At 43.5% G+C, this 72,089-nt stretch overlaps 3 protein-coding genes across 3 annotated transcripts; all 3 read left to right on the top strand.

Annotated features, from left to right (window-relative positions):
- Positions 1 to 17,262: 17,262 nt before the first annotated feature.
- LOC310860081 (bromodomain adjacent to zinc finger domain protein 1A-like) lies at positions 17,263 to 22,593 on the top strand (the record flags this gene model as incomplete). Its single annotated transcript, XM_083766844.1, has 1 exon — positions 17,263 to 22,593. One exon carries the CDS (start codon positions 17,263 to 17,265, stop codon positions 22,591 to 22,593), a length of 5,331 nt encoding a protein of 1,776 aa, XP_083622970.1.
- Positions 22,594 to 53,373: 30,780 nt separating this feature from the next.
- LOC310860080 (glycine--tRNA ligase-like) lies at positions 53,374 to 63,234 on the top strand (the record flags this gene model as incomplete). Its single annotated transcript, XM_083766843.1, has 6 exons — positions 53,374 to 53,941; positions 54,810 to 54,937; positions 55,521 to 55,632; positions 55,740 to 56,518; positions 61,235 to 61,497; positions 62,481 to 63,234. The coding sequence occupies 6 exons, from the start codon at positions 53,374 to 53,376 to the stop codon at positions 63,016 to 63,018; spliced, it is 2,388 nt and encodes a 795-aa protein (XP_083622969.1). The 3' UTR covers positions 63,019 to 63,234.
- Positions 63,235 to 64,536: 1,302 nt separating this feature from the next.
- LOC310860992 (glycine--tRNA ligase-like) lies at positions 64,537 to 67,055 on the top strand. The gene has a single exon (XM_083768230.1). It carries the CDS (start codon positions 64,538 to 64,540, stop codon positions 66,803 to 66,805), a length of 2,268 nt encoding a protein of 755 aa, XP_083624356.1. The 5' UTR covers position 64,537; the 3' UTR covers positions 66,806 to 67,055.
- Positions 67,056 to 72,089: the final 5,034 nt, after the last annotated feature.

Below are 72,089 nucleotides of genomic sequence, written 5' to 3'. Positions count from 1 at the left end.
ATAGATTAAAACTGAGGAGAAAGATATTTATCTTTCCTTTGACAGTACGTAGATGGAATAGCCTAATTTGAAATAGCACAACCCGGCTTTAACTAACTGCTTTAATTGCTTTCGGCGGAATGAGATTTATTCATAACTGAATTAACCTCGTGTTAAAGATAAGGCTTTGCTATGTCTCTTTATTTTTTCTTTACATTCATTTCACAACATTGTTTCTGTGATTTGGAGATATTTATACAGTATTAGTGTTCTCAATGAATGCCGTGCCCTTGATTTCTGTATGAAAACTCATTAAGGAAGAAAGTGCGTAGAGTCCTGACATGACTCAGGCATCCCCTAGTTCCCGGAAGAATCATTGTGCCGCCCCGCGTTCGAAACGGTCGAGAAATGACAGAGTTACTGTGTGGGGGAATTAGCAGACAAAACTCTCTCTCTCTCTCTCTCTCTCTCTCTCTCTCTCTCTCTCTCTCATGTCATTAATAATTATAATCGCTGTCCTAAAAATAAAAAGTATATACAGTAGTAACACCAGGTGCAAGTGTGTGACTGTGTGTGTGTGTGTGTGTGTTTGTGTGTGCGTGCATGCTAATAGCGTGTGCATTTGACAGCCATTTTCTCAGCCGCCCACTCGGCTCGCCTCTGATCCTCCTGATGGCACGGTGAGAGCACGGCAGGGGGCCTTCACTCCAATTTGCCATCGTTTGTCATCACATGCCCCTGTGACACACACGCACACACGACACACACACGCACGCACACACACACACACACACACACACACATACACACGCACACACGCACGCACGCACACGCACATGCAGCCTTTACAAAGGCGAGGCGGACTGCAGAGTTGGGGGGGGGGGGGGGGGTTCTAAGCTGAGAATGACAGCAGAAGACACTGAGTAGACTGCACTTCATCTCCCAACAACTTCCTTTATCCAGCTATATAGCCTCTCCAACCCCCCCCCCCCCCCCCCCCCCCCCCCCCTCCAAAATATGACATAATCCACCCCATGGAAAAAAGATAAGACTGCTGTGATCCCTCCAGGATAACTTGCACTAGACACTTAAACCCCTAGACCTTGTTGAGGTGGGGGAGGGGGGAGGGGTTCCCAAGGGCTTCCTTCTGTTTTGTCTCTACACTAAATATCTTTGCCAAAGATTGCAGATCTGCTATTTTCCCCACGACATGTTTGGCCACGCAATAGGGATGCTATAGTGTCTAATACATTATACAGCACTGTGTGGTTCTCAAACCTTTTCATGTCAACGACCCCCAAATGTGAACCACCTGAAAGTATTCTGTGCCTGCCGGGTTTTGTGCCAAAAAATTGCATATCTCCTATGTTTCCTATGTAACAAACTTAAGCATGCATGACTTGGTTACAATTATTGTGATTCTATAACTATTTTAGCTGCGATTGGAGCCCCACTCCCCCACCCCCCCCCCCCCCCATCTCCCACAAGGACCGTCACTTTACATACGTCATGAGCAATTAGCTCTGCGTTCAGGAGAGTTTATCTTGTGAATAGCATAATCCATGTTTCTGAAATATGCAGAATTGCAGATCAAATGAATTATTGAATTTGCAACATTTTTTCATAGCTCTCAGCACTGTGTATAAATCAGCTCTTTGTGAAGAGGTCATTGTGTACTGGTCTGGGCTCTAAATACAAAAAAACATGAGACAAAGTGGCTATACTCCACCACTGTACTTCCAGGGGTCAATTATTACGTATTAGTCCTTACCCGTTCTGAATATATGAACAGCAAATTATGTTCGCCAGATGGCGGAGTCAGGTTAATATAAGGAAGTGTACAATTTACAATTTACAATTTAGGCATTTAGCAGACGCTCTTAATCCAGAGCGACTTACATTTAAGCAAGAACAAAAGCATGGGAATACATCACATAAAAACATTTATCATGAAACATGCGTAAGCTAAGAAAGTAACAGTGGAATATCTATATAATTAAACTATACATACACTATACATATAAACTATACATATTTACTACTATGCTATACATATGTACTATGGCGTGCTATGACTATATACAATACATACATACATACATAGTATACAGTGTATAGGCTATACAGACAGACAGAATGACTGACAGACATTCTTCGGTGCATTCATAGATAGATAACCTCCTCAAACCCAGTACTTGGGTCAAATAATTAATTCTCATACTCAACTTCACTTGGGTCAATTATTACTCAGCTATAAGTGAAAGTTGCTCAGTCAAATTTGTACTTGAGTCAAAGTAATTAATAGTCCAACTGAAAGCTCACAAAGAGTTGCGTTGTTGGCTTGCAGATCAGCAATTTTCATTCTATTTTAAATATGAAATAAGTGGTAAATTCATAATGTACTTCACACATGCAGCCTAATGGAGTCAAAAGTACAATATTTGTCTTTGAAATGTACAGTAGACTGAAATCATTCAAAAGTTCAGATATCTTTTTTCCCCCCTCCCTAATGCATTTTAAAGTGCAGATTGATTTTTAAAAGTACAGCCGAAGCTTTAGGCCCTGGAGAAAAAGATTGACTTAAAGAACTAAATTAAAATGGCCATGACTTATTAACTGCCCAATGATGTTTAGCCAACATTGACTTAATTATCCCGGTTCAGTAACATTTGAATAAGCTTAAAGGACAGCTTCATTCAGTTTCAATGTATCTTTATATATACAGTAAATCGGTCCTCACTAATGCTCATTCAAATAATATGGTGCCATTTCTGTCTACGCCGCCATGTGTCTCACTGGATGGCTGTGGAGTCCAGCTCAGAAACCGCGTCTACCAGTGAGAGAGAATTCTCAGAGCTGGGTCATACACTAAATTGCTTATTTTAATCACTTGATTTTATTTCTACCCTAGAACATGATCATCAGGTCTTATTGTTATATAAGGAGGTATATTTCTTTCAAAAAAGTGTGCAGTATAAATTTGTTAAAATGTGGTTTGCCTGGTGGGTGGTGATGGGTGGTGATCCACCTGAACTGAAGCCGCACCCACATAATTATGATAAAGGGGGAGAGGTTAGTTAGTGTGATGTCACTATATTATTGTTTATTTCATTGGCCGGTTTGACTGTCAAGGGTTCAGCCTCCAGGAAGAAACCCTAAATACAAAGTTAATACACCATTGCACATGAAAACAACTCGAGGGTGTCTAATGAAGTACTGTCACCTCATAGCACCCATGCAGCACTCCCTCATTAAGGATGTTTTTCTTTTTCTCTACAACGTTTTGTTGCAGCGTTTAGCTACTGGGCTTCGGGGTCAGCAGGCACTTAGTCTGCTTAGGTCTGCCTGTCGGGCACCGGCCTATACTTGGGAGCGATGCAAGTTGAGAACATTGTTGGGAACAACCGTTTTATGTCTGTCTGCCTGTATCCCTTTTATGCAAATATATGGAGCTCTCTATATCTGTCTGTCCTTGTCCCTTGTATGCCCATGGATTCCTGAGGTTATCAGTATGGGCATGTGGACTCTGTGGAGAATGGTCAGAGGAAAGGTGCAAGCTGACTGAAAAGTGGATTGTAATCAAATGGCAGGTGTGTTGTTGCCATGGCAATGAATTGGTTCAGGCAGAGCCTGGAAATTGGACAGGTGTGGCTAAGCTCGTTAGGTCCACTGGCACAGCCTTTTCTGGTGGTTCTGGACAACCACGTGCAGCCTATATCTGACCGACTCAAGGCCGGGCACTGCACTCCCTGTGGTTGGTGTGGAACTCGTGTGTGTCGAATTTGAAGTAAATACCAGGCTACAGCTTGTGTGCGTGTGTGCGCGTGCGTGCGTGCGTGCGTGCGTGCACGCACATGTGTCATGTTGTTGGTACAGGGCCAAAGAGGCCTCTTCACAAAAGCCTCACAGTCAACATTGGCTCACGCAGTCGCCGCTGCCATCAGTGGCAAATTGGGTCGGATGTGCGAAAGTCACCTTGATGGCTTCCCGGCACGCGGAAGGCACACTGCCACTGTTAGCCGCGGAGATGTCATCCAAGTGGACGGTGAGTGCTAAGCGCGCTAACCCGTTCAGGACGGGTACCCCGGTTGGTGTTTTAAGCATTATGTTATACTTTAGCTATTGAAAAATAGCAGATCTACAAGCTCATAGCTCGGTGCCGCGCTACGAGCTTGTAGATTTTTGAAAAATCGTTAAAGTGTGGCACAAATCTTTGAATATATATTCTTTCACAGTGAACGTTTTTAACTCATACCTTTGCTTATGGGGGGGGGGGGGGTCCATGGAACAACATATTTTCAGATGGGGGTCCGCGGCCAAATACAGATAATTCTGGGGGTCCTTGACGTGAAAAAGGTTGAGCATCTGCACTGACATAGAAACATCGTTTTTTTTCTTCAGAAAACTGTAGAATCGGCCTCAGGTCTAAACGTGTTAAAGGACATGGCGAGCCGTCCAGAGGACGTTCATCCGGGGGGAGAGAGAGAGAGAGAGAGAGAGAGAGAGAGAGAGAGAGAGAGAGAGAGAGAGAGAGAGAGAGAGTGGAGTAAACAAGAGTGGTGTAAAGCAGTGGTTCCCAAACTTCTTCATGTCAAGGACCCCCAAATTGGACCACCAGTTGAAGAGATATGCCATGCAGGGACCCCCACAAGAGGAGATCTTTACGGCTCTAGCAGTGATTCTCAACCTGTTTCATTTCAAGGACCCCCAGTTTGACATGCATATAGTAATAATAATAATAATAATAATAATAATAATAATAATAATAATAATAATAATAATAATAAAGCTTTATTTATATAGCACCTTTCAAGAACAAAATTACTGTGTGGAGTTGCATGTTCTCCCCGTGTCCCCTATAGGGTAGGTACCCTCACAAAAAACATGCAGTAATCTTGGTCACTAAACTGCCTCCCCCTGGCCAGCCGGGGCGCCTGATGGAGGGGAAAGGAACTGGTTGGAATAACGTGTTCCTTCCACACGCTACGTCCAACCAGGGAAACTCCCCCCTGTCAGGTGTAAAAGGAGCAACTTGGACACTCAGGCATGAAGGAAGCATGAGTTCAAGTCCGTTGCTCTCCCCTTGCCCCCCATATATGGGGACTAGGTTGGTGGGGGGTGTGTAGAGCCCAGGATCACATTAGATGATTGACACAGGGGTGAAAAATGGGTTACAAAATCGTGGGATAAAAAATATATATTAAAAAAAAAGAACAAAATGATAATAAAACATTGGATAACAGAAGGAAAACAATAACATAGGAAAATACATAACATTCAAAACTATAAAGAATTAAAAGCAGCTTTATAAAAATGGGTCTTCAGGAGTGACTTAAAACGGGGAACGGAGTCGGCAATTCTGATTTCTAGGGGCAGGGCATTCCAGAGTAAGGGACTGCAAAGGCCCGGTCGCCTATAGTTTTTTTTACACAAGTTGTAATGGTAAGCAGAGCCTTGCCTGAGGATCTCAGCTCGCGGGCAGGCTCATAGGGAACGAGTACGTCAGAGATGTAGGATGGTCCGGATAAGGATAAGTCGGGCGTGAGAGGAAGGGTTTGGTTTTTGATATGTTGCGAAGGTGTAGAATGAGGACTGGACAACCTTTTTTTACGTGGCCCTCCAGGGAGAGCCTGTAGTAGTCTAGAGACCCTCATTTAATGGCATTTCTATCTCTGAGACCCCAATTTATATTGTAAAAATCAATGTTAATTTAACTCAGAGAGAACTCAGAGAACCATTTGGTTCCATTTGTACACTCTCAGAGTGACAGACCTGTCAGGGTCCGTTTGGTTCCATTTGTACTCTCTGAGTTACAGACCCATAAGGGTCCATTTGGTTCCTAACTAGAATTTAGCTGGGGACATTCTGCATAATCAGTCCTTTTACTTTTGGTACTTTAAGTACGTAGTCCTTTTACCTTTGGTACTTTAAGTAGGCTATACATTTTGATGCCAATACTTTGATGCAATTTTGATGCCAATACTTTGAATTCCAGACTTTTACTTGTACTAGAGTATCTCTATATTGCAGTATTGATAATTCTACTTAATAAAAAAAGAAAAAGAAAAAGAAAAGAAAGCTGTACTTTTCCCCACAACTGATGTATCTTGACAGGCCACTTTAGCCTGTAATCAGTACTAATCACATACAGCCAGGGGTAATATCAGTGTGTTATCCACATGGCGCGTGTGTGCCGATCTGCTCCTACAGCCCTCTCAGTAGGCTGTATTACATGTACTGTACTGTATGTATGCTTATACACAATAGTTTTCTCTCTGTGTGAATAATAAATGCTGCAGTAATGGTTTGAATTCATAATGGTGCACCGTGTCCCTGGCTGATGGGGAATTAGTCATCCATCTCCGGATCGGATGGATGACTTGTGGGCCACGCGGTGTGGAGTGTACATAATGAGAAGACGGCGGATATTCTGACATCGGATGGCATTGTTAAAATAATAATCATTATATGAAGTCGCTTCCTTACATAACCTCACCAAACACTGAATGTATATAGCCTTACATAATGTTTTAATTAACACATGAACCCTATGAGGTTTCAATTTGGGGCATGTCATAATATGAATGAATGAATGATAGCACCTTTCCAAACATAGTTAAAAGTGCTTTACAGACAGGTTAAAGTTGGCGAACATCAAAGACATCTATAACATCAATAACATCAGGAAAAAAATAGCAAAAGCATCAAAAACATGATAAAATGGGATATTTAAAACGGCATTTGCCGTATGATAATATGCATAGGGGTCAATGAAGTATAAAGAGTCATCATCAAACCCATGCCTATACACTTGATCATACTAAGAGTACCAGCTATGACCATTCATTTGATTGGTCAGCATACTGTAGGGCAGGCTATATCCCCTGGAAATCAAATTCCAGAGAGTTGCAGAGAGTTGGGTGGGGTTGTCAAATGCAATATGATAAAAACATACCAGCAAAAGCAAATCAGCATGCGTCTACTATACTCCACAGAACAATGGCCTCGGACTACATGCCTTAAAGAGCAATGTGTGCTCAGAATCATTAATTGAATGCCAAATAAAATAAAGGTTTCACTTGATTTACACTGTCTGGTTTCTGTAGAGGAACGTCAGGTTGGCAGACTTGGTTGCGCTCACAAGACCTCTCTCTCTCTCTCTCTCTCTCTCTCTCTCTCACACACACACACACAGACTGTAACAATTATTCACTATAACGTACACCTACACTACAGTAAGAGTTTATTCTAACCTATAAAGAGGTCTCTGTCAAATTAAGTCGTATTGAACAGACATAACAAACCGTGACAGTGGCTGTGATGTATGTCCCTCCAGCCACGACCTGATATTTCACTGTTTACAATTCCCAAGGAGCAATTCTATTGCATAAATCATAAGACTTGCAAGTGTATACATATATGAGTCCAGAATTGAGTTCTGACTGGGAGTGCTGTGGCCGTCGCAGTCCTCCATAATGCCAAACGGCTGGGGATAGGTTGGCAACAACATCCCCTTGGATGTTGTAACTATAAACTTTGCGCACAGATTAATATCTATTACCATGCACCCCAACATTTTTTTTTTTTAACGTTTCACCGCATCTCCCCGAAAAACAGCTCAGCCGCGACCGCAAACACATTTTAACTCCTCACGGCGACTACAACAAACTTGACTGATTTGAAATGCGTGTGACAGAATTTGGCATCGAGTATGTGGCATGGCAAGTTAGTTTCCATGGAGTGCAGGGGGGGGACGGGACAGTGCTTAAAATATACCTTTTGCATCCCAAGATGCAGTGTGTGTCTGCCTGCGTTGTGATTCAGTGCTAATCAGGGGCGCTGAAAATCCGATTTCATAACCTCCGAATGTGCCACCCAGGTAATAGCATATAGAGTTCCCGGAGAGAGAGAGAGAGAGAGAGACCTATTATTGGAACTGTGCTGGGGCTGGACGGGGGGAGGGGAGGAGGGGCAGGCTGGTTATTGATTTCATTAACCCGTTTAGACCTGCGGGCCAATTCTACAAATGTTTTAATGAATCCTATAACATGTACCTTTTCATATCGTGTAGTATAGGCTACCCCCGGGATTATATATGCTTTTGGCCGCCAACTCTTAAAATATTTTATCTCAGGGACCCCCAGAAGCAAATATTTTAGTTTAAAAATAAATTCACTTTAAAATATTATATCAAGGATTTGCACTAATAGCCTATTAACAATTTAAAATAAATAGCAGATCTGCAAGATTGTTGCGCTATTTTTGAATAGCTGTATAAAGTATAAAATAATGCATTTAAATTTAAATTTGAGCTCAAATCTAAAAAAAAAATGACACGGACGCGTTCCCGGCCGCAGCGCGTTAAGAAGACGTGTGCAGCGCATTACAGAATGATGACTGCTTTCATGTGGGGGTCAACAAGAAATCGATACGAAATTATATTAGAAGCTGGAGCCGGGTCTGCGGGTGCTGTACGTGTGGTGGCTTGCTGCCTGCCTGCCACCCATGCATCGTACCGGACCGGGAAAACCAGGGGAGAGATTTATTCCTGCGGGGATATTCAGGGGAGGGAGGGTGCACGGGGGAAGTGAACTGAACTGAGAGAAAAAAAAACATGGGAGAGAGAGGGAGAAATGAATTGGGGATTAACCATGGCCTTGTCTGTCAGTTGTGGACTAAAGGAGAGAGAGAGAACCTGTGGGGGTGGGAGTGGGTGGACATATAAAGACCACAGAGAGGGGGCTTAGACCTCCACTTGTTCTCCGTTACCCCCCCCCCCCCCTCCCTCTCAGCTGGGGTCCCAAATATATAAGCCCCCTGGCTGTTTTGTCTTGCTGCCACGTCAGCCATGACACTCAGTCACAGCCACACAGAGAGCCTCATGGTCCACCCTTCATACGATTAACAATCGAAGCCTTGTAGTTTCTACTTCACATGGCGCACCCGAAAATACCTGACGAGAACTGATCTTCTAACATAATAGGCGTCATCAGACAAACGTGTCCATATGGCAAGTCTTTGGTCTTGTCCGTGGCTTTTTTTATTTTATAATGGAAGACAATGGGACTCAGATTCTGAGAGCGCTGAAAACACATACATCATATAGGAAGGAACACGTTATTCCGACAAGTTCCTTTCCCCTCCATCAGGCGCCCCGGCTGGCCAGGGGGAGGTATAGTTTAGAGACCAGGATTCTAAATTAAATTCTTAACCTTTGGACCATGGTCGTCAAGACTAGTGCTACAGGCTAAAGGCTCATACATAGTCTGGATTTTCGGTGGTTAGGTGACCACCGAACTACAACATGACGTCACGCGCCGCGGTGAAGAGCAAACCACCGCCACCGCTCCAGCCCTTCTCTCTGTTTTTACTCACCACCGCTCAACGTTATTTCAGCTCCGGTGGTCAGCTCACCACCGAAAATCCAGACTATGAATAGGCCTTAAGGTGGAGTCTGAGTAGGTGAGTCTTCAGTTTGAGGTGTAAATGTAATCTGCGGTTGTAACCGCAATGGGGTTTCAGCAGTGGTGGAAAAACTATTCACAACACTTTTACTTACGATAAGTAAAAGTATCATCACTGTAATATAGAAATATAGAAATTAAGTCTCTCTCCAGTCGCTGTGATTAATTGATTAGCTCCGTTTCCATGTTACCAATGCATAGCTTTGGTGGTTAGCACCCTCCGAGGGAGAGAAACAGGCCATACTAGCACTGACTGCACCCTCTGAATAATAGAACAATGATTCTGTTGATCAGAGGAGAAACAACAACACAATATGGTAGAGCATTGCAGAGTGTGGGGGGGGGGAGAGAGGGGGAAGGGGGGGGCTCAATCAAGCCCCCAGTGCAGCTCTCCGACGTTGAAGCACTGGGCCCTAGTGGTAAGAGGTGGGACTGCAGAGTTATACAAATGGAACTAAACATAATTCGGTTGCATTTGTACACACTCAAGAGTCACACCCCAGACCCCCCCCCCCCTCCCCCTCCCGTAGAAAACAAAAATAAAGCGACCCGTAAATATCTGTGTCCGCGACCCCACAAACGGGCCCCCGACCCAGTGTTTGTGAAGCAGTGTCATATAGGCATGCAAGACCTCCCACTAATCCATGACATATATGCAGACGAGCAGCAGGGGTTAATGAGAGCCGTCAGAGCTGACAGCGTAGCCATGGGAGACAACTGTCACTTTTTTTTTTTCTTCTTACATTTCTCAGGAACCAACCAGGGGGCTTCAGGGAGATCCAACCTCCTTCCCAGCACCAGATGGTTCGCATTGTTTAGCTCGTATACCAATTTCTTTCCCCCCTCTTCGATATATCTCTCTAACATAGCTGCAATCGGATGACGATCTAATCTGCGATGAAAGATGAATTACAGTGTGAAGTAATTGTGAGGCTAATTACGGTCTGATTATTATCAAACGACTTGGAAACGCTCCGTGGAACCGAATAGGTCTCCACTTATAGAGCTTTCCCAAGCTCCGCGCCCGTCCTGCGTGTATGGATGTTATTATCCATAACATGCTAAAACTACTCCAAAGCACATGACATCAGCGTTATCGTCGCCGTCACGTGGAAACCTTGTATGTTCAAAACCGTTACTTTACAGGAAAATGGTAAAAAAATAAAATAACCTGTGTTCCGATCATGGATACAAAGCTTGTCATTGGTTCAATACGTATGAAACGTACAGACGCTTAGCTACTTTCACTTTCCCTTAACCCATTTAGACGTGAGGACGGTTAATGTTTTCTGAAAAAACAATGTTTCTATGTCAGTGAGCTTGTAGATCTGCTATTTTGCAATAGCTAAAGTATAACATAATGCTTAAAACACCAAAAGGGGTTCCCCGTCCAAAATGGGTTAAGAAAACTAAAAACTAAAATAGCACAAATATATGTAACTCATTTTTCCTAAGCTTTAATCCTGGGCGCTACTCTCCCTCTGCAAACTTGGGGAGAGCCCTGAATGAGCTGTGCTCATGCTTCCTTAGCATTAAATTGCATCTCTACAAGGTCACACACACAACCTGTCGCAATGTGACACGTTGCAAACTTGTATATCGGCTTATTTTGCGGCTTTTGTGCCGCACTGTTGCATGCAGAAGTAGGGCATTCATTTTACAATGAAATAAAAATAACTAATGTTGAAAAGTTGAAATGTGGAGATACGAGGTTATACCGCCCGACGGGCGACCGTATTGAAGATGAGCAGCCGTTGACCTCCGCGTCCGCAGCAATGGAAACATGCCATTCCAATTTACAATTACGGCTCAATTTCCCCCCAACTATAGCCATACAAGTGTCAATTGATGTTAAGCTATCCACGACGACGTACGCAATGATTCCACTGAACTCTCTCTCCTCTTTTTTTTCAGCAGTTCTTCCTATATGGCTGATAGAGCCAAACGCAATAACAGTCGGCACTCTCTGGCCTTTTTTTCATTCTCTCTTTTCACTGGAACTTTCCACTGATGGGAGAAAAGGTAGAGATATACCAGAGGGGTGGATTTTTTTTTTCTTTTTTTTTACTTTTCGTTAAAGGTAGTTTAATCTATTACACACCCCACGAAGCCTTGAATTCATCACGGCGATGACAATAATTTGATGACTCCATGGAGACTCCTACCAGATCCGCCGTGCCGCCGCTCGTCAAGTTATTGGCTCGATAGGAAACAAAAGTAATTTTGTTGGTGAACTATGCTTTTTAGTAATACCACAATAGTAGCAATACCACAATATAAAAAAACAAGTAAAAGGTTGAACATACTCAAGTCAAGCAGAAGTGCCTCAAAATGCTACTCTAGTAGGCAGTAGCCTACTTTACTCGAGTAAACGTACTTAGCTAGTTTCCACCACAGACGAGGGGACAGCGGGTGGAGGTGGAATGGGTGGGTTATGTTGAGGGGCGGGGGGGGGGGGGGGGGGGGGGGGGCTCTTAGCTTAAGCCATTTCAACCAATGGAGCCAAGGAGTCTGGAAAAAAAAGGAGGCGAGTTGAGTGACATGTTAATTGGTGGGATCTGTGCGGACCCTGGCCCGCGGACTCCGGTCCTTATGGGACGGCCAGACGAGACGGGGCTGCGACGGTATGTCTGCTAATCCACCTTTGTCCCCCTATACTGCCCCCCCCCCCCCCTCTCCCCTCCACACTCCCACCCTCATGTGTGGAGGAACCTGGGTGGGTCCCGAGGAAGAGAAATGGGAGGGGGGGACAAGAAAGTTCAAGTGAAAACAAGAGGGGGGTCCAACAATGCTGCGGCTGAAGTAATGCTGATATTATTTTGTATTGTTATTACCGTGCATTTTGACTTGATTGACAACATTATACTGTGGCCTAGTATGCATATCAAAGGGGGTCCTGTTTCACGACACAACAGTGTTCATTTCGTCGATCTTTCAACTATGATGAAAGGTGTTCAGCGACTATGTTTGACTAAAATGTTAGGGAGGGACTATAGTGGAGAAGAGATCCAAATGACACTTTATGTTATGTTTGGTTGCACTTGGGCGTTGCGCTCTGAAAATAGAAAATCTACTGCTCGGAGGCTGGAAGCCGGGCAAGGAGAGTGATATTTGTTACTGCACATATTTCTACGTGCTAGGGGTGGCACCTGTCCCTGTAGTGTTGGGCGGGAGGAGTTGGACGAAGGCTCTATGTCCTCCTGGTGGGGGCTCCTCACTGGCAGGGGAGTCAGTACGATACAAGAGCTGTGGCAACACGGAAATGTGTGTGTGGGGAGGAATAACGATCCCAAATAAGCAACGACACTTTAGAAACAAGCCCTAAAAAACACAACCCACAACTAGCAGTGAGTCATTTCGGGAGCATGTTTCTTCGATGGGTAGAAACATCAAACTCTATAGTGCAATAACTAATAACGGATGGACATGCACATTATATCTTCTATCTCGTGGTATTACTGCAGGCAGGGTTGCCCTTTGTCTGCAATCCAATTTATGTAAATTCTAGCACTGCATATTACTCAAAATGAATGAATTACACGTATCAATATATGAGACGAAGCGTGATCTGCCCGTGAAGTTTAAACCCAAGTAGCATTAGTCTGCTGTTTGGTGGCGATTATATTAAATTAACTATAGCATTAGAAATGATATAATTTGGTAAATGTGCAGGTCCTGAACTGAATTTACACACTGGAGCAATCTGTGTTGGTTGCTGTGAATGTAGGCAAAAAGAGCATATTCCACCAAAAGATAGGTGGAATAAATAAATAACTGACCCTGTAAAATCACAGTGTATACTTTAAGTACATATAACATTCAAGTGCAATAAAAACCAAGGGACATATGAGATGTCTAATAGAATTAGTCTGATATAGCTTTCAGGATAAAATACAGCACAGCTAAAGCATCCATGTCAATACATACTACAGTTCCAGACATGATACTATCTGGCCTTTGATTTTCCCTCAAGCTATGAATGTAGTAACATTAGGCCCCCAGTACATTTCCCTGCAATAATGAATCTTGTCAGTATTAAAGTGCATAGTGTACGTGATATTTAATGTTAAAATAAGTGTTAAAAAGCTATATATTCTGATAATAATTAGGATACCAATTTACAATGTAGGCATTTATTATCCAGAGTGACTTACAATTAGGCATGGTAAATAATCACATAAATAGTGCAGAGAGAACAGTGTAGTGCATCAAGAAACTAGCATACCTGGTAAACCTTGAACCTACACCATCGGTGTAATCAATATGCTATATAAATAGCATTCTGTACAATTTACAATTTACAATTTAGGCATTTAGCAGACGCTCTTAATCCAGAGCGACTTACATTTAGGCAACAAAAGCATGGGAATACATCACATAAAAGCATTTATCATGAAACATGCGTAAGCTAAGAAGGTAACAGTGGAATATCTATATGATGAAACTATACATACACTATACATAATAAACTATACATATTCACTACTATGCTATACATATGTACTATGGCGTGCTATGACTATATACAATACAATTATAGTGCTGTCTACATAACATGCTATAAGTCTAAGTCAAATGCTATCTAAGCCAACAGAAATTCTATCTAAGGGGTTAGGGTAAGTGCTATGGGCCATGATGGAGTCTGAAAAGGTGGGTTTTCAGGCTACGGCGGAAGATTGGGAGTGATGCTGCAGTTCTGACTGCAATGGGAAGTGCATTCCACAGTTTTGGAGCCAGAAGGGAGAAGAGTTTGGGACGTGTGGAGCGTTGTCCCGGCGTTTTTAGTGAGGGTACTTCCAGTTTCCCTGCGTTGGCTGATCTGAGTGCGCGGGAGGGTTTGTAGGGTTCAATCATACTTGTAAGATATGGGGGAGCCATACCTTTGGTTGCTTTGAATGCCAGCATCAGAGTTTTGTATTCTGTGCGGGCAGCGACCGGGAGCCAGTGGAGGGAGCGGAGCAGGGGGGAGACATGTGAGAATTTTGGCTGGTTGAAGACCAAGCGAGCTGCTGCATTTTGGATCAGCTGGAGAGGCTTAAGTGCACATGCTGGTAGGCCAGTAAGGAGGGAGTTACAATAGTCGAGTTTTGACAAGACTGTTGTCTGGATTAGGAGCTGGGCTGATTCCTGGGTGAGGAACGGTCTAATTCGTCGTATGTTATAGAGTGTGAACCTACATGATCGAGTGACAGCTGTGATGTGAGCTTTGAACGAGAGCTGACTGTCCAGGACAACACCAAGATTCCTGGCTGTTGGGACAGACGTTACCAGGGCGTTGTCTACGGAAATAGTTAGCTCCTGCATAGGGCAGGACTTAGCCTGTACATTTGAAACAATAGGACAATGAAACAAAGAATGAACGTAGCATCTGTTATCTACTGCATCTAAATCACATTATTATTTGTGGTCTGTAAACAGGAAACATGAGAGGAAGTGACCAAGACATGTCTGCATAGTATGGGTACTATGCCTCTATTGGTCAATCGTCAGCAATCAAAAGAAAAGGTGACAAAGAAGGTACAGGGAGAGTGAAGTCCTAGGGGGCGATGTGGAATAAGAGTGGCACGAGTCCTATGATTACGGTGGAGAACTGGAAGTGAGTCTGCAGTTCTGACTGCAACAGGGAGTTTGGGAGCCTAGGACGTGAAGAGCCTCGTCCAGGGTGTTTTAGGGAAGGCTCGTACAGCACTCCTGTGTCACCTGATCTACAATAAGTTAGTGAGAGGTGTTGTAGGGTTGGATCCAGGCCTTAAAGGTATGGGGGGTGCCATGCCTTATATGACAACACATTGCAGATGGTTGACGATGGTGGTAATGAAAAGGGACTAAGTGCATCAGGGGCAATAGTCTGGCAGACCATTCTGAGGAAGGTATATACAGTATATCTGAGATATATTGTCACAGTGTGACTCAGGAGATGTAGGACCCAATTGCAAAACATTATACGGTATTCTTCAAAACAAAGGAACACAAGAGGAGAATACACCATTACTAGGACTGAACACTATAACAACAATCTGGCAGGGAACACAGGGGGCTGAGGGTTCAAATGGACAGTGTTAACCAGACACAGGTGACACTCAAAGACATGAATCAACACGGTGATTGGCTGGGAGAATAACAGGACACAGGTGGATACAACTCATCACAGGGAGGTTAGACAAACAGAGAATCGGAGCGGCAGGGGCGGTATTGCAGTCGCTGTACCGCACTGTTGTGACGAAAAGAGAGTTGAGCCAGAAGGCAAAGCTCTCTGTCTACCGAGCAATCTTCGTTCCTACTCTCACCTATGGTCATGAAGTGTGGGTCATGACCGAAAGAATAAGGCCACGAATACAAGCGGCTGAAATTAGTTTTCTTCAATGGGTGGCTGGCATCTCCCTTAGAGATAGGGTGAGAAGTTCAGTCACACGAGAGAGACTCGGAGTAGAACCGCTGCTCCTTCGCCTGGAAAGGAGCCAGCTGAGGTGGTTCGGGCATCTGGTTAGGATGCCACTCGGGCGCCTCCCTAGGGAGGTCCTCGACACATGTCCCACTGGGAGGAGACCCCGGGGCAGACCAAGGCGCAGTTGGAGGAAATACATCGACTCTCTGGCCTTGGAACGTCTCGGAATCCCCAGGAGGAAGTCACAAATGTTGCTCGGGAGAGGGAAGTCTGGAGCTCTCTGGTGGAGCTGTTGCCTGGTCGGAAAAGCATACGGACCCCGTTGTATAGGGACCTGAGCAACCAGCTGGAGTATCAGTGTTATGTAATGCATGACCTGGCATCTGTCTACATAACAAATTACATTAATAACATGTTTAGCCTTTGCATAAGCCTGCAAGGTCGACGAGGCTAGGGCAAGTGCTATGGGCTAAGGTGTAATCTGAAGAGATGACTCTTCAGACTGCGGTGGAAGATTGGGAGTGAGTATGCACCCTGCAGTTCTAATTGCAATTGGGAGAGTTCATTAGTTTGGCAGCCAGAAATAAAAATACTCTGGGACATGCCAAGCGTTGTCCCGGATGTTTTAATGAATGTTCTTTCTACCTGCTTGCCAGTTTCAGAGACCTCCTTCCACACAGATGGAAAGATAAGTTCAGAGTGACAAGGCAATTATCACCTAGGATAATAATAGGAAAGAGTAGGACTTGTGGTAAAGCACATAGAAGAGAAATATTATGATAATAATAGATTGATACCGTACAACCCCCAACGAGGCAGGCGTTATCCAAGTTGTCTCTTAAATGTCTTTGGAGTACTGGGCCAGGATGACTGGGTATTTGAGAGGATCTATGTAACTTTGGAGGGCCGAAAACTCTCTAGATTGGTCACTTAATCGTCTGGGCTGTCACAGGGTCACATCAAAAGCCCACATGGGTCTACTGAATGAAGCTCCCCACCCCACAACCACCCTTGGTCCAAATAAGGTCAGTCCAAGGTAGCTGCAGACAATTCGACAACATTGTCTTCAAAAATCGTCAACAAACCGAAGCGTGATGTCACGCTCACTCAGTACTTTATTTTCTCAACGTCTGTGAGTATAATTACGGTGGGTGGATCACGGTGATGGCAGATGAATGCTTAATGTGTGACGTCAGCGCTCAATTCTAACACAGATACCTCTTATAGATGGCTAGACTATATGACTAGAATCACTTTGACAGTGGAATTCATCGTTGCTTGAGACTTTGACAGTAGAATTATTTGGTACTTGAGACTTCAGTGAAATTCATCCTTACTTGAGACATTAACAGTGGAATTCATTGTTACTTACCAAAGACTTGGACCTGGACAAGAAATAGCAGAAGGCCAAAAGATATAAAGAGACAGAGAGACATGCCTCTTCTTTACAGAAAACCATTCATGAGACAGAAACCTCCAGCTGATATCAGGCCGGAAGAAGAAGTCTTCATCTGCAAGACAACTCATGAGATCTTCAGAACATATGCCGAGTTCGCTGAGAGGGCCATTCTGTGTAACAGTCTGGTGTGGAGCTGTTCTCTGACCAAGAAGCCTGGCCTGACGTACCAGGAGGCTGTGGACAGTGAGAGGCGGGCCAGACAGAACCTCCAGAGTTTCCCCTCTGCGCTGGTCCTTCCTCTGCTCCACCTGTCGTCTCTGACTCGACGGACCCATCTTGACGAGCTCTGTGAAGACGTGTACAACTTTGCCAAGAAGAGATACTTCCCCGGAGAGATCGTGGATGTCACCGGACACAATGGAGCGAAGTGTTTGTGCGAGATCTTGGAGGTTCAGTCCGCGTCATCATGTTGTAACGGCCTGGCGTCATTGACAATGGTTGTCAATGGCAACGGTAAGCAATCGCCTGATGGAGACACCGTCTTCATTAGCAACAGAGATGAATGTGCACCTTGCCTACACGTCAACAGGAAGACAATGAAGTTTCTGAGCCCTGCTGTGTTCAGGTACAAGGTGAAGCTTGTTAAGGCAGATGACAGCCCTCCGTTTGTCACTGAGGGCAAACAGATCAAGCGCAAGAAGAACCTCCGCCTGTCCAGGGAGGTACTGAAGCTGTTGTTAAAACAACACTGTGAGAAACATGGCGGAATCATGAGACTTAAGCCATCCACTGTGTCTAAGTTTGGCCTATCAGACCAGACCTTCTCTCAGTTCTTTCCTGACGAGCCGCTTCACTTCCCCTGCAGTTCCCAAGCCAAGGGACGCGGCCAGCGCCTTGGGCTCAGCTCATCTGGACCAGCGAAGAAGGACAATACAATGTCCTCTGCCAAGAAGAAGGAGAGCACAATGTCCTCTGACAAGAAGGAGGACAGCACAATGTCCTCTGCTAAGAAGAGATATGACACAATAGCCTCTGCCAAGAAGAGGGAGCGCATGGAGTTGAGGGCGAAAATGATGTCCTTTGCCAACAACAAACACAAGGTGAAGAGAGAGAAGGTGGACGTACAAGAGGCCAGGATGAGTGAGAAGGACATGGGAAAGGAGGAGCGTCAGAGGGAGGGATTAAAGAGGCGGTTTAAAGAGGAGAAACCGAGTAAGAACGAGGGAATGAAGAGGATGAAACTAGAGGAGATGGAACAAGATAAGATAATGGAGAAGATTCCCTACGCCTACGAGAAACCAAAAAAAAAGGAGAAAAAGGAGAAAAAGGAGAAAAAGGAGAGAGTGAAGCTGGTAAGGGAGACGAAACAAGGCCAGTTGATTGAGTCCTCTGCCAACAAGAAACAAAGGAAGAATAAGGAGAGAATAAAGCTGGTCAATGGGACGAAACAAAATATGTTGAAGAAGACAATGTCCTTGGCCAACGAGAAACCGAAGAAAAAGGAGCAGGAAATAATCGAGCTGGAGGACATGGAACAAAAGATGTTGAAGAAGGAAGAAAAGGAGAGAAAAGAGGAGCAGGAGCTAACAAAGCTGTTGAAGAAGTTGGAACGGGAGCAGTTGAAGGAGCAGAAGATGATGTCCTTGGCCAACGAGAAACAGAGGAAGGAGCAGGAAAGAATCAAGCTGGAGAAGGACATGGAACGAAAGAGGTTGATGGTGGAAGGAAAGGAGAGAAAAGATGAGCAGGAGCTAACTAAGCTGTTAAAGGAGTTGGAACGGAAGCAGTTGAAGGATGAGAAGATGATGTCCTTGGCCAACGAGAAACAAAGGAAGGAGCAGGAAAGAATCAATCTGGAGAAGGACATGGAACGAAAGAGGTTGATGGTGAAAAAAAAGGAGAGCAAAGAGGAGCTGGAGCTAATGAAGCTATTAAAGGAGTTGGAACGGGAGCAGTTGAAGGAGGATAGGATGTCCTTGGCCAATGAGAAACAGAGGAAGGAGCAGGAAAGAATCAAGATGGAGAAGGACATGGAACGAAAGAGGTTGATGGTGCAACAAAAGGAGAGCAAAGAGGAGCTGGAGCTAAATAAGCTGTTAAAGGAGTTGGAACGGGAGCAGTTGAAGGAGGAGAAGGTGATGTCCTTGGCCAACGAGAAACAGAGGAAAAAGGAGGAGCAGGAAAGATTTAAGCTGGATAAGGAGATTCAACAAAATAAGTTGAAAGAGGAGAGGTTGTTGTTCTTGGCCAATGAGAAACAGAGGAAAAAGGAGGAGCAGGAAAGACTCAAGCTGGAGAAGGAGATGCAACGAAATAGGTTGAAGGAGGAGGAAAATGCGAGAAAAAAAGAGGAACAGGAACTAATGAAGTTGGAGAAGAAGTTGGAACAGGAGAAGTTGAAGGCAGAGAAGATGATGTCCTTGGCCAACGAGAAACAGAGGAAAAAGGAGGAGCAGGAAATAATCAAGCTGGAGAAGGAGATGGAACGAAATAGGTTGAAGGAGGATGAAAAGGCGAGAAAGAAAGAGGAGCAGGAGCTAATGAAGTTAAAGAAGGAGATGGAACGAAATAAGTTAAAGGGGAACATGAAGTCCAAACAAAATGTTAGGACCGAGAAAGAGGACCTGGATCATCAGAAGGAGGAGTTAAGGGTGAGGCTTGAAGAGGAGAAACAGAGGAAGAAGGAAGCGAAGGAGATGGAACGAGATAAGTTGAGGGAGGAGAAGAAGAGGCATGCAGAACAAATTAAGCTATGGAGCAAACCCAGAGAGGACATGGAGTGTGACGACCTCAAGGAGTTGCCATGTCCAGTTCCCGTTCATACCAGAGTCCCAGCCGAGCTGTTTGGAGACGTTCTGATGGTTCAAGAGTTTCTATGCACATTTGAAGAATTCTTCGACCTCAAAAAAGAGTTCCCTGATGGAGTCTCACTGGAGGTTCTGGAGGAGGCGTTGGTGGGTTCGGACCCAGAAGGCCCTCTGTGGGAGTTGTTGTTCTTCTTTCTGTCTGCCATCTTCCAGGCTCAGACGGAGGAACTGGAGGATGCCCAGGCTGCAGAGCTGCAAGAGGCTCGTAAGAGTAAGCCCACCAATTCAGCCATCGGCACTGTCGCCTCACTGGCTGCTGCCTGGTCTCAACTACACCAGGGTTGCAATATTAAAAAGTTGGAAATAAACAGTTATACTGTGTCTGAGATACTCCGTCTCCATATCCTGTCCTCGGGGGCTGACTGTGACCACGGCAACGCCTTGTTCCGTTGCATGAAGCAGGGAGGATTTGTGTCGACTGATGACCCATGTGTCGAACTCCGAACGGCTTATCCTGCCCTCCTGGAACGACTAGCGCGTACCGTCGTGTATGACCTGACGCCAGGAGAGAAGTTAACCATCCTTCAGGCTTTGTGCGGGAAGCTGTTGACTTTGGTCAAGACTAGACACTTTATTCTAGAGAACACAGACAAAAAAAGAATTGCCAAACAGGAGCTGAGGGAAATCCGAGCGGAACACCATCGAAGAGACCGAGAGGCTGCACTGAAACTGAGAGAACAAGCTGAGCTCAGAAAGAAAGAGCTGAAAGAAAAACTGAAAGAAGACGGAAACGGCAACGAGCATCCAGAGAGTCTTTCAGAACACAGCACTGAAGATGAGGATGAATACAACTCTAACCATAAGGCAGATGGTTTAGACCAGAACGAGACACATCTGGTGGTCTCCTCCACCTCTGCACTCTTCAGTCTCACGGCTGAAGAGCTGGAGGAGGAACAGCGGAAGGTGAAAGAGCTGCAGGATCGTATCCAGAAGGCTTCCCCTCGTACATCGCTCGTTCCCCTGGGCAGAGACAGACTCTACAGGCGATACTGGCTTTTCCCTTCCGCCTGTGCTCTGTTTGTGGAGGATGATAACTTTGGTCTGACCGAGGACATGCTGGGACCACACCCTGCATCTCCATCACAGGATGGACAGATGGAGGATGAAGGACAGCGGGACACACAGGTGGACACCCACAGCCCCACCTCCGTCCCAGCCGGTGGCCTGCCAGTCACCCGCCCCAACCGGTGGGCCTTCTACAGCTCGGTGGAGGAGGTGAAGCAGCTGATAGAGGCGTTGAATCCTCGAGGTCACAGAGAGAACGGCCTCAAGGAGGCGCTACAACGTGAGAAAGACAGAATCACACCGACACTGAGCAATACTACTGCTGACAGATACAATTACACGGCCAAAGCCCCAGAATCCCTTGCTCCGGCTGAGAGCTTCGTCGAGAGCCAACTCAGAGACATGCTGTTGGACATCGAGGGCAGAATCTACGAAGGGAATCTGGGAGTGCTGAAAGTAACGGAGAGAGAGACTTGGAGATTGGCACTGGAGAGAGGACAGCGTGAACTGCCGGCTGCTGACGGCAGAAAGAACGGAGAGACGAACCGAGGGGAGGAGATGGAGGTGGACGACTCTCAGCCAGTGAGTAGTGCCGTCAGCTGCCTTCGCCATGCCCTGTTTCAGATAGAACAGGGAATCGAACGCAGGTTCCTCGAAGCTCCTCTGGGCAGTCAGGATTCCAAGAACGACAAGAAGAATGGTCATGACAGGAAGAAGAACGACAGTGACGGTGACAATGGTAGCAGTGCCAGTGGTAAGATGGTTTTGGAACGTTGGAGAGAATCCCTGCAATCCTGCTCCAGTCTTTCCCAAGTGTTTGTCCACCTGTCAACGTTGGACAAGAGCATCATTTGGGCAAAGTCTCTGCTCAACACTCGTTGTAAGCTGTGCAGAAGGAAAGGAGACGCGGAGACCATGCTGCTGTGTGACGGATGCGACCGAGGACATCACCTGCAGTGTTTGAGACCCAGACTGAAGTCTGTCCCGGACGGAGACTGGTTCTGTCTGGATTGTCGTCCCAAGCAGCGCGTCGTCCAACCCGTGTCCTCCCGTAAGCGCTCCTCCACTGATGAGGAGGTGGATGAAGACGATGAGGACGAATCTGAGGAGGACGATGAATCTGATGAGGACTCTGAGGAGTCGGAGGAGTCTGATGACGGAGAATCGTCAGCGGAGGACGAGGAGCCAAAGAGCAGCAAAAAGAGGTCTGTCACAGCGAAGTTGCCCCTGTCCTCCAAGTTGGCCAAACAGGTGTCGTCCAGAAACGGCAGCTCTGCCCGAAAGAACTCTTCAGCTTCCAAGTCTCCGGGCAAAAGGCCAAAGCCCCCCTCCGCCTCGTCGAAGCGGACCCCCGTGTCCAAGGGCAGACCGGCTCCCCGTGCTGGGGTTCGAACTGCCAGGACACCCACCTCCACACCGAGAGGCTCCCGGAAGAAAGCGGCCACCGGCGGCTCTCTGTCTCGTAAGCCACCTTCCAAACGCTCCAGGATATAAACCCAATACACCCGTCTGCCCTGTCCTGGTCTCCCTCCTTTTTTCTTCCTAAAGCAGGCAAATATAGCAGTTGCCTGTCAAAGTGGCAGGACCCCCCCCTCAACCCTACAGACAGGTGTAAAAACACATGCACCACACCCTAACCCTACCGACTGATCCTATTTGATTGTGTGCACAAACAAAAAAATAGTAAAAGTAAAACAAAATTTAAAAAATTAAAAAATTAAAAGAGAAAAAAAAAAAAAATCAGATAAGAATAATCACTTTGTTGTATTTCAGATAATTATTTGTAGTAATTACATTATTTATTTTGTATTTTATTTATTGAAAATACCTTGCACAGGATAAGATGCCCAACCTCTACCCCAATATTTGTGATATTCATATACAGGTCCATCTCAATTAATTAGAATATTGTGTAAAAGTTAATTTTCTTCCGTAATTTAATTCAAAAAGTGAAACTTTCATATATTCTCAATTCATTGTACATAAAGTGAAGTATTTAAAACTTTTTTGTTTTAATATTGATGATTATGGTGTAGGCCTATAGCTCATGAAAATCAAAGAACAAATGACGTTTTCAGGCAGCACTTGGCACCTGCCCACAGAGCCAAAACTACTAGTAATTGGTGTATCAGCCCATATCCATCCACCCATCCATCTATCCATCAATCTTCAACCGCTTCATCTCCTGGTGGCGAGACATTCCAAGGCCAGTTTGGCGATATCCCCCCATCTGGTCCTCGGCCTGCCCGTTGGTCTCCTTCCAGTGGGATGTGCAAACCAGGACCTCCCTAAGGAGACACTCGGGAGGCATCCTTAGATGCCTGTCTAATGTCTAATCTATTTTTTTAAAGGTATTGTCCTAAAGGAGCCTGCACCACTTCCTCTGAAAGAAACAATTTTTTTTTTATAGACCGTAATCATATCTCCTCTGTGTCTCCTACCTACAAACAGTATATACCGGTACTAGAGTTGGTCACTGTAAATGTCTTAACGGATCTTCACATATATACACAATAAAATGTTCAACTTTATTTTGTAAGGACACCAGCCTGAGCACATGGAAATCCAAGGTGAGATCCAAGGATTTGTATATTCCTTAACATATATTATTTCCGTAAAGTTAACAAAATCATACTCGTGTGAGGTGACGGGCGCATTTGAGGGCACACACACAAGCTGTACTGATCTCCATGTATGGTAATCAATTGCTGTATGGATCTCCATATAAGATAATCCATTTCTGCATTGATCTGCATAATAAGAATCCATTTCTGCAGTGATCTGCATATAAGAGAATCCATTTCTGCATTATCTGCATCCATTTCTGTGTTGATCTGCATATATCCATTTCTGCATTGATCTGCATATATGAGAATCCATTTCTGCAGTGATCTACATATAAGAGAATCCATTTCTGCATTATCTGCATCCATTTCTGTGTTGATCGCCATATATCGTTGCTGTTGGGAGGAAACCAGCTAAGTCCATTGACGTGATCACCCTTTAAGTCAACTGTTTAAAAAATATTGAACCAATGAAATGTAGTAAAAAGCGCTTCAGACAAAACCGCTTAACTCCATTGGACCCTCAAACTGTCTGCTAAAGCAACTACGTCACCCCCCCACCTCTCATGGAAGTAATTGGCAATACTGTATAAGTCACAACACCAACTTTGATGAGGCAGTATTGCAATGCTTTGTTTTGTCAAAATATAAGGTTTTCTTAATTCCCTGAAAGTTTTACATTTTTATTTAAAATGTCCTGAAAAATGAACATTTTGGAGTCAAGTGGTTTCTTCCCGACAGCAGAGATATGAGAATCCATGTCTGTATTGATCTCCATTATGAGCATCCCATTTCTGCATGAATCTCCATATATGAGAACCCCATTGCTGCATAGCGGGTCTGGACAATTCTGGCTGATCTGACCGCGACTTCCAACTTGGCGCATCATCATAATAATCAATCAATCAATAATAATAAAGGAGGGTATGCACATATGCATAAAGTGAGTGGAGTGGCAAAGTGAGATTCATGTTTAACGTGACATTGTCCATTGCAATCAGATAGGACATTTCTGTGTGGATGTACTGTATGGGCTGCCAAGCCCAGAGAATCAGATGTTTTTGCCACTCAGTAAGCGTAACATCCCAATCACGTTTTTTTGCTCCCGATCCGATCATTTGATTTCGAGTATCTACTCATACCGATTTTTTCCCGATCCGATATTTATATTTTTATAGAACAATAAAAATCACAATAATACAATATCCAAAATCTCAGACAATATCCAGTCTAATCTCATGATATGGATATACCGGTAATATTCATACTAGGGATGTCCCAATCGACTCAATGCGATGTGACACATACACACATTGGTGAGCTTCTGCAATTTTCTAAAGATTTAGTATACATTTGACAACTTGAAATGGGACATTCTTCACAACTTTTGTTACATTTATATGTAGATTTCTATGCCAATATACTTTTGTACTTTTACACAGGTGCATTTTGAATTTATTTGGACTGGCAACCGAGGATTTCTACATTGCAGTATTGATATTAAAGTAAAAAAAGGGAACACTTTTTCCAATGCTGCCCGTGGATCCTCGGCGATAATATGCACAGCGGGTTTGAAACAGAATCGGATACAGACACTCGTACTGCTCACACAGAGATTCTGTGCATTTATAGAAGGATATAGCATGTGCTGTTGGACAGAAACCTCTTATTTTCATTATTCCAACTTTTTGTGTTTATCCGTGAATTGTGAATTAATGTGAACCAATACTTGATCACACTACTACTGGTGTCATACTGCCTTCCAAGTACTATGGAAATTGTGTACCTCTTACAATAGGGATAAAGTAGTGATACTTTACCACACAGTATAGTCTTGCGTTACCAGACTGTTGCCTCTCGCAATTTCCAAATGCTTCCATCATACAGTCTGGAGCAACGGAAAAGCTAGTGAAATATAAAGCGGAAGTGGAGCCTCCTCCCCACTTCCATTTTGTCTTTACAGTCGCGCAAATTCATCCTAATATAAACAGAAATCATCTAAGCATACTGTATATAGCTTGATGCTTAGCAGAAAAGGATTTTTTTTTTAGATAACTTAAAATATGAACGGAAATGGCAGCTTCCTTACTCAGATTTCGGAGATTGTGGAATTAGTTGTCTGGCTACGCGAGTATACTAACGTCCCCGTGTAGACCGGCTATTTTCGGGTGAGGAGATTTGGGGCTCCATTTTCGTCACCTCTAAACCCCTTACCCCTAAACTTCTTTGCCTTTTTTCCTATTTTGCTAAACATTTTTGAATTGTTAAAATGGCCAGTCTACAAGCTCACAACGTGTCAATGTAGAGGCTAGCTGAACTATTCAAAAATCTTTTTCAAAATAGTAAAAAAAAAAAAGGCAAAGAAGTTTAGGGATAAGGGGTTTAGCGGTGACGAAAATGGAGTATAGAGGAAAAGGGACGGAATGAAGCATAAAGGTTCCAGTGGCATCCCTATATTTCTGTTTTTGTTAGTGTTTTTCATTCCGGTGTGAAGGCCTGTAGATTTGCTAGTTCTGCCATTCATCATCATCATCATTAACATATTCCCAATACAAAATGAATTATAGTCCAATACAAGGTGCTTATCAGGACATCTCTCTCCCCCCCCAAAACAGACGAGCATGAAACGAGGACAAACAATAACAGATCATGAATGGCGGAGCTTCGGATCCAGGGAGCTTTACAGATTGTAGTTAAAATGATAGCTATAGCCGAGTAATGAGATCCCTGCAGTCTCCCCGTGGTGTCTTAGTCGTTGTCTAAAGATAGGAGGCTCATTATCAGATATAAGGACAGATGACCCCCCCCCCCCTATGGAGTTGAGAAACTCAAACTTCTAAAGTTAAAAAAGTCCAACAAACCCAATAGCCTATTGCCTAAAACCCTATAGGATTCAGTGTCTCCGCTCAGGGTTGCTCTTGTCGTCTATAACTTCTAATTTGGGTCACAATATGCCCAGTTCAGGCAGCAGGGAGGCCCATTAAAGGCAGCAGAGAAGCCCATCCTTTAACAAAAAAAATGTCACAGGCACTAAATAAATGACACCTTTGGCAGAGCACCCTAAGTGAATAATGCCATCATTTACACAGTCACAGCAACTATTTTTTTGTTGTGGCTGTCCAACCTCCCCACAGTTTGGTCTGGGGAGGAAGTGGTTCCCAAATGGTGTATCGCCATGAGACAGTCCAGGTGTGCTTTTGTGATTTAGTGACAACCACACAGCATTACTGCAAGTAGCTGCTGTCAGGGCTGCCCTACTTGACCATACTACGGCGTCACAGAAAAGTGACGCTGTGTTTCGAGCTTGTAGATCTGCTACTTTCACTGTTTTTTTTTCATTTGAATCCTGAAAAGTAACAGTTTTGGACAGAGTCAAGCAGAGTCAAAAAAAAGTTGTGAATTCCTTTTATATCAATTCTGTGCAAGCATTTTTGGTCATTTTATTTTTTAACTTTATTTTTAAAGTTTTAGTCTGAACCAATCAGAGCGGCACATTGCTTCAGGCTATGGGACGTTTGAATCTCAATCACTGCAGTTAGAACAGTCTCAAAAGGTTCACAGTAAATAACACAGATTTGTAACTCACAAGTTCAGATTTGCAACTCACGTGAGTGAATTTGTGTTTCACATTTGTGTTTTGTATCCACAAGTTCAGATTTGTGTTTTGTATCCGTGTTTCGTATCTGTGTTTCGCATCTGTGTTTTGTATTTGTGTTTTGTATTTGTGTTTTGTATTTGTGTTTTGTATCTGTAATTCGCATCTGTGTTTTGTATCTGTGTTTCGCATCTGTGTTTTGTATTTGCGTTTTGTATCTGTAATTTGCATCTGTGTTTTGTATCCGTGTTTCGCATCTGTGTTTTAAACACAAATAAAAAACACAGATGTGAAACACGGATACAAAACACAGATGCAGATTACAGATACAAAACACAAATACAAAACACAAATACAAAACACAGATGCAGATTACAGATACAAAACACAAATACAAAACACAAATACAAAACACAGATGCGAAACACGGATACAAAACACAAATCTGAACTTGTGGATACAAAACACAAATGTGAACCTGTGAGTTCACTCACGTGAGTTGCAAATCTGAACTTGTGAGTTACAAATCTGTGAGACTTTTGAGACTGTTTTTGAGACTCTTCTGACGTTGGGCGTTAACGAACGTCATCATTGGCTGAGGGAATCTGTCAATCATTCTGATTGACAGATTCCTCTGCCAATCAGATCGGTCCGCCTTCAGCCAATCCTATGGCTCCTTACATTGTAAGGGGGGGGGGGGGGGGGGGCTCCTTTTGCAAGACCCCCCAGTAACTCTGTCATTTCTCAACCGTTTTGGACGGGGGTGGGCTCGTTGGAATCATGTCGACCCCCTGGGGGTGTCTTTGGGGGTCTCAAAGATCGGGGACCCCCAGGGACCCCCTGGGACCCCCCGGGACCCCCAAATGGTAACTGTCATTTCTCAACCGTTTTGAACATGGGTGGGCTCATTTGAATTGTGTCGCCCCCCCTGGGGGCGTCTTTGGGGGTCTCAAGGTTCGGGACCCCCAGGGACCCCCCGGGACCCCCAAATGGTAACTGTCATTTCTCAACCGTTTTGAACGGGGGTGGGCTCATTTGAATTGTGTCGCCCCCCTGGGGGCGTCTTTGGGGGTCTCAAGGTTCGGGACCCCCCGGGACCCCCAAATGGTAACTGTCATTTCTCAACCGTTTTGAACGGGGGTGGGCTCATTTGAATTGTGTCGGCCCCCTGGGGGCGTCTTTGGGGGTCTCAAGGTTCGGGGACCCCCAGGGACCCCCCGGGACCCTCAAATGGTAACTGTCATTTCTCAACCATTTTGGACGGGGATGGGCTCATTAGAATCATGTTGCCCCCCTGGGGGCGTCTTTGGGGGTCTCAAGGTTCGGGGACCCCCAGGGACCCCCGGGACCCCCAAATGGTAACTGTCATTTCTCAACGGTTTTGGATGGGGGTGGGCTCATTTGAATCGTGTCGCCCCCCTGGGGGCGTCTTTGGGGGTCTCAAGGTTCGGGACCCCCCGGGACCCCCAAATGGTAACTGTCATTTCTCAACCGTTTTGAACGGGGGTGGGCTCATTTGAATTGTGTCGCCCCCCTGGGGGCGTCTTTGGGGGTCTCAAGGTTCAGGGACCCCCAGGGACCCCCAAATGGTAACTCTGTCATTTCTCTACCGTTTTGTTAGAGTTGTACTTGAAATGTACTGTAATTCTGCAAACTTAATAAACCAATCAATCAATCATGACTGTTAATGGTGTGTTTCGTCTATTTTTGTGTTTACAGTAAAATGTACCTGCTTTGCACTACTGCATGCTTCAATGAGGAACGCTAACAACCGAACCATGCTAGTTAGCTCACACATCGTACGGACTGGTCTAGTTTATTGTAACCACAGTTTACATTAGTGTATGTGTTTATTTCTATTTTTATATAAAAGCAACAAAATACATTTTCGTTGTGGCTTGAGTGTTTATTGCACAGTAATTGAGTAATTGCACAGTTTTGTCGGGTAACGGCGAGCCTTGTCAGAGGGAAATAGCTTGGTTAAATGTCCATATCAAGTGATATCTGAAAAGTGTGTGTGAGAGAGAGAGAGCTATAGTAAGAAGAATATGCAGATCAATATAAATGGTTCTCTCTGTCTCCCTCCCATCAATAAAGATCTATCATGAAAATGTCAAGAGTTACCATGTGGGGGTCCCCGAACTTTGAGACCCTCAAAGACACCCCCAGGGGGTCGACATGATTCCAACGAGCCCACCCCCGTCCAAAACGGTTGAGAAATGACAGAGTTACCATTTGGGGGTCCCCAAACCTTGAGACCCCCAAAGACGCCCCCAGGGGGGCGACACGATTCAAATGAGCCCACCCCCGTCCAAAACGGTTGAGAAATGACAGTTACCATTTGGGGGTCCCAGGGGTCCCTGGGGGTCCCCGAACCTTGAGACCCCCAAAGACGCCCCCAGGGGGGCGACACGATTCTAATGAGCCCATCCCCGTCCAAAACGGTTGAGAAATGACAGTTACCATTTGAGGGTCCCGGGGGGTCCCTGGGGGTCCCCGAACCTTGAGACTCCCAAAGACGCCCCCAGGGGGGCGACACAATTCAAATGAGCCCACCCCCGTTCAAAACGGTTGAGAAATGACAGTTACCATTTGGGGGTCCCGGGGGGTCCCTGGGGGTCCCGAACCTTGAGACCCCCAAAGATGCCCCCAGGGGGGCGACACAATTCAAATGAGCCCACCCATGTTCAAAACGGTTGAGAAATGACAGTTACCATTTGGGGGTCCCGGGGGGTCCCAGGGGGTCCCTGGGGGTCCCCGATCTTTGAGACCCCCAAAGACACCCCCAGGGGGTCGACATGATTCCAACGAGCCCACCCCCGTCCAAAACGGTTGAGAAATGACAGAGTTACTGGGGGGTCTTGCAAAAGGAGCCCCCCCCCCCCCCTTACAATGTAAGGAGCCATAGGATTGGCTGAAGGCGGACCGATCTGATTGGCAGAGGAATCTGTCAATCAGAATGATTGACAGATTCCCTCAGCCAATGATGACGTTCGTTAACGCCCAACGTCAGAAGAGTCTCAAAAACAGTCTCAAAAGTCTCACAGATTTGTAACTCACAAGTTCAGATTTGCAACTCACGTGAGTGAACTCACAGGTTCACATTTGTGTTTTGTATCCACAAGTTCAGATTTGTGTTTTGTATCCGTGTTTCGCATCTGTGTTTTGTATTTGTGTTTTGTATTTGTGTTTTGTATCTGTAATCTGCATCTGTGTTTTGTATTTGTGTTTTGTATTTGTGTTTTGTATCTGTAATCTGCATCTGTGTTTTGTATCCGTGTTTCACATCTGTGTTTTTTATTTGTGTTTAAAACACAGATGCGAAACACGGATACAAAACACAGATGCAAATTACAGATACAAAACGCAAATACAAAACACAGATGCGAAACACAGATACAAAACACAGATGCGAATTACAGATACAAAACACAAATACAAAACACAAATACAAAACACAAATACAAAACACAGATGCGAAACACAGATACGAAACACGGATACAAAACACAAATCTGAACTTGTGGATACAAAACACAAATGTGAAACACAAATTCACTCACGTGAGTTGCAAATCTGAACTTGTGAGTTACAAATCTGTGTTATTTACTGTGAACCTTTTGAGACTGTTCTAACTCCATACTGTGCTAACTGGTGGAAAAAGTATACTACATTGTTTTGCTTAAAAACTACTCTGTTACAAGTAAAGTAAAGTCCGGAATTCAAAATGTGCTTGAGAAAAAGCACGAAAGTATTGCCATCAAAATGTAATTAAAAGTACCAAAAGTAGAAAGCACTCACTATGCAGAATGTTTTTCAATGTATACAGTACATGCGCTGATTAAGTTTAAAATGAGTAATACACTGCCTTGATGTCTATCTTGAATGAGGTTACGTATTCCGTAATTAAATGCAGCTGTGTTTGATGAACGTGCAGCTATATGGGAATCACAGGTGAACCAAATCAAGTTGAATTCATTATTCATACAGGTATATCATCACGCAGCATGTTTTTGTTCACAGGAAGTAATTCAAATTTGCTTTGTAAGGACTTTTGATAAAATAAACTTTCAAAAATACATTTCCCCATTGTTTTGGCATCTATTGTTATCCCATGACCACGGATATGCTCCAAGAGTGTGAAAAAAACAACAACAGATTTTTCATTCCACTAGCTAGGTCTTTTAAGTGGTGAACACCTGTGAGGTCAAGTACCAGAGTCATTGTTAGGACAGAGGCCACGTTTACACATGTTAACTCCAGATCACACTACTGACACATTTAATGGCTTTCAAATGAACAACAGTAGGGGGTTAGCATGTAACGTGCGTGCGTGCATGTGTGTGTGTGTGTGTGTGTGTGTGTGTGTGTGTGTGTGTGTGTGTGTGTGTCGGAGGCTGATAACATTGCATTTGTGGTCACATAGTCACAGTCATGGACGCTCGGAAAGTAAACGTTATGCGTTACTTGGCTCGGAGTATACATGTCCTGTGTCTCTGTGGTAAGATGGGTCGACGGGAACAGCAGAGAGAGAGGGAGAGAGAGAGGGAGAGAGAGAGAGAGAGAGAGAGAGAGAGAGAGAGAGAGAGAGAGAGAGAGAGAGAGAGAGAGAAGAAGGGAATGAGCTGGGCAGGAAAAAGCAGAGAGGGGAGGGGAGAGAAAGCGTGAAAAATGAAGAACACAAACGGTGTTGACGGAGTGAGCACTAAAGAGGATGGGGCAAATGTCTGCACCCTTAATGAGTTCCCTTCCAAAGACAAAGAGAGCAGCCTTCGCCACAAACACCCCTAAGTTTAAGGCCTTTTCAGACGGGCAGCGACTGATGCGCTTCATAGTAATTCATTTTCAATGAGAGGTGGTCCCGTGAAATTGACGCCAGAGGCTGCCATGCCAGCCGGCGTGGCGAGGGTTCGACTCTCGAGCCCGACGGCCTTTGTCACTCCCCATCTCTCTCCCCCTTTCCTGTCTAATAATACAAATTCCTGTCTATACTGTTCGATATCAATAAAAGGCATGAAAAGCCCAAAAACAAAAAAAGAATACGCCAGCAAACATTTGCAAGTTGCACAATCAGATCTCTGCATGTAGCAGACCTGCAGGCACGCACGCATGCACGCATGCACGCACGCACGCACGCACGCACGCACGCACTTTCACATCTCTTTTTGGGATTTAGTTTTCACTGTTTTTCTTTTCTCTTTTTTTCCCACCACCACCACCACCACCAAAAAAAGCAATTACAATCCAGTGCCTGCAAACTGGGTACCAGCCAACAATCCCCCTGCACACCAAAGAGAGAGAGGGAGAGATAGTGTGTGCGTATGTGTGCTCGTGTGCGTGCGTGCCTGCGTGTGTGTGAGGGCACTGAGCAAAGCCCTTGTAAGAGAGAACAAAGAGAAACAGATGGAGATGGGAAAGAAAGAGGGGGCCGATGGGGAGAGAGAGAGAGAGAGAGAGACTAAATCATTTCAAGTAACTTGCTATCTAGACACTCCAGAGGGAACCAGTGTGGTGAAATGTGACCGTAGATCATCTCTTATGGATGGTGAAATGTTCTCCAAAGTCTCCAATGGTGAGAATGAGGGAGAAACTGTTGAAGTGATGAGGCCGCTAGTCGTGACCCCCCCCCCCCCCCCCCCACCAACAAAGTACAATATGTTGATCCGAGATGTAGTGTGTATAGAATTTATTGGAAATTGGAAATATATACTCAAGTTAAGTACAGTACTTGTACTGCACTTCAAAATGTACTTATGGTTACTTTCCAGCACTGTAAGACAGCTGCCACATGCTCAAGGTTAAGGTCAACATACTTTTTTACACCGTAGGACAGTAAGTAGGTATACGTAGCCTCAGGGAAGCAATGGCTTCCTCCTGAGCCAGATGGCCGATAGGTGTGGCCCAAATCTCCTGTTTCCACAGCATGTGGCAGCTTAATGCACAGCAGAGCAGCGCTTCTCAAGCTTTTCAGGCCACGACCCCCCAAAAAAAACATATTTGAACTGCAGGGGGACCCCCCAAAATAATCATATTTGAATTGGAGGACCCCCCCCAAAATAATCATATTATTTTTTAAACAGGGAACCCTCTACCCTGACAAGCACTTGGACGTATTTTACATTTATAGTTTGACTCGGTTTGACAGTTTGTCAAAATAGCTGATTTGGGTCAATATTGTAACCCAATTCTTGTGTTAATTGTGTTAGGTCACATTCCTGGGTTATTTTTCAAGTCATAACCATTTCCTGGGTTATAGGGATTTTATTTTGACCCAATTCATGGGTTTTTCAAGTTTGGTAATATTTCTGGGTTATTTTTCTGAGAGTAACCAATTATTGGGTCACAGACTTGGGTTTGATTGATTGATTATTTGATTCAGTGGTTTATAACCCTTTTCATATGGTTATATCTTTGGCATTTGAGCCACAGACCACCATTTTATGAGATTAAGCCCCCAAAATATTTTGTTGTCATTGGATAAGATTTTGTCCACAATTACATGCTGTATTGATGTGGTACACACAGACACAGAGAAGTCTTGGGCTATTTCCATGAACACCTTGCTGGGTACAGGAATTATTATAAATGTCTCCCATCGTATGGGCCCAGATGTGTGTACTGTGCTGAATACTACTGTTTGATATATATCGGTTCTCTTATTTTTCTTATATGTCGGAGAGCTTGCCCAGACGAACGGTTTGATGTCTTCGATGTACGCCTCCGATAGTCGTACAAAACGTCCTTCACTTTGGCTTTGTGCATCAGACACCTCATAGAGCCATAGACTTTAACAGCATCCTGACTGAAAAAGTGAAACGAGACCCCGCCTCCTAGAAAGGTCACCCGAGGACGTTCTATAGATCCACGCGTGCGTCTCTGCAAGCTCTATAACATATCCGAAAATCAGACCCGAAGGCCATACCGTTGTGCCGTTCTAGTGAAGCAAAGGTTTGTCGTTCGTGCGTTCTACGTCGATGATCGTAAGTCTGTTCGGGATAAGCCTTATATCTCTGTAATCGCGGCGATGAGCCGCTCGTCGTGATAGTCTCGATTTTCTTCTGCGACCTTTGGAACCTCAAATCTGGCCCAAAGGTCACCGTGGCAGTCTTTTGGCTGACCTTTGACCTTTGCAAACGTCGTGGAAATTCGAGACCGCCGCCATTGAATTTGGCATGTCCTGAATATGGATATTGGAGGTTGTTACATATTTTTTTAAATATCCTTCACCCCATTTTCTAAAGAATTTGGCCCCAAAGGTCACCGTTGCAGTCTTTTGGCTGAACTTTGACCTTTGCAAATGTCGTGGAAAGTCAAGACCGACGCCAATGGATTCGGCATGCTCTAAATATGATAAATACGTCTAGTGTCCGAAGAATCACATTAAAAAACATGTTTTAAAGGTCTGTTTTGTGTCTTCACAGTGAAGACAAAACTCCTCTGGAGAGGAGAGGAGATAAAAGGAGAGGAGAAAAAACAAGTTTATAGCCCGTTTAAAAAATACAACACACAACACGTCTTTCTTGATAGAAGTGTTATCAAATGATTTACAATAATTTGGCTTGTGTCCATACACAATATACAAAAGAACTTTATAAGTTCAAGTAAGTGTTTGTCTTGAGCTGGAATCGAACCAGCTACCACAGGCTGCAATAAATCTAGGGGTAAGAGTACTAACCACTAGACTACAAAGGCAATGGTTTGACTTAGAGAAGTGTATTAGTGGACACTGATACTATGCAACAAGACCAGAAAAAAAAAAAAAAAAGAAAGAGAACCGATATTACACACAATAAGCACTTTAAAGACTTTTTATTTATGCAGCTATACTGCACTTTGACTTTGCAGGGCATAGATAACCACTTGAACCCCATATGGGAAGCCGGCTTCCCATAGCCAGTTACACTTTGGTCAGAGGTCAATAAATCAACAAAGACTAAACCAAATTACAATTTCAATGTTGATTCCTTTACAGGGGACCTACAGCATATATAATTAGCTGCAAATGTATTTTTCATCCATAAATTAGTATAATTTATAAGTATTTAAAAAATAGTGTGCAATATTTGCATATGCCAGGAATATAAGAACAACAAACATTCAAACTCGGGTAGAATCACTTTCCAGTACGTTAGCCAAACAAACTTGGTGTCAAAACGCAAGAGGACAGTCTGCTCTTTCAAATGAGACTAACCTTGCCTCGATACGCGTCATTTGCATACTTGGAATTCCTGTCTTGACCCCTTCACAGAAAAAAAAACCGGATAGACGTGGGTGATGTCCAATCACTGCTGTGGGACTGCTGGCACTTCCAGCCCATTGGACGACTATGTATTTGGGCTGAGTCATGTTTGGTTGTGATGAATGCATTCTATAGGCTCATAGCTTTCCATGGGTGGGTCATATGTCATCATAGCTGAAGGCATGGTCTAGATAGGTCAGTGCGTACAGGTTCCCAGCTGATTCACATATGTCTTGATTTGCGCACGTAGCGCGCCAGCTCTGCAGGCTGCAGCATGCTAGTGCACACACAAACGCTACCTTGCTGACACAGCAGAAACCGCGCACACACACACACACACACACACACACACACACACACACACACACACACACACATAGTTACGATGTTTTGAATGTTTTTATGCACACATTATTTTATTTAGTTATTATTATAAAATTACAAACATGCCAAACCATCCTACGAAGAACGCTAAAGTCAGTTTTGACTACGTTTTGGCAGAGTGTCAGAGAGATTCTGACGTTGAAATGATTGACTCTGAGGACACAGAAACAGACAATGATGAAGACGATGATGATTATTTTTTGGCAGGAATCGATCCAGTCTTTGAGTAAGTATTTCAATTCAGTTTGCATTGAATGTAATCATGTATTGTTTAGTTGATAGGCTAATTATAATTTAGTCTGCAACTGTAATGGCGTCTGTAGTACTTTTTTGACGTTTTGATCTACATGCATGTAGATAAATGCTGGAATAAACATGTCATCTGACCTGGTAAAATGCAACCACTAATATTAGATGGTGAATCAATATTCAACTGGTCATTTTCTAATTCATTACTATTTAGTGAATTGTTTGATTTGACTTACAGTAGGCTACAGAGTATAATGTTACAGACAGTACAGTACAGTGTTACAGTAAAATACAGTAGTACAGTACCATATAGTACACAATGGCACAGTACAGTAACCTACCATACAGTACCAGTGCAGTAGTCTACAGTACAGTAGCCTACCATACAGTAGTACCAGTACAGTAGCCTACCTTACAGTACCAGTACCATACAGTACAGTACTAGTACAATACCAATACAGTAGCCTACCTTACCATAAAGTACAGAGTACTGATATTGGTTTGTGGTTCAAGATGACATTTGTTACAGCCCATATTCACATTAGTAATAATGGTAAATAAAATGAAAATAATGTTTTGCACTGCTCATTGTTATTATTATTATTATTATTATTATTTTTTTGCGGCTTACGCCTTTTATTGATTTTTTAAGGGACAGATAGTAGGCTGACAGGAAACGGGAGAGAGATGGGGGGATGACATGCGGTAAAGGCCGTGTCGGGTTCGGGAGTCGAACCCGCGGCACACCGCGACTGGATCACCAGTCCGGTGCCCAGACCGTTACGCTACGGCCTGGGCCACTCATTGTTATTATTGTTCATGCATATGTCATTATTTTGAATTTTTGTCTTAGTGACATGTAAGCAATTGTATTAGGCTTGTAAATAAGTGCATTCTTAGGCCTATTTATGGGATCAGGCTTGTAGGTCAGCTGTTTTCCGTGCACAACATGTATAAATCATAAGAGTAATAATAATTATTATTATTATAATATCTGGGATTAGCACTAGCACTTCTCATAGTACTCAAAGATGCTTTACATGTGTGGGGGCCAGGGGAGACAACACAGAAAATTAGGGGAAAAAACAAATAGCAGCATTGTATTGAAAATGTTTTTTTGTTTCTCTCATAGAGAGGATGAGTTTACAACTCCTGCTGAAACAGCTCCTCCAACAACCCAAAGGCTACTAGCAAAGACACGCCCAAGGAAAGCTACACCAGCCCTGTCAAACCCAGCAACCACATCCAGTGCTGGTAGAAGAAGAAGCAACAGGCTGGAAGCACGCCCTGACCCCAGCAGGTATGACATGTGTGATTTATGATGTAAGCAATTTTAGTAGGCATGCAAATACTAAGTGCACTTTATTCCCTATAGAGTATAAATTACAGTGAGTTCAACAGCATTGTATTGCATTGGAAATGGTTGATTTTTGTTTCTCTCTTCATAGAGAGGATGAGTTTACAACTCCTGCCCTTAGTGACTCTCCTGCTGCAGAAACGGCTCCTCCAACAACCCGAAGGTTACCAGCAAAGCGTACAGCTAAGCCTACAGCAAAGCCTACACGCCCAAAGAAAGCTGCATCAGCCCCGTCAACCCCATCCAGTGGTGGTAGAAGAAGCAACAGGCTGATAGCACGCCCTGTGGCACCTCCAGTGGCATCAAGCTCCTCAAGGTATGACGTGTGTGATGTATCTGTAAGCAATTTTAGTAGGCATGTAAATAAGTGAATTTAGGCCCTATTTTCTCTAATATAACTACACAGACATGTGTAACAGTGTGTAGCGATTGGCTATCAATTCAATTCAATTCAATTCAAAGGGCTTTATTGGCATGAGAAAACATACGTTTACATTGCCAAAGCAGAAAGAACAGTACAACAATACAGCAATACAATCAAAACAAAAACAAAAATTATGTACTTTGTCAGATTCTTCAATAGATCAACTTCTATGTACCAAGATCACTCGATGCAGGTATAGTGCAGGCATATACACACCCTCACACCCTCACACGCACCCACTCACACCACCGCAAATATTCATTCATGTACATTCCAGTGCTCACACAGACTAAAGTCAGTGCAGCGACACGCCCCCAACGCCAGTCTGACATGAGTCAACGTAATGGGCATAACGGGGGCGTGTCGCTGCGCTGACATTAGTCTTTGTGAGTAGTGAGTACTGGGATGTACTGGACATGAATACTTGCGGTGGTGTGCGTGTGCGAGGGTGCGATAGCCAATCGCTACAAGTGTAAGGATGCTCGGCCACAGTGGTGAAATAAGCTGCCCACAACTGGGGCCTGGGGGTTGAAATCCTCATTGCACTTGTTTCTTTTTTGTGTTATATCTCACCTTGACTCACCTCTAGTTCCAATGCACTTTTTTGAGATTTGCACTATTTTCGTTGTAAAAAGAAAACTTGTTATTTTAGTTATACCTTCTCAGGGACTATAAGTTCTAGAATGTGTTTTATATATTATTATATATTGAATCAGGTTGTTGCACTGTTTTTTCCCTTCCAGAAACTATATTGAATGTTTAGTTCCGACTGAGAAAGGGATTTGCACTATTTTGTCATAGTCTCAGAGACTATATATTATTTGAACGTTTATTTTTGATTTTGTATTTAGTACAATTTTGCACTAGGATATGTATGTGAAAGCACAGATGCAATAAATGGTCCATTTTGAGATATAAACTTTATGATATTGTGTTGTTTCATCCATTTATGCAGTGCACAATGGTAGAATATACAAATTTATATAATATATATGAAGGAAAAATACTTCAGAGTGTGTAATTGTCCATCTGTAATGGAAATCAATTGGAATTTACATGAAGATCCCCTGTTTATAGGCAAAACATCAATTTGGCACACTTTGGGTACATTAGCTATCCAAATGGCTAAACTTTAGAGTCTGTCTACTACAACTCTGTCTAAAATGGCTGTATAATTGTTGTACTTCAGTTCTAAGACACCACATTTGGAGGAACTGCAGTTCAGAAGTTGTAGAACACATATGAGCATCATTGGCCTGCTGGTAATTAGTATAGTGATGTTATTCTCATTCTATTTATGTTTTGAAATAGGCGGAGCTAAAAAATAATAATTTCTGCTGTGCTATATCTGCTGTCACTCTGTTGTGATGGATGCTACCACTAAACTTCCACCTGTTATACATTTTTCAAAGTGTCACCTATCCATAGAAAACAATATTGTACAACTAGGCCCTGTAGTGTGGAGTTATAACTGATTTAGTTTGGGCATGTAATATCAGACGAAATTTCCAAAAATGACCCTGGGGTTCTAGTGACCAGGCTAGCGAATTAGCTGGCTACAAGGCTACTGTTATTCAATGCTAAGTTTGTTTCAGTATGGTTGGTTGATATTTTTTTTATCGTATAGTGTGATGCCGTCGTATTAAGTATCACGGTGAAAGAACAGTTTGTCTCCGTCAATGCTGTTACATAATGTACTGTAGACTGTAGTTTGCTGGCTACTAGATGTTGTGACTAGGTATTTGTGTCCCAAGCTAGTAAATAAACGGTCAGCAGTTTGCTTAAATATGAACCGTGTTATTTATATTTTCCACCAGCTGGGATGTAAAAGCCATGCTGATCTTAGTTTTAAACATTGCTTTCTGTTTTATTTCAGGTCGTTCTTAATGGACAACTTTGTGGTAGACACGCTAACCGAGTGGCAACTCCCAGAGCTTATTGACAATTTTAATGGTGAGTACTTTTACTACTTTGACCATGCCATCCAAAACGTGTCCATGCTTAAGTATTTTTTGTTTAGTATAGTGTTTATCTGTATTGACTTATTCTTAAAAAGGATATGCCACACATCACCTTTGAATCATTTGCAGTCCGAGTTAAACCAAATATGCACAGCATCCATAAAGAAATTGGGCGTCTTCTTACTTATCAATGATGCCAATTAATGCTCTGTTTCATTTAGTGTAGTACAGTGGTTCTCAAACCTTTTAATTTCAATGACCTCCATAACTCTTGAGTGTGTACACATGGAACCAAATGGTCCCATGTGTAAACCTGTAAGGGGCCATTTAAGGCAGTGGTTCCCAACCTTTTTATCCTGTGAACAAAAAAAATAGATCTACAAGCTCACAACACATCGCTTTGCACCATGTTGTGAGCTGGTAAATTGGCTATTTTCACTACTACTTGAACATTTGTTCTACTATATGGAATTTCTTAATTTCTTCTGTTAATGTAAAAAAATGTAGAAACAAAAAACAAAGGGACCCATGAAAATGTATGTTTGTGAATCAGTGATTTAACCCGTTTAGTATGGGAACCTCTTTTGCTGATTTAAGCATTGTTATACTTTCATGCTACGAGCTTGCAACATATTTAAATGATAATTCTGGGGCTCCTTGATATGAAATAGTTTGAGAACCACTGAGAACCACTTTTTCTTTTCTTTTTAGAAAACTGTCATGATTTAGAAGACATTTTGTAGAATCTGTTCTCAGTACTAAATGGGTTAAGGAATAGTGGCGGATATCGCCAGGTACCTGGCGATGCGATTACACATCGTTTCCGAGGGTCACGATTCGATTAATCCCGATTAATCCTGATTAATTGGGCTATGTTACGATTCGATTAATCCCGATTAATCATGATTAATCACTCACTGTTAATCACTCAGTCACTGTGTGACTAATAAACAAAGTGCTTTATAATGATTATGAATATATATTCTTTCACAGTGCATGTTTTTAACTCGAATCTTTGCTTCTGGGGGGGTCCATAGAAGAAAATATTTTCAGATGGGTGACCGTGGCCAAATACAGAACAGCAATAAGCAGCTTTCTTTAAAAAAAAAAGAATGAGTTTGTACAAGCATACAATAAATATATATTAATAATGACATAAGATGTCATGTCATAGAAATACATGGGCAGGATTTCGGTTGAGGTCAGCAGCACTCTGTCAAATTGCCTTTATTCTTTGTTAGGACAAAAAAGTGCTTTTCTTTGTTTCCTTATTCAGGGATTTAATTTTCAGTTACTGAAGTGTCATTAAGGAAGCTTTGGGTCAGTTCTTGAGACTATATGTTGCACTTTTCTGTTTGTTTGCACACATTAAGGAGCATTTGGTTTAAAGTATTTTACAAGTGTATGGCAACATTTTGGATTCTATGATGTTGAGGGGACACGGGAACTCGATACAACTCACAACGTGTACAAGACCATATTGCCCACTGACATCCAGAGATGCAGTCAAGACAACCATCCCGATCCCGAACACACGGACAGCTGCCCATGCACTCAGAAAAGGCGACTAGAATTACGAAGTCCATCGGCACTTTTATTGCAAAGGATTTACGTTCACATTCGGTCGTGGGGAGCGACGGATTCCGGGCCATGTTAGCACTTTGGAGCCACACTACATCGTCCCATCTCGGCCACATTTCACAGGCGGTCGATGGTGTGAGTTTTATCGAGTTCTCGTGTCCCCTCAACCTCATACGATCCAAAATGTTCCCTTTGTCATCTTTTTTCTCTTCCCCTCCGCGTTGGTAACTTGTTGTTTTGGTTGTTGAAAGCTAAAGCGTGTGCGAGCGCTGTGTGCGTCACTCTAAACAGTCCGGTACGACGACGCAGCGCAGTCGCAGATTAGTTCCGCCCTTTTGCTCCGGTAAAAAAAATACATTATATAATCGATGTTTGACATTTGTGCATCGATGAATTATCGCCCATGATGGCATCGCGATTAATTGACTAATCGATTTTTTCCCCCACCACTATTAAGGAACCCCCTCAAGGAACTATGAGGGTCCCTGGACCCCACTATGAGACCCACTTGTTTAGCATAGTGTTGTTTAGAGACCGACCGATATGGATTTGTGTGGCCGATCCGATAACCGATACGATAGAGGGGGACAATCACCGATAACCGATATGCCACCGATATAGTGTGCCGATATGATAATGATTATGCAATGGTACAGTCACAGTGACAGTAGTAAGGAGTCTAAGGACAGCTGCTTTCTTAAACCAATGTCTTTATTCAAGACTTTTTTTCAACTTATTCAGTCAAGTGAGTGAGTGAGTAGAGTAGTGACAGACAAACAAAATAACAAATATCAGTCCAGCACCATTGGCATCACTTTGCCACAATCAAAAATAAACACTGTAGCAGCTAGTACTGTGTACCATTGGCAAATGGCAATGGCATCACTTTTCCACATAAAGCCATGAACAAAATTAATAAATAGTAGCAGCTAGCTAGTACTGTAACAGTGTCAGACTCAGTATAATTTTTTGCTGACATTTCAATAAAATTAAAGTAAAATAAATAAAATGGCTGCACCAGTACTGTGCACTCAAATGGCACTGTATTAACTTAAGTCAATTTCTGACTTTCTTTTTAAATAAAGAATAAAACAAATAAATAAAATAAAGTGCTGTCAGTCAGTGTCTACTCTACTATCAGATGACTAATACTTCCAGTCAATTAGGGGCAGGTTGTAAAACAGGAAGCATAGCTTCTCTGCATTTGCACCAAGCAGTCTGCTCCTCTTGTCCTCATAGATGTTCCCTATTGTGCTAAAAACCCTCTCGCTGGGGACAGAGGTGGGCGGAGGAGTCAGGAACTTCCGGGCCAATGGAGACAGCTGCGGATAACGATTACTGTTGCACTTCCACCATTGAAGAGGGTCACCTGAAGTGAAGATAAAAATAAATATAAGATAAGATTACTTTTTCTGCATACGGGTATATAAAACAAGAATGATGTTCATTCTGTGGGGGGTCAGGGCAGGGGCTCTAGTCTGTATTAACAAACCTGTTTTCCGATCCAGAATTGGCTCTTTCCAAAACCGCTCCAGTTCCTCAAGCAGACCTTCTCCTGGCTCCTCTGGCTCCTCTGCATGTTGGCTCAGCAGCATGTCGTCATACAGGCCGTCTAACAGACGCTGACTCCGAGACGGGCCCTCCCTGATGGTGGATGCTGTGTTGGTAGTCGTGGGTGCAGTGCTGCTGCTTGTGTCTGCGGAGGAGCTTACAACTGTGCTGGTGGATGCAGTGCTGCTGCTTGCTTCGGTGGAGTGGCTTGCTGCAGTGCTTGGTCTGGTTGCCTCTTCCTGGAGCCACATTTTGGCCCTATTTGTTGTTGTGTTTGACAGAGGGCGTTGCTTGTAGCGAGGATCCAATATGCAGGCCAAAAGCACCTCTCTTATTTTCTCCATGTTTGCAAATCTCCTGTTCAAGCTGTCCAGCATTTCCTTTCTGAAGGTTTGTATTCCCCTTGTGTCTTCTCCAAGTGTCTCCAGGTAGGTACGTAGTACTCGAACTGTGGGTATGATGCATGAGATGGAAGCATCTTCTGCGCTCATCTGCTTTGTGATGTCTTCTATAGGAGTCAAGGTCTTGATGAGTTTGCCCACTATGTTCCACTCATTAGCATCTGGGCATGTAATTTGCCCATGATCCGCAGCATACAGTGTGAGCGCTGGTTTCTGCTCCAGCATTCTACAGAGCATGGTCAAGGCCGAATTCCATCTTGTTGGTGTTGCCTGAAGGATGGCATGAGCAGGGACACCAACCTGGTTCTGGATTACTTCAAGCCTCTGTTTAGCAAGGATGGAGTGGTTGAAGTGTGTGGCACACCTCTTCAGCTTAGCAATGACATCACCTATAACTCTCTGTGATCCAATAGCATCCTGTACTACCAGTTAGAGTGTGTGGGCACAACAGCTGAGATCTGGCTTCTCCATTACTCGCATCGCTTTCACCACGTTGGCACCACTGTCACGTAGAACCATCATCACACGCTTGGGGTCAATATCCCACCCCTGCAGCATCTCCAGAAACAGGTCACTTATGTATTGGGCAGTGTGGGATCCTGTCATCGCTTTCACATTAAGTATGACTTGTACTCTTTCCCACTCGTTGGTAATAAAATGGGCGGTCAAACTCATCAGTGCCTCGGTGGCCCCTGACCAGCAGTCTGTTGTGAATGCTATGTGTTCTCCAGCCTTTTCAACAGAGACACGCTCTTTGATTTTTCCCACCACTTGACCATGCACTTCATGCAGCTTCTCTGTGCGGTAAAACTTCTCAGTTTTGATGTTGTACCTCGGCTCTATAGCAGCTACAAACCTTTTAAAGCCAACACCTTCCACCATGTTGTATGGCTGTATGTCTGTGGCGATCATCTCCATCAACAATTTGTCCAGATGCTTTACTCTTGAATCTCCATGGTTCCATTTTGTTATTTTGTCAATCATAAATGGTAGACTCTGCTGCGATGTTGTATTGGGACTGGGCCGCTTTTGTTGTACAGCTGGTTCAGCCAGTCGCTTGGCCTCAATGTGGAGATCATTGTGGACTTTCTCCAGGTGATACCAGAGGTTGCTGGTATTTCTCTGCTTAGCTTTCCCAGACTTGGAACCTCGGTTAACTTGTTCTTGGCAAGTGTTGCAGGTCGCTGTGTCTTCGTTTCCCCCATCTTTGGTGAAATATTTCCACACCACACTTACGACTCTCCTTTTTTCAGCCATCTGTGTGATAAAGAAAAAAATATATTTAAGCTAGGCATTTTTAACATTTAATGTGTAAATAAAGAACAGTTCAAACATTTTACTGTGATCATATATTTTGCATGCAAGAAATCTGAAAGGTAACGAAGTGGAGTAGAAACTACTTTGTAGAATGTGCTGAATAAATATAGGCATTAATTAATTCCTGTCCATTGATCAGTGTGGGACCTATCCACAACAATGTTGTGACGACAACACACACACACACACACACACACACACAAATATTTAGGCTACAAAGCTGTGCTATATTTCCCTTTATTCTCTACTCCAGGGACTCTTATTTCAATATTATATAATCATGGAATATTATCAATGATAACAATAACGTTGACGTTATTGGTCGCTGTCTAATGTGGAGGAGGAGGTGGTGTTTTTTTTTCAGCTAAAAAGCTGCGCTATATTTCCCTTTATTCTCTACTCCAGGGACTCTTATTTAAATATTAGATAATCATGGAATATGATAACAATAACGTTGACGTTATTGGTCGCTGTCTAATGTGGAGGAGGAGGAGGAGGTGGTGTTTTTTTTAGGCATATATTACAGACCAAGCCAAGCCAACATGACGACACTGAAATAAAACTAAGTTGTGTAGCCCGTCGTCGTATCTTGGGTTCAATCCTTTCAGCATATTTGTATTAAACGGTAACATTGTATGCTTTTTTTGCAAACTGTTAGTATTACATTTGATCAAAGATTAGATACTAGTGTGGCAAGCCTGTAGTGGAGGTGGAGGGGGTGTAACCGTGTAACGTGTTCAGCGTTTAAATTTTAGGCACCACGTTGCTTCACAAACAGACCATGGCATTGGGCATTGGGTCGTGTGTTTGTGCTGGGCTGTTTTAATTTTTTTGCTGCTTAACATGAACTGTACGCTTCATTCTGCTAACGTCACTCATGTAATGTTACAGAGACAATCTGCGATGATAATAAAGTTGCCTCGGGTCGGTCCGTCGGGGGACACTTTTAAGATGAAAGTAGCAATGAAATGCGCGGCCAATATTTGTTCCAATGATGTTAACAGTTACTTATTTCATGAACCAAGTCATGATTACTAGATTGAACTTACCGCTGCATGTAGAAACTTATCTCCAAACTGGTCCGGTTCACTCGTTGGAGTTTGTTGTTGACTGACTCGGCATGAGGAAGAGGGAGGAACTGAATTGTGAGCCGACTGCTCAGAGCCCGGCGCACTCTGCTGGGCAAAACATATCACTGCACCAGTAGTAGTCTATTTCACCAGCAACGTGCTTTAATTGCGAACGCAGTGAGCCACTTACTATGACAGCAAGGGCTGAATGTCTGTGTATGTGTGTGTCTGTCCCGCTGTTACACCACCCGCCCACCACCAGAGGGCGCAGCTGTAGCACACACACACACACACACAGGGCGCAGCTGTAGCACACACACACACACACACACACACACACACACGAGCTGCGTTCGCTTCCCGCGTTTGCGCGTCTTACTTGTTCATATCGGGTATATCTGCGAGAAATTCACCGATACGATCCAATCGGCCAGGCCCATATATGGTCATATCGGCGGCCGATATATCGGCCGGCCGATTATCGGTCGGTCTCTAGTGTTGTTACATGCACAATATCAGCTCCCTGACCAGATCAGACTCTAATCAGCACCCTGAATGGAAAGTGTTGGGAATTGTATTACTGTAAAAATTCTAAGATGTCTGTGTTTTATGTCTTCCAGCTCAAGACATTGATGAAGAGGCATTCCATTTGTTAGATGAGGACACCATTCGCAGTTTGATCCCAAAAATTGGCCCCAGGCTAAAATTCTCTAAACTTTATAGAGAACTTGTAAGTAGTTATCACTGAAGCTCCAAGGGGCTCAACATTATCTAACCAGATGGCATTTGTATGCTTTAAATTCCCGGTGATGACAGGTCTCTCTTTTCACATCTACGCATTATTCACAATATAAATAGTTCTTCGACTTACTTCCAATGTTGTGAAAGTGGCTGCAACAGACAATTTTCTTTCATTAGATCGTACAGAAGGCACATAAGAAGTGTACACACAGAGAACCCGGGCCTGGCTCAGCCAGCTGATGTACCGAATCAGGCTGCTAACATTTTCAATGCCGAAGAGTTAGTGCAGCAAGGTGATCAAGTAGCATAAAATGATGAGAATGACGACGACTGGGATGAACTAGAGCAAGAGGGAATCACAGAGAGAGTAGCCCGTTTTATAGCTCATCTCAGATCTAAATCTTCCCAGACATTTTCAAACGTTAACTATGTGGTTCAGCAAACTTAAACAAGTTTAATTGGAGATCTAGTGGGCAGACTACAAACTAAGACTATGTCACTGTTTAGTCAGTTTGGTCATGACCAAAGCCCACAGGTACAGGAGCTCAGGCAGGACTTTTTAGATGCAGTTGACCCTTTCAAAGGACTTGAGACGGACTATAAACAGATGAAGTATTTTAGTAATTCTGGGAACTTCATTCAGCCAATTGAGGAGGTTTTTCCTGGCAGTCATACCTTTGTACAGCAGAGGGACTCTGCCACTGGCAATGTTCGTCAAGTTGCTGTGACTGATGCCTATCAGCGTATTCCACTCAAGCGCCTTTTGGTCAAGATACTGGAACTTCCTGGTATTTTACAGGCCATGATGGAATGGCAACACGAAGAGAGGGGTGCTCTTCAGGATATATTTGATGGGGAGTATTGCAAAACCCATCCACTCTTTTTGAAAGAGGTGTCTATCCCGTTGTTGTTGTATAACGATGAATGTAAAACGGTCAACCCTCTTGGGTCAAAGACTGCGGTTCACAAGCTAGGCTTTATTTATTTTATTTTGAAGAGTTTGCCACCAGACCTACTTTCCAATTTGCAGTCACATTTCCTGTTGGCAGTGTATAAATCTGATGATGCGAAGACCTATAGCATTGATGCAGTGATGCGCCCTATTGTGGAAGAACTAAAGTGTCTTGAGAGGGAAGGCATTACTGTTAACACTTGTAACTTTCATGGTGTTGTGAAATTCACAGTTGTCCAGGTAGTGGGAGACAATTTGGGCTTGAATGCGATGCTTGGCTACATTGAGAGCTTTTCAGGAAACCATGTATGTCGGTTGTGCCGAGTACATCGAGATGTCTTGAAAGTGCAGACACAGGAAGATCCTACGCTGTTGCGTGATGTCACTACTCACAAGGCAGACTTGCAGACAAACGACAGCAGTAAGACGGGCCTAAAAACAGACAGTGTCCTCAACAGCCTGTCATTTTATCACGTGACAGACAATATAGCAGTAGACATAATGCATGACATCTTGGAAGGGGTGGGGCCATACGAACTTAAGCTTGTGTTGAATTCACTCATAGAGCAAAAGCATATCTCCCTAGATAAGCTGAACTACCGCATCACAAGCTTTGATTACGGCTTTAGTGATATGGGAAACAAGCCCTCCATAATAGGTAAGAGTGATCTAAAGAACATCGACAGTGCCCTGAGGCAGTCTGCAGCCCAGACGTGGTGCCTACTGAGGTTACTTCCAGTGATGATAGGTGACCTGATCCCTACCGGCAACAAGGAATGGGAGCTTCTCCTACTATTATTAATGTGTATGGAGATAATCTTCTCTCCATCGGTTACTCCTGCAGCAACACGTTACTTGAATAAAATCATTGAAGAGCATCACACTCTTTTCCTGGAGCTATTTCCTGAGCGTCATTTGCGTCCCAAACATCATTTCATGGTCCATTATTATCCCAGAGTTATTAGAACCCTTGGACCATTGATACATTTGTGGGTAATGCGTTTTGAGGCAAAACATGGATTCTTTAAACAAGTCAGTCACGTCACTTGTAACTTTCGCAACATCTGCAAAACCATGGCATATAGACACCAGATCATGCAATTCTACAGTTTCATGTGTGGGTCTGTGTTAAGCCACAACACGGACATTGGTCCAGGGTACACCACCTTCCTGGCCAATCTTGAAGGCCATAAAGATATTCAAAGTGGTCTGGCAGGAATTCCCCTATTCAGCGAACTCTATGTACCAGCCAGGGTCACGGTTAAGGGGACAACATACAGACCAGGCATGACTGTGTTTATGTCCTATGACCAAGACGGAGATCCTCAATTTGGGCTTATAAAAGCCATTTTGGTTCTTGAGCAAATGGTAAAGCTAGTTGTGCAGAGGTGGGAAACACTAGGGTTTGATAAGCATTTCTTTGCTTACTGTGCGATCCCCACCACAGATTTGTTGGCTATAGATGTGAAAGAGCTGCTTGATCATCACCCACTACATGCAGTCCAGTCATACAGAGACGATGGTAACACTTTGTACATCTCTCTGCGCTATAAACATTTCTAGACTGCAGGTAGACATCTGAACTGCCACTTGTAAATATATATATACTTTTTTTTTTTTTTAAGCCTTGTTTCACTGGAAACGCATTAACTACATGTTTAATAGTAATATTTCGTGCTACAAAGTTAGAGGATCAGTGTATCTTTGACTGAGATACATTTTTGGACCACTGGGATGGGAAACTACTGGGACGACTGAGATGAGATAAATTGTGTAAGTGTTGTAAGTAAAAGTTTTGTTTTTGAACTAACCACTTTACCCCTATGACACTTTCACCTGGAGGGTTAATTCTTAACATTATTACTGCTTAAAAAAATCATACTTAATGTTTAGCTTCTGGTTCTTATCCGTGGTCTGTATCCTTTAACTTTTCTTGAATGGAAAACAACACTGTTAATGCATCCATGTATCCATGTATACAAGAACCTACAACTTCTATGTAAGCTCAATATGACAACCTTCCTTTGCAGCAGAAGGCTTCAAATGCTCTGCCGCCTACTGAGCCACCAGCAATCCATGATGCCCCATAGAGGAATCAGGAGCAGCATCTGGATCTATGAGCCATGGCATCCCTAACATATCCCCCATGGTTGAACCGAGAGCAGCAGAACCGATGTTGGTTCTACAACCGGCTCCAGCTTTTGTAAGTTATTATTTTATTGTATTTTATCCTAAGCACTTAAACCAGCTGATGTTTCTAGATAAATGGAAGTCTAGGAGCACTTGGATCCAGTACACATCTTAGGACTTCAATATTATTTAAACTACATGGTCTATTTTCTTGTCAGTACTTGTTCCTTTTTATTTTGCTAGGGAAATGTTTTTGGATACTAAATGTTCACCTTTGATTTGTGTGCGGAATCTGTATGCCAGAGTTAAATTGGTTAATGGTAATGCATCCTTAACAGCTATTGTCATTTTTCTCAGAACATCCGAGAAATTCTTTCTGCCGTCCCCAGTGGCCTGGACCTTTTGAAGATCCTTGAAAAAAATGAAGCGATCTGCGTAAAAGAGCGCATTACCCTAGTCCAAATATTGGTGTCATTCCTGAGGGAAAGGTTCGGAGAGAAGTAAGTCTAGGTTTAAATCTGTCCTGATCAACTCTAGTGTTTTGTGTTCAGGGAGAGAGTGAGTGAGTGTGTCTGGAATTGTAAAATGTAGGAATTGCACTGTAGGAATTGCACTCTTTCACCTGGTTGTTTATTTACTGAACTTTGCTTCCTTTTTAAAATGTTCAGATACCAGAAATGGTGAAATGTGCGTTCTATCTTTACAGGCCGGCCAAGGAAATAAAAGAGGCCATGGCTCAATCCTTGGTGCAGACCTTCCCAGTACTGAAAGATGAATCAGCCACTGGCTATGTGAGTTTTCTTCCCCTGGCCTTGTTGTTTATATATACTTTTGAATAAGTGGTCATACTTCACACGCCAGCATGCAGGACACCTGGTGTTACCTGAGCGGTAACTCAGTAGCGGTAACTCAGTAACCTATCATTGTATATAGTCAATCATGTTGAATATATCTAGCTGGATTAATTTGGTGATAATTATGTCAACTCTCTGAAAAAAGCACTCATCATTTAACAGCTTCTACCTCTGTATGTGTCTTCATGTGTGTTTTCATATTTTTACTAAACCTTTAGCCACAACACTCAAAGGGCTTTCCCCCTGTATGAGGAGTCATGTGTCGTTTTAAGTCCCTATTTTGACTACAGCCCTTGCCACAAACTGTACAGGTAAAGGGCTTTTCCCCTGTATGAGTCATGTGTGCTTTTAGCTTATCTATGCGAATAAAGCCTTTTTCACAAACTTTACACTCAAAAGGTTTTTCCCCTGTATCGTGTGTGATTTTAGATTACCATGTTGACTAAAGCCTTTGTCACACACTGTACAAGTAAAGGGTTGAAACATAACATTGCAAAGGTTGACACAGAGTTCTATCTTGTCTTTATCGTTTCCAGGAAATATGGTGGATCAAAAGCCGGAAGGGACAAACCAAAGATGGTAAAACGTGCTACTTTCCAGCTACTGGATTCATTGAGGAAAGGCTTCATAATTCTCGAAATAGGAAACGGCCTCAGTCCAGTCAGCACAGTTCTGGGTCCAGTGGGCAAAGTCCTGGGTCCAGTCAGCAAATGCCGGAAGCCAATGAGCGACACAGGGCAGAAATACCAGGTAATACAATTGGGTTGGTTGAAATTTGTCTTCCTGCTATTCTATTAAGACATTTAGATTGTGTCAAAGGTCATGTCTCACCGAGACAGGATATGACACAATTTTTGACCTAGTGGTCAAGATTCAACTGACTAATAATGAGCTTTTACCATTGAATTAACAAACTGTGCAAACTTGTCATAAAGGAAGAACAATGTTTTGTATCTTTTCTATAGAATCGACCACACCAGACGGAGCGTCAAATGGGAAAAGAGAATGGCTTAAGCACAACTTGGAACCCTTAGCCCAGGTCCAGAAGTATATGAAGGACACCGTTCTCTGCAGAGCCAGATGGATACGGGAGAATGCATCCAAGGATATCAAAGAGATCCTAGCAGAGTACCCTCGTCTCACCAGTCCAGGCATGGTATGGATAAACCATGCCTACTACATATTCTCATTGAAATGGCAGCTGTTGCATTGAATATCTTTTAAAAAGATTTGTCCTGTTTTTTTTAGATATCACAGGACTTCTTGGAGCTTTATGGCGAGGCTGCACCAAAGTTGTTTGAGACATGGGTGACCGAATATGCAGAGAAAGTCCTGCACCTGGCCAAACGAGATGGAAAACTCCCCTCATTTCCTGTCGATGAGATGTCACTGGGTATGTTGTTCTGTTTCATAGCAAGGATCCTGTGATTCCTTTACTTTTGATTTAGATCATGGGAAATAGATTTTCTCCAACCGTGCTCAAATGTGTTATGAGCTAGTTAGTCTCACATAGCCATCTCTGAATGCCTTGAGTCTGGAACTACACCTCCTTAAATAAAAGTAATCTGTTATTTCCGTTAACAAAAATATATTTTAAAATAGCTTTTATTTCCATTTCTACTAAACGGAAGGCTATATATGCTTAGGTGATTTCTTAAGAAAACTTTACGGGACTGTAAAGACGAAACATACAATACATGTAAGTGGGGAAGAGTCTCGCTTTATCGCTTACTCATGATGGAGCTTTCGTTACTCCTGTATGACTGAAGCGTTTGAAAATTGTGAGAGGCAACAGTCTGGCCATGTGAGACTGAGCTTGTGGATCTACAGTTATAGCTTTTGCCAAGTTCTGTTGATTTGTGATAATAGTCTAGTATGTCCATCTCCTTTTCAACAGTAATTGTATTTTTTGTCTTTGAGTTATTGAAAAGGTCTTAAAATGTATTAAAATTGTATTTGACACTTGTTTATCTACAGATGCCAAAGGGGAACTTGCCCTCAGGCTGCTGCCCCGGTTGTTACCACAGACTGTCTATAGATCCAACAAAAAGTCTGTCCGGCACTCCGCTGAAGAGTCCCGCTTGGCCTTCATCGATCTCAAGCCAGTAAGTACAATTGCATTGATTCTGTTTTGTTTTTTTAATGATTTATTGTTGGGCTTCTTTATTGATGGGATAGATTGACAGCAAATGGTAAGAGGGCTGGTGAGTGCAGGCATGCAGCAAAGTCTGTCAGGAGCGGGACTCTAACTCTAGGCTACTTTGGAGAGGTCCAGACCCAATTTCAGATAAAGAAACATTGCTGCACTTTTTTTTTCTGGGCGGGAACCCCTTTTGGTGTTAGCATTATGTTATGCTTTAGCTATTGAAAAATAGCATATATACAAGCTCATAGCGCGCCACCGAGTGGCGCCCTACGAGCTTGTAAGTCTGCTATTTTTGAAAAATCGAAGAACCACTGACATAGAAACATAGCTTTTTCAGAAAACTGTCAGGATGTAGAAGACATTTTTTTAATCTGATCTCAGGTCAGAATGGGTTTAACTAGATTTAATTTGGCTTCCTTGTAGTTGATATAAATATGATAACCCAAACTGGTATTTTGATATCTTGCTTATGATTTGCTTTCAACTAAACATTCACTTTTATTTTTCTTTCTTTGTGCCCCTGTCTAGGTTGGGACAAATATGGTGGAGTACCTCCTGCAGACTGAGGGAAGGCCCCCATCTGTCCTCGTGCTGGGTGAACCGCAACGATGTGCCGCCCAGGCCTTTGTGATTATGGCAGGTCAGGCATTCCCTGAAAACACACTGCTTGGGGCTGTTGATGTGTGCTTCAAGGCATTTTACGTATTTGACTTTGACTACCCCAAGCAGTGTACCCATCCATGGCAGTTTCTCCAGCGATGTCTGATAAGAAGTGTGCTGCAGAGAAGAAGGCTGAGATGGAGGAATGCATCACTCAGATGGACAACTTCACCCAGCAAGAATTGACCGACTACTTTGTGAAATACGCCGTCAAGTCGCCCACCTCAGGAAATGACGTCTCCGCCCCCGTCGCCTTCAACCTGATGTTTCAGACATCCATTGGGCCATCAGGCAATATGAAAGGCTATCTGAGGCCCGAAACCGCTCAGGGAATCTTCCTCAATTTCAAACGTCTGTTGGAGTTTAACCAGGGAAAACTTCCGTTTGCTGCTGCTCAGATTGGCAACTCCTTCAGGAATGGAATCTCTCCCCGCTCAGGACTCATTCGTGTCAGAGAGTTCACCATGGCTGAGATCGAGCACTTTGTGGACCCGACTGAGAAGGTCCACCCTAAATTCTGCAATGTAAGAGACCTGGATATAATGCTGTACTCCTCCAAGGCCCAGACCAAGGCCCAGACCAGTGGCCAGTCAGCCTGCGTCATGACGCTTGGTGATGCTGTGGACAAGGGAGTAATCAATAACTCCGTCCTGGGATACTTCATTGGTAGGATCTACCTCTATCTCACAAAAGTTGGTGTTTCCAAAGATAAGCTACGCTTCCGTCAGCACATGGACAATGAGATGGCCCATTATGCCTGTGACTGCTGGGATGCAGAGACCAAAACCTCTTACGGATGGATAGAGATTGTAGGATGCGCTGATCGTTCATGTTTTGATCTCCAATGCCACGCACGGGCTACAAAGGTCCGAATATGCAGAGAAAGTCCTGCACCTGGCCAAACGAGATGGAAAACTCCCCTCATTTCCTGTCGATGAGATGTCACTGGGTATGTTGTTCTGTTTCATAGCAAGGATCCTGTGATTCCTTTACTTTTGATTTAGATCATGGGAAATAGATTTTCTCCAACCGTGCTCAAATGTGTTATGAGCTAGTTAGTCTCACATAGCCATCTCTGAATGCCTTGAGTCTGGAACTACACCTCCTTAAATAAAAGTAATCTGTTATTTCCGTTAACAAAAAATATATTTTAAAATAGCTTTTATTTCCATTTCTACTAAACAGAAGGCTTTATATGCTTAGGTGATTTCTTAAGAAAACTTTACGAGACTGTAAAGACGAAACATACAATACATGTAAGTGGGGAAGAGTCTCGCTTTATCGCTTACTCATGATGGAGCTTTCGTTACTCCTGTATGACTGAAGCGTTTGGAAATTGTGAGAGGCAACAGTCTGGCCATGTGAGACTGAGCTTGTGGATCTACAGTTATAGCTTTTGCCAAGTTCTGTTGATTTGTGATAATAGTCTAGTATGTCCATCTCCTTTTCAACAGTAATTGTATTTTTTGTCTTTGAGTTATTGAAAAGGTCTTAAAATGTATTAAAATTGTATTTGACACTTGTTTATCTACAGATGCCAAAGGGGAACTTGCCCTCAGGCTGCTGCCCCGGTTGTTACCACAGACTGTCTATAGATCCAACAAAAAGTCTGTCCGGCACTCCGCTGAAGAGTCCCGCTTGGCCTTCATCGATCTCAAGCCAGTAAGTACAATTGCATTGATTCTGTTTTGTTTTTTTAATGATTTATTGTTGGGCTTCTTTATTGATGGGATAGGTTGACAGCAAATGGTAAGAGGGCTGGTGAGTGCAGGCATGCAGCAAAGTCTGTCAGGAGCGGGACTCTAACTCTAGGCTACTTTGGAGAGGTCCAGACCCAATTTCAGATAAAGAAACATTGCTGCACTTTTTTTTGGTTTTGAACCCATTCTGGGCGGGAACCCCTTTTGGTGTTAGCATTATGTTATGCTTTAGCTATTGAAAAATAGCATATATACAAGCTCATAGCGCGCCACCGAGTGGCGCCCTACGAGCTTGTAAGTCTGCTATTTTTGAAAAATCGAAGAACCACTGACATAGAAACATAGCTTTTTCAGAAAACTGTCAGGATGTAGAAGACATTTTTTTAATCTGATCTCAGGTCAGAATGGGTTTAACTAGATTACATTTGGCTTCCTTGTAGTTGATATAAATATGATAACCCAAACTGGTATTTTGATATCTTGCTTATGATTTGCTTTCAACTAAACATTCACTTTTATTTTTCTTTCTTTGTGCCCCTGTCTAGGTTGGGACAAATATGGTGGAGTACCTCCTGCAGACTGAGGGAAGGCCCCCATCTGTCCTCGTGCTGGGGGAACCGCAACGATGTGCCGCCCAGGCCTTTGTGATTATGGCAGGTCAGGCATTCCCTGAAAACACACTGCTTGGGGCTGTTGATGTGTGCTTCAAGGCATTTTACGTATTTGACTTTGACTACCCCAAGCAGTGTACCCATCCATGGCAGTTTCTCCAGCGATGTCTGATAAGAAGTGTGCTGCAGAGAAGAAGGCTGAGATGGAGGAATGCATCACTCAGATGGACAACTTCACCCAGCAAGAATTGACCGACTACTTTGTGAAATACGCCGTCAAGTCGCCCACCTCAGGAAATGACGTCTCCGCCCCCGTCGCCTTCAACCTGATGTTTCAGACATCCATTGGGCCATCAGGCAATATGAAAGGCTATCTGAGGCCCGAAACCGCTCAGGGAATCTTCCTCAATTTCAAATGTCTGTTGGAGTTTAACCAGGGAAAACTTCCGTTTGCTGCTGCTCAGATTGGCAACTCCTTCAGGAATGGAATCTCTCCCCGCTCAGGACTCATTCGTGTCAGAGAGTTCACCATGGCTGAGATCGAGCACTTTGTGGACCCGACTGAGAAGGTCCACCCTAAATTCTGCAATGTAAGAGACCTGGATATAATGCTGTACTCCTCCAAGGCCCAGACCAAGGCCCAGACCAGTGGCCAGTCAGCCTGCGTCATGACGCTTGGTGATGCTGTGGACAAGGGAGTAATCAATAACTCCGTCCTGGGATACTTCATTGGTAGGATCTACCTCTATCTCACAAAAGTTGGTGTTTCCAAAGATAAGCTACGCTTCCGTCAGCACATGGACAATGAGATGGCCCATTATGCCTGTGACTGCTGGGATGCAGAGACCAAAACCTCTTACGGATGGATAGAGATTGTAGGATGCGCTGATCGTTCATGTTTTGATCTCCAATGCCACGCACGGGCTACAAAGGTCCGAATATGCAGAGAAAGTCCTGCACCTGGCCAAACGAGATGGAAAACTCCCCTCATTTCCTGTCGATGAGATGTCACTGGGTATGTTGTTCTGTTTCATAGCAAGGATCCTGTGATTCCTTTACTTTTGATTTAGATCATGGGAAATAGATTTTCTCCAACCGTGCTCAAATGTGTTATGAGCTAGTTAGTCTCACATAGCCATCTCTGAATGCCTTGAGTCTGGAACTACACCTCCTTAAATAAAAGTAATCTGTTATTTCCGTTAACAAAAAATACATTTTAAAATAGCTTTTATTTCCATTTCTACTAAACAGAAGGCTATATATGCTTAGGTGATTTCTTAAGAAAACTTTACGAGACTGTAAAGACGAAACATACAATACATGTAAGTGGGGAAGAGTCTCGCTTTATCGCTTACTCATGATGGAGCTTTCGTTACTCCTGTATGACTGAAGCGTTTGGAAATTGTGAGAGGCAACAGTCTGGCCATGTGAGACTGAGCTTGTGGATCTACAGTTATAGCTTTTGCCAAGTTCTGTTGATTTGTGATAATAGTCTAGTATGTCCATCTCCTTTTCAACAGTAATTGTATTTTTTGTCTTTGAGTTATTGAAAAGGTCTTAAAATGTATTAAAATTGTATTTGACACTTGTTTATCTACAGATGCCAAAGGGGAACTTGCCCTCAGGCTGCTGCCCCGGTTGTTACCACAGACTGTCTATAGATCCAACAAAAAGTCTGTCCGGCACTCCGCTGAAGAGTCCCGCTTGGCCTTCATCGATCTCAAGCCAGTAAGTACAATTGCATTGATTCTGTTTTGTTTTTTTAATGATTTATTGTTGGGCTTCTTTATTGATGGGATAGATTGACAGCAAATGGTAAGAGGGCTGGTGAGTGCAGGCATGCAGCAAAGTCTGTCAGGAGCGGGACTCTAACTCTAGGCTACTTTGGAGAGGTCCAGACCCAATTTCAGATAAAGAAACATTGCTGCACTTTTTTTTGGTTTTGAACCCATTCTGGGCGGGAACCCCTTTTGGTGTTAGCATTATGTTATGCTTTAGCTATTGAAAAATAGCATATATACAAGCTCATAGCGCGCCACCGAGTGGCGCCCTACGAGCTTGTAAGTCTGCTATTTTTGAAAAATCGAAGAACCACTGACATAGAAACATAGCTTTTTCAGAAAACTGTCAGGATGTAGAAGACATTTTTTTAATCTGATCTCAGGTCAGAATGGGTTTAACTAGATTTAATTTGGCTTCCTTGTAGTTGATATAAATATGATAACCCAAACTGGTATTTTGATATCTTGCTTATGATTTGCTTTCAACTAAACATTCACTTTTATTTTTCTTTCTTTGTGCCCCTGTCTAGGTTGGGACAAATATGGTGGAGTACCTCCTGCAGACTGAGGGAAGGCCCCCATCTGTCCTCGTGCTGGGGGAACCGCAACGATGTGCCGCCCAGGCCTTTGTGATTATGGCAGGTCAGGCATTCCCTGAAAACACACTGCTTGGGGCTGTTGATGTGTGCTTCAAGGCATTTTACGTATTTGACTTTGACTACCCCAAGCAGTGTACCCATCCATGGCAGTTTCTCCAGCGGGTGCAGAGAAGAAGGCTGAGATGGAGGAATGCATCACTCAGATGGACAACTTCACCCAGCAAGAATTGACCGACTACTTTGTGAAATACGCCGTCAAGTCGCCCACCTCAGGAAATGACGTCTCCGCCCCCGTCGCCTTCAACCTGATGTTTCAGACATCCATTGGGCCATCAGGCAATATGAAAGGCTATCTGAGGCCCGAAACCGCTCAGGGAATCTTCCTCAATTTCAAACGTCTGTTGGAGTTTAACCAGGGAAAACTTCCGTTTGCTGCTGCTCAGATTGGCAACTCCTTCAGGAATGGAATCTCTCCCTGCTCAGGACTCATTCGTGTCAGAGAGTTCACCATGGCTGAGATCGAGCACTTTGTGGACCCGACTGAGAAGGTCCACCCTAAATTCTGCAATGTAAGAGACCTGGATATAATGCTGTACTCCTCCAAGGCCCAGACCAAGGCCCAGACCAGTGGCCAGTCAGCCTGCGTCATGACGCTTGGTGATGCTGTGGACAAGGGAGTAATCAATAACTCCGTCCTGGGATACTTCATTGGTAGGATCTACCTCTATCTCACAAAAGTTGGTGTTTCCAAAGATAAGCTACGCTTCCGTCAGCACATGGACAATGAGATGGCCCATTATGCCTGTGACTGCTGGGATGCAGAGACCAAAACCTCTTACGGATGGATAGAGATTGTAGGATGCGCTGATCGTTCATGTTTTGATCTCCAATGCCACGCACGGGCTACAAAGGTCCGAATATGCAGAGAAAGTCCTGCACCTGGCCAAACGAGATGGAAAACTCCCCTCATTTCCTGTCGATGAGATGTCACTGGGTATGTTGTTCTGTTTCATAGCAAGGATCCTGTGATTCCTTTACTTTTGATTTAGATCATGGGAAATAGATTTTCTCCAACCGTGCTCAAATGTGTTATGAGCTAGTTAGTCTCACATAGCCATCTCTGAATGCCTTGAGTCTGGAACTACACCTCCTTAAATAAAAGTAATCTGTTATTTCCGTTAACAAAAATATATTTTAAAATAGCTTTTATTTCCATTTCTACTAAACAGAAGGCTATATATGCTTAGGTGATTTCTTAAGAAAACTTTACGGGACTGTAAAGACGAAACATACAATACATGTAAGTGGGGAAGAGTCTCGCTTTATCGCTTACTCATGATGGAGCTTTCGTTACTCCTGTATGACTGAAGCGTTTGAAAATTGTGAGAGGCAACAGTCTGGCCATGTGAGACTGAGCTTGTGGATCTACAGTTATAGCTTTTGCCAAGTTCTGTTGATTTGTGATAATAGTCTAGTATGTCCATCTCCTTTTCAACAGTAATTGTATTTTTTGTCTTTGAGTTATTGAAAAGGTCTTAAAATGTATTAAAATTGTATTTGACACTTGTTTATCTACAGATGCCAAAGGGGAACTTGCCCTCAGGCTGCTGCCCCGGTTGTTACCACAGACTGTCTATAGATCCAACAAAAAGTCTGTCCGGCACTCTGCTGAAGAGTCCCGCTTGGCCTTCATCGATCTCAAGCCAGTAAGTACAATTGCATTGATTCTGTTTTGTTTTTTTAATGATTTATTGTTGGGCTTCTTTTTTGATGGGATAGATTGACAGCAAATGGTAAGAGGGCTGGTGAGTGCAGGCATGCAGCAAAGTCTGTCAGGAGCGGGACTCTAACTCTAGGCTACTTTGGAGAGGTCCAGACCCAATTTCAGATAAAGAAACATTGCTGCACTTTTTTTTGGTTTTGAACCCATTCTGGGCGGGAACCCCTTTTGGTGTTAGCATTATGTTATGCTTTAGCTATTGAAAAATAGCATATATACAAGCTCATAGCGCGCCACCGAGTGGCGCCCTACGAGCTTGTAAGTCTGCTATTTTTGAAAAATCGAAGAACCACTGACATAGAAACATAGCTTTTTCAGAAAACTGTCAGGATGTAGAAGACATTTTTTTAATCTGATCTCAGGTCAGAATGGGTTTAACTAGATTTAATTTGGCTTCCTTGTAGTTGATATAAATATGATAACCCAAACTGGTATTTTGATATCTTGCTTATGATTTGCTTTCAACTAAACATTCACTTTTATTTTTCTTTCTTTGTGCCCCTGTCTAGGTTGGGACAAATATGGTGGAGTACCTCCTGCAGACTGAGGGAAGGCCCCCATCTGTCCTCGTGCTGGGGGAACCGCAACGATGTGCCGCCCAGGCCTTTGTGATTATGGCAGGTCAGGCATTCCCTGAAAACACACTGCTTGGGGCTGTTGATGTGTGCTTCAAGGCATTTTACGTATTTGACTTTGACTACCCCAAGCAGTGTACCCATCCATGGCAGTTTCTCCAGCGGGTGCAGAGAAGAAGGCTGAGATGGAGGAATGCATCACTCAGATGGACAACTTCACCCAGCAAGAATTGACCGACTACTTTGTGAAATACGCCGTCAAGTCGCCCACCTCAGGAAATGACGTCTCCGCCCCGTCGCCTTCAACCTGATGTTTCAGACATCCATTGGGCCATCAGGCAATATGAAAGGCTATCTGAGGCCCGAAACCGCTCAGGGAATCTTCCTCAATTTCAAACGTCTGTTGGAGTTTAACCAGGGAAAACTTCCGTTTGCTGCTGCTCAGATTGGCAACTCCTTCAGGAATGGAATCTCTCCCCGCTCAGGACTCATTCGTGTCAGAGAGTTCACCATGGCTGAGATCGAGCACTTTGTGGACCCGACTGAGAAGGTCCACCCTAAATTCTGCAATGTAAGAGACCTGGATATAATGCTGTACTCCTCCAAGGCCCAGACCAAGGCCCAGACCAGTGGCCAGTCAGCCTGCGTCATGACGCTTGGTGATGCTGTGGACAAGGGAGTAATCAATAACTCCGTCCTGGGATACTTCATTGGTAGGATCTACCTCTATCTCACAAAAGTTGGTGTTTCCAAAGATAAGCTACGCTTCCGTCAGCACATGGACAATGAGATGGCCCATTATGCCTGTGACTGCTGGGATGCAGAGACCAAAACCTCTTACGGATGGATAGAGATTGTAGGATGCGCTGATCGTTCATGTTTTGATCTCCAATGCCACGCACGGGCTACAAAGGTCCCTCTGGTTGCTGAGAAGCCTCTGAAGGAGCCCAAGGTTGTAAATGTTGTACAGTTTGAGGCCAACAAAGGGGCCCTGGGCAAGGCCTACAAAAAGGATGCCAAGCTAGCGATGGAGTACCTTGCTGTGTGTGATGAGTGCTTCATTACGGAGCAGGAGCAGCTACTCAGTGAAAATGGAGAGTTTACAATCGAGACTGAAGGAAAGTCTTTCAAACTCACAAAGGACATGGTCAGTGTAAAACGCTTCCAGAAGACACTGTGACGGCCAGAGTCACAAGTGACTCTTAATTGAATAATTAACAGGCCATCACCAGGTAACGATGATTGACACCTGGCAATCTCCCTACTCAGGTTATAGTTGCCACAGGTGTGTCACTCTAGGTGTGAGAAAACAGTTTGTGTGCTGGCAGCAGCTCTGAAGGACAGTGTCCAGCACTCTGCACTCTTCTCTAACAGTTTGTTTATTTTTAGCTCGAGTTAGAGCATGTTTAGAAACGTATGCACCCCCTGCAGAAGAAGGCCTGCCGTCGAGACTCTTCAAACTCCTCTGTGATAAAATCCAGGGAGGAGAAGTAAACGGAGGAGGTGAATTGCTGCAGGAGGCTTGTTTGCCTCTGTTTGAGTTGACCGAGTGGGACATTAAAACACACTCACAGGTAACCCAGACAAACACTAACATTTGGACAACAAACAATAACATTTGGACGACAAACAATAACATTGGGACAAAAAAAAACACTTCATTACCAGCAAGGACAAACAATAACATTGGGACAAAAAAACACTTCATTACCAGCAAGGACAAACAATAACATTGGGACAAAAAAACACTTCATTACCAGCAAGAGGATCTTTATTTTGTTCGTCATTGACTGAACTCACAAAGACCGGTTTTGTTGGCTTTCCAAGGAGTGGTGAATTTAACCCCATTTGTACACAAAAGTTTCAGTTGAACATTTATTGAATATATCATTTTGGGGGTTTTCATGATTTGTTGCTTTTTCGTTATATGAATATTGAATGCCATTTCCTGATTTTGTTGTTTTATTTTAATGTTGTAACCTAACCCATAACCCCTGGTTTCAATATAAATCCTGTTCTAATCCATCACATTTAAGGGTTCTTTATCTTTTATTGAGTCCTTTGTCAGTTTCCTCGAACCACCTGGCTACATTAAAAAAAAGGAGAGGCTAAGTCCTCTCTGGTAGGTACACACCTGCCTGGCACCCCAAGCTACTGAGGAAACCGTTACAACTGCATGTGGAGGAGGTTGTTCCTAATGTAATTGAGCCCTCGTTTGGAATTGGCAGAATAATGTATAGTATCTTCGAGCACACATTCCAAGTCAGAGAAGGTGACGAACAAAGAACGTATTTCAGCTTCCCTGCCACTGTGGCTCCATATAAATGCTCCGTCCTTCCTTTGAGTCAAAATCAGGAATTTGTGCCTTTCGTGAAGGATTTATCCGAGGCACTGACCAAAAACGGTGTGTCTCACAAAGTGGACGACTCTTCAGGATCCATCGGGAGGCGCTATGCCAGGACGGATGAGATCGGGGTGGCTTTTGGCATCACCATTGACTTTGACACAGTGAACAAGACGCCTCACACAGCTACTCTGAGAGACCGTGACTCAATGACACAGATCAGAGCCGAGGTCAGTGAGTTGCCCGAGATTATCCGAGATCTGTCCAACGGCACCTTGACTTGGGGAAACGTCTGTGAGAAGTACCCTATTTTTGAAGGACAGGAGACCAGCAAGAAAGACACTGAAGAATAAACTTCACACTCATCTGCCTGTCAGGCCTATGAATACCTAGAGACGTTTTGCATATGAACCCGCAGGAAGAGTCTTGCAACTGTAATTTGACAAGCAACTGATTGACTTGACTGCACAGAGGATGTCCTTATTGTGTTAGAACAACTTATTCACCAAAATTCAGTGTTCTGTATAATCATACGTTAAAAGGGAGACCACCTGTCAATGTTATTGAGTCTTGCGTGAAAGAAGCTTTCACCATTCCAGATTTCAGGCAAATTTAATTTGAATTTATTAAACATAACCAGCGGGGCTCGTTCGGACTATACGGACCATGGTGTGGTGTGTGTCGGTGCAGTGTGACTGGTGAGACGACGGACACGCAAGGCTGGATGTGATCGTTGCAACCCGGAGCCGGAGCTATTGGGGCTACCGGATACACCGGGAACATCAGCAGCGGATTTCTGCATCTGCTGTAACTGGAGGTGATCGATTGCCACCCGGTCAGAGCTATAGGAGCGATTACCGACGTGGACATCGGCACTTAAACAGCAGACATGAAGCAGAAATCATCAGGATTGGACCGGACCGCACGGCGGAGTGTGCGCATTGCGTGGTGGTATGTTCAGCGTCACACGGCCACAGTGCCACCAGCCCGACACAGATTCACATCACCACAAGTTTCAGAACAAGGCTATCCTACTGATTCTTATTTCCATACACAACTCCTGCATCGTACCTGTTTGCATTGTAGCATACGTGTGGGCATATGTGCACTGAAGCAGCAATGGGGGAAAGGGGCACCGAGAGACGTTGGACTTTCTATAGGGGAAAGGCCCACATGTATTTTCGGTTGCCTGTGCATAGGGCACCACAACCAGAACTGTAACGGGTGCTTACTGTTCACACCGACACTACACAGCACTGCAACACGAAGGAAAGGAAAGACATGAGGAGCCTTGAAATTATGAACTGCCAAATTAAACTCTTGACAGTTTTTCCAGACAGAACTTTCATTGGTACAGCAGTCACCATGTAGCCATGCAGGGGCTGGCTACTATGCTGTTTTGCACAAAAACAAGTTGGAACACCAAGGACTTGAACTAAAATATGCCTTAATTATGTGAAGCCATTAAGCTATGCCACCATGAAATAATTTTAAATTGGATTTTGAACAATGACACATGAGTTAAATGTGTTTTTGTATGTGTTTATGTATTTTGAATTAGTTTGGGTTTTTCTTTATGGCTCTTTGTACATTTGTTTTAATAATTGCATTTTCATTTTCTGCCATAAGCAATTAAGGGGCTGGTGTAAGAGCCATACGATGACTACTGATTTAAGAGATTTTAATGGTGTGTGTATATGTATGTATTGATGACATCACAGCAGGGCATGGGCGAGGCCAGGGTTGCCATGGTTACCCAGGGTATTTAAGCCTTCAGTTCATTTGATCACACGTCTGAACAACCTCCTTGCCATCAGTTAACCAGTGTTCAAGCATAGGGCTTGGACACTACATAAATTGAAAACCAACCATATGCTTCTACTCCGTAGCGCAACATCAGCACTGCTGAGGACCCGGAGCACCACTACCCTCTCCTCCAACTTGTTCTGCCCGCCGCAGAGAGCCTCGCCCCGCCACCAGAGACCCTTCTCACTGTCGGTCTGCTCGCGGAAGAGGAAGAAGCACAACAAGGACTTTTGGTCGCAGCAGCAGCAGCTAGTCTCCTCCGAAGGACAACAGAACAACACCATGGATGGTAACATAGAAGAGGTTCTGGCCCCGCTCCGGGTGGCAGTCAAAGAACAGGGAGATTTGGTGCGCAAAATGAAAGATGAAGGCGCCCCTGATGTAGACGTCGCTAAAGCTGTTGCTGAACTAAAAGCAAGGAAGAGAACATTTGAGGCCAAGGAACTGGCCTTGCAGCCCAAAGATGACATTGTTGACAGAACCAAGATGGAAGATACTTTGAAGAGGCGATTCTTCTATGATCAGGCCTTTGCCATCTATGGCGGTGTGAGCGGTCTGTATGACTTTGGCCCTGTGGGCTGTGCCCTGAAGAACAACATCCTGCAAACCTGGAGGCAGCACTTCATCCAGGAGGAGCAGATTCTGGAGATCGACTGCACCATGCTCACCCCAGAGAATGTCCTCAAGACCTCAGGACATGTGGAGAAGTTTGCTGACTACATGGTGAAAGATGTCAAGAATGGTGAATGCTTCAGGGCTGACCATCTCCTCAAAGCCCACCTCCAGAAGCTGATGTCTGATAAGAAGTGTGCTGCAGAGAAGAAGGCTGAGATGGAGGAATGCATCACTCAGATGGACAACTTCACCCAGCAAGAATTGACCGACTACTTTGTGAAATACGCCGTCAAGTCGCCCACCTCAGGAAATGACGTCTCCGCCCCCGTCGCCTTCAACCTGATGTTTCAGACATCCATTGGGCCATCAGGCAATATGAAAGGCTATCTGAGGCCCGAAACCGCTCAGGGAATCTTCCTCAATTTCAAACGTCTGTTGGAGTTTAACCAGGGAAAACTTCCGTTTGCTGCTGCTCAGATTGGCAACTCCTTCAGGAATGAAATCTCTCCCCGCTCAGGACTCATTCGTGTCAGAGAGTTCACCATGGCTGAGATCGAGCACTTTGTGGACCCGACTGAGAAGGTCCACCCTAAATTCTGCAATGTAAGAGACCTGGATATAATGCTGTACTCCTCCAAGGCCCAGACCAGTGGCCAGTCAGCCTGCGTCATGACGCTTGGTGATGCTGTGGACAAGGGAGTAATCAATAACTCCGTCCTGGGATACTTCATTGGTAGGATCTACCTCTATCTCACAAAAGTTGGTGTTTCCAAAGATAAGCTACGCTTCCGTCAGCACATGGACAATGAGATGGCCCATTATGCCTGTGACTGCTGGGATGCAGAGACCAAAACCTCTTACGGATGGATAGAGATTGTAGGATGCGCTGATCGTTCATGTTTTGATCTCCAATGCCACGCACGGGCTACAAAGGTCCCTCTGGTTGCTGAGAAGCCTCTGAAGGAGCCCAAGGTTGTAAATGTTGTACAGTTTGAGGCCAACAAAGGGGCCCTGGGCAAGGCCTACAAAAAGGATGCCAAGCTAGCGATGGAGTACCTTGCTGTGTGTGATGAGTGCTTCATTACGGAGCAGGAGCAGCTACTCAGTGAAAATGGAGAGTTTACAATCGAGACTGAAGGAAAGTCTTTCAAACTCACAAAGGACATGGTCAGTGTAAAACGCTTCCAGAAGACACTGCATGTGGAGGAGGTTGTTCCTAATGTAATTGAGCCCTCGTTTGGAATTGGCAGAATAATGTATAGTATCTTCGAGCACACATTCCAAGTCAGAGAAGGTGACGAACAAAGAACGTATTTCAGCTTCCCTGCCACTGTGGCTCCATATAAATGCTCTGTCCTTCCTTTGAGTCAAAATCAGGAATTTGTGCCTTTCGTGAAGGATTTATCCGAGGCACTGACCAAAAACGGTGTGTCTCACAAAGTGGACGACTCTTCAGGATCCATCGGGAGGCGCTATGCCAGGACGGATGAGATCGGGGTGGCTTTTGGCATCACCATTGACTTTGACACAGTGAACAAGACGCCTCACACAGCTACTCTGAGAGACCGTGACTCAATGACACAGATCAGAGCCGAGGTCAGTGAGTTGCCCGAGATTATCCGAGATCTGTCCAACGGCACCTTGACTTGGGGAAACGTCTGTGAGAAGTACCCTATTTTTGAAGGACAGGAGACCAGCAAGAAAGACACTGAAGAATAAACTTCACACTCATCTGCCTGTCAGGCCTATGAATACCTAGAGACGTTTTGCATATGAACCCGCAGGAAGAGTCTTGCAACTGTAATTTGACAAGCAACTGATTGACTTGACTGCACAGAGGATGTCCTTATTGTGTTAGAACAACTTATTCACCGAAATTCAGTGTTCTGTATAATCATACGTTAAAAGGGAGACCACCTGTCAATGTTATTGAGTCTTGCGTGAAAGAAGCTTTCACCATTCCAGATTTCAGGCAAATTTAATCGTTGCAACCCGGAGCTATTGGGGCTACCGGATACACCGGGAACATCAGCAGCGAATTTCTGCATCTGCTGTAACTGGAGGTGATCGATTGCCACCCGGTCAGAGCTATAGGAGCGATTACCGACGTGGACATCGGCACTTAAACAGCAGACATGAAGCAGAAATCATCAGGATTGGACCGGACCGCACGGCGGAGTGTGCGCATTGCGTGGTGGTATGTTCAGCGTCACACGGCCACAGTGCCACCAGCCCGACACAGATTCACATCACCACAAGTCAGTGGCGGAACAACATTGGCCCGGGCCGGGGTGTGAGACGGCACGACCGGGCCATGAACGAGAGTCGAGAGAGGAGTTGTGTGTGAGTGTGAGGAGCTGATCACAGTCACAGATAGAGGGAAAGTGCTATATTTTGCCTATTATTTATGCTATATATTATTGATCGCGCCTGTGTCTGTGACATTGCGCAGCAGTGCACACACGAGAGAGAGAGAGAGAGACGTAGAGAGAGAGAGAGACGTAGAGAGAGAGAGGTGCGTGCGTCAGTGTGTTAAAAAATAAATAGTCTACTACTCATCTTTGTGTTCTGTTTCACCTTCTGAGTGATCGCACACAGGCAAAAGAAACAAGAAGGGGTTTAGAATCTAAACAGTCCGTTGTGGAGAAAAGGAAGTTATCCACACATATGCACTCCTAAATCCTCACAGAGTGATTAGCCTACTAATGAGTGACAGGTGCTGCACTTTTGGAGCGTGGCTGAGAAGTGAGGATGTCTGTTGGAGAGAGTGTGAAGCCCGACACACACCGTCTGCGACCGTCTGCGGCGCGTTGCCGCGTGGCGCCGCCTGGAAAATAGAACTGGGTTCTATCGGCGCGCCAGGCGCCGCGGCGCGACGCGGCGGACGGAGCCGGTGTGCGTTAGGTTCATTGAAAAATAATGGAGGCGGCTGTGTCCGCGCCGCGCGGCGGACGCAGCCGGTGTGTGGTGGGCTTGAGACAGACTCCACGGTGCTTGTACAGTCCAGCGCAGTAGGCTACATTCTCATCAGACATGATATTTTGCTAAAGTGTAGGCTATTATATAGGCTATATAAGCTCCTCTGTATCTGGTTAATTGCGGGATTCGCGGGGGCCCGCTGGTTTTATCAGTCGTGAGTGACTGTGTAAAAAATCGTCAATCGGTCAGCTGACAGCCCGGGCCCTCAGGAGGTCCGGGCCGGGGTGTGACTACCCCCCCTACACCCCCGTTAGCTCCGCCCCTGCCACAAGTTTCAGAACAAGGCTATCCTACTGATTCTTATTTCCATACACAACTCCTGCATCGTACCTGTTTGCATTGTAGCATACGTGTGGGCATATGTGCACTGAAGCAGCAATGGGGGAAAGGGGCACCGAGAGACGTTGGACTTTCTATAGGGGAAAGGCCCACATGTATTTTCGGTTGCCTGTGCATAGGGCACCACAACCAGAACTGTAACGGGTGCTTACTGTTCACACCGACACTACACAGCACTGCAACACGAAGGAAAGGAAAGACATGAGGAGCCTTGAAATTATGAACTGCCAAATTAAACTCTTGACAGTTTTTCCAGACAGAACTTTCATTGGTATAGCAGTCACCATGTAGCCATGCAGGGGCTGGCTACTATGCTGTTTTGCACAAAAACAAGTTGGAACACCAAGGACTTGAACTAAAATATGAATGAATGAATGAATAGTTTATTTCGATCTTTCAGAGGGAGACATTACACAAAAACAGTTTACTTTTTCTTTTGTGATCAAAAAGGCATAGGCAGAAGCTTAAAGCTTATAAGTGCCTATCCTTATCTCAACGTGCTCCAACATACTGTTGAAGACATGCATAACAATCAACACAAAAAAAAAAAAAAAATGACATTTATAGAAGAATAGAAAATTAAACAAACCAAAAGCAAAAACAGAAAATAAAAACAGACAACGAGAAAGACAAAAGAAAAAAAAAAAAAAACAAGGAGGAAAAAAAGACAAAAAACAGACAAAGCCAAATGTTATAGGCTACTAAGTCCAACTCTACATGGCATAAACATAGCTCAGCTCCCTACTCATTCCAGGTTATATCCATGCAATAATTCCTGTTTGCGCCTCTTTTTAAATTGTTTAAGGTTGTTGCTTTGCTTAATTGTCTCAGACAAGCTATTCCACAGCTTAACCCCATGGACAGAAACACACATGCTCTTTAAGGTTGATTCAACACTTATTTGTTTGAAGTTTAGTTCCCCTCTCAGCTCATACCTCCCATCCCTATCCCTAAACCTTTTTTGGATATTTCCAGGAAGCAGATTATGTCTTGCTTTAAATAATAATTGTGCTGTTTTAAAATCAACTAAATCAAAAAACTTTAATGTTTGTGAATTTAGAAACAGTGGATTTGTATGTTCATAGTAATTTACTTTATTTACTATTCTTATTGCTTTTTTCTGCAGTAAATATATTGGCTGAAGGTTGCTTTTGTAAGTGTTACCCCACACTTCCACACAGTAGGTGAGATATGGTGTTATAAGGGTGCAATAGAGGGTGTATAGTGATTTAGACTCAAGGACATTTCTTGTTTTGCCCATGACACCAATATTTCTCGCTAATTTAGACCGGATATAATTAATGTGGGGTTTCCAAGAGAACTTATGATCTATTATTACTCCTAAAAACAGATTATCAAAAACTCTTTCTAGTATGATATTATCAATTTTGACCTCAATGTTTGTGTTCATCAGTGTTTTTTGTTTGCCAAAGACCATATATTTAGTTTTTTTCAGATTAAGTGATAATTTATTTTGATCAAAACATACCTTTAATTTGTCCAATTCAATTTTTACCACCTCCAGCAGCTGCTGAATGTCTTTTCCAGAGCAAAATATATTGGTGTCATCGGCAAAGATAACAAATTTCATGATACTGGATGTCTTACATATATCATTAATATATAATATGAATAATTTCGGTCCTAGTATTGAGCCCTGCTCACTCCGCACGTGATATGTGAACAGTTTGATTTATACTCACCCATCTGCACATACTGTTGTCTATTTGTGATGTAACTTTTTAACCAGTTTAAACCTACCCCTCTAACACCATATCTCTCCATCTTTTTCAGCATAATATCATGATCTATTGTGTCAAAAGCTTTCTTTAAGTCTATGAACACCCCCACTGCATAATTGTTATTATCAACTGAAGTTGTTAGTTCCTCTATTAAATCAATAAGTGCCATCGATGTGGATCGTTTTGCTCGAAAACCATATTGACTGTCTGTCAGTAACTGGTGTTTCTCAAGGAAGCCACCTAGCCTTGCGTCAAATAGTTTTTCAAGAATTTTTGAAAATTGTGGCAACAAGGACACTGGCCTGTAGTTAGTGTAAAGATGTTTGTCTCCTGCTTTGTAAATGGGAATTACCTTTGCTATTTTCATTTGGTTAGGGAAAGAACCAGTCACAAATGATAGATTACATATATATATGTTAATGGCTCTGCAATAGCAGTTATAACTCTTTTTATGAGTGTCATGTCTATGTCATTGCAGTCATAGGAGATTTTATTTTTGAACTTATTAACTATGTCTATGATTTCATTTTTATCTGTACTTGTTAAGAAAATTGTAGCTGGGTTTCTATCTATTACATTTTGTTCCACATCCCCTTGTGGAGGGTTTATTTCTTTTACCAAATTTGGTCCTACATTCACAAAAAAGTTATTAAAGCCATTAGCCACCTTATTCATATTAGAAATGGTCATTTCATTCTCCATAAAGTAATCTACATAGTTATTATTAGTTCTCTTCCTAATCAAATTATTTAATATTTTCCACGTGCCCTTGATATTGTTTATATTTTTTTCTAACTCTTTATTATAGTATTCTTTCTTGCATTTTCTAGTAATGTCTATTAATTTATTTTTATATTTTTTATATTTGATTTCCGATTCGCTGGTCCTGTATTTTATGAAGTCTCTATATAAATTATTCTTTTTTTTGCTAGCATTTTGCAGTCCTCTTGACATCCAGGGCTTATTCTGGTGTTTTGGTTTATTCCTACATTGTTGAAGTGGACAATGTCTATCATATAATTGTATGAATATATTTAGAAATGAATTATAGGCTGAGTCTACATCTTCTGCCTCATAAACCTTGTTCCAATCCTGTAATAACAAGTTACTTTGAAATTCATTGAGAGCACCTTCTGTTTGTACTCTTTTATATCTAATAGGGGATTCCTCTTTCAACATCATATAATTACAATCATATATTGCAAATACTGGCAGATGATCACTTATATCATTAATAATTAATCCGCTCACTATGTTATTTTCCATGTTGTTAGTATATATATTATCTATTATAGTGGCTGAATGTGATGTTATTCTACTAGGCTTATTAATAAGAGGATATAGACTCATGCCAAACATTACATCAATAAATTCATCAATCAAAGCATTCTTATTAGGATTATTAATATCAATATTATAGTCACCAGCTATGTACGTGACCTTCTGTCCGGTGTTTCTAAATGTACTTTCCATAATGTTGGTAAATAGCTCAATACTGGAGTCTGGGGCTCTATAAACACAGCTGACAATAGTATTTTTCTTTTTTCCCATATCAATTTCTATAGTAATACATTCACAAACATCATCAATGGCGATAGTCATTGTATCTATAACCTTATGTTTGAGTCTACTGTCCACATACAGAGCAGTCCCTCCTCCAGTTCTAGTATTTCTGTTCATGAGGTTCAGCTCATAGCCCTCTAGCTCAAAATCCAACCCCCTCTCCGGGTTAAGCCACGTTTCAGATATTTCAGATATATTACACTGAATGGTGTAGTGTGCTGTCTAAGGTACATTCTGATTTTTTCAAAGTTGGCATACATACTTCTGGCGTTAAAGTGTATAATTGATATGGTATTATGTATTTTTATATTATTTTTAAACTGTTCGTCAGTGTAGTAACAGGAGTTATTTAAATTTGCAAAGAAATTTATATCTGGGTC

This window comes from Protomyctophum parallelum, assembly GCF_964188405.1.
Source record: "Protomyctophum parallelum genome assembly, chromosome: 6".
In the NCBI taxonomy this organism is placed as follows: Eukaryota; Metazoa; Chordata; class Actinopteri; order Myctophiformes; family Myctophidae; genus Protomyctophum; species Protomyctophum parallelum.
This window is presented reverse-complemented; position numbering and strand designations above follow the sequence as displayed.

What these genes read in the sequence shown, in the direction of transcription:
- LOC310860992 (XM_083768230.1), top strand. Translation starts at nt 64,538, where the DNA reads ATGCTTCTACTCCGTAGCGCAACATCAGCACTGCTGAGGACCCGGAGC.